Genomic DNA, 72,089 nt, shown 5'->3' with positions numbered 1-72,089 from the left:
AAAAAAAACAAATAAACCAACAGCAACAGCAAAAAACAACATACAAACATCTGTATAGACTAACCAAGAAAGGCTTAGAAATCACAAGTAAATAGAAGATCCAAAATAATCCATAATATTCAGAGACTTAAGTAAGTTTACTGGATACAAACTGATCTATAAAACTCTGTTACAGGGGCACCTGGATGGCTCAGTGGGTTCAAGCCTCTGACTTTGGCTCAGGTCATGATCCCAGGGTCCTGGGATCCAGCCCCGCATTGGGCTCTCTGCTCCGCGGGGAGCCTGCTTCCCCCTCTCTCTCTGCCTGCCTCTCTGCCTACTTGTGATCTCTGTCAAATAAATAAAAATCTTTAAAAAATAAAAACAAAACAAAACAAAACTCTGTTACACTTCCATGTCCCACCAACAAACCAGGAAAAAAACAAGAAAGAAAAAAAGATACTATTTAAATAGCATCAACAATATTAAGAAACTAGTTATAAATATAACCAAGGATGCCCAAAATTCTATAGAGAAATTAAAATACTTGTGAGAGATGTCATAGTGCATATAAATAAGTGGAGAGATATTTATGATCATGAATTAGAAGAGTTGCTATGTTCAGACGTCAAATCTTCCAACAGGTCTTCTATTAATTTATAGATTTAACATAATACTATCCCAAATTTTAATGTAGAGTTGGGGGAGTACATTACCCAGCTGTTTTAGGTAAAACACTGTGCTATTGTTGCTAGAGTAGACACATAGACCAATGGAATTGAATATAGAGAGGTCAGAAAAGAACATACACATTTGTGGAAACTTCATACATATTGATATTTAAAAATCCAGAAGAATTTATATATATAAATTTTTGTATTTCTATATATTATATATAACACTTATATATAAATTACATATATTATTAGGCTTATGTATATATAAAAGCACCAACTACAAGAAAGAGAAAAAACAGTCTTTTTTAAAAGATAACTCTGAAGAGGGTGAGGTAGAAGAGGCTATTCAGAAAGTGGGAAGAGACGCAGGGAAAGTGATGTTGTATACTGGTGATGAGAGGGAGATTTTGAAATGGAGAGGAGAATGAGAATTGCATTATCAATTTTTTCTAGTAATATTTATTTTTTTAAGTTGGGTTAAATGGTAATGCAAATATTATGAACCTGCCTTATGTTTCTAATGTATTCTACTTTATCCAAAATTTTATAAAACTATACATGACCAAGTTTCTTTTTTGATGCATACTATAAAATCTCAGATTTAATTGCATACTCTTTGAAATAAATTCTCTCCTTGGCCATGACTATTAGAGACTTGAAAAGAGAACCATAACAGTCACATCAACCAGGCCCTCAGTTCTAAACATAAATACACAGGAAGAAGAGAGAGGAGAGAAGGGACTAGGGAGAGAAAGCAGGTTTATTTCATTTAAGAGGGAAATGATGGACTTTTCAATGAATGGTGATAAGAAAATTGTATTTCCTACCTCATACTATATTTCCTTTTTTTCTTTTTCACAGCGTTGTACAGTCACCACCTTTATTAAATTCTACAGCATTTTCACAAGCCCCAAAGAAAACGTCATACTAAATAAGTAGTCATTCTCCATTTCCCCCCAACATCACCTCCCGGAAACCACCTATCTGCTTTCTGTCTCTATGGCTTTACTTATCCTGGTTATTTCATTTACATGGAGTGATGCCGTAGGTGACTTTTTGTGCCTGGCTGTTTTCACTTAGCATGTTTTCAAGGTTCATCCATGTTGTATGTTGAATTACTTTTTATGGCTAAACAACTCTTTTGTATGTATATATCATATTTGGTCTATCTACTCCTTCGTTGGGGGACATTTAGCATGTTTCTAGCAGTGGCTCTCCTGAGAAAGAGAGGGGAAACCTTCTATCAAAATTTGGAACTGGGATTTCCAAGAATATGTAACAGAGAAATCCATGTTCTCTGCAGCTCGGCTTGACCTAACCTATGAAATCATAAAGAAAAAAAAAACTGCTTTATTATTTTAACTCAATGACTGTTGGCTTAAGTGATTTTCTGCAAACCCACAAGAAACTTAACCACCATCCTCAGCTTTGCTTTTAAGGCAAATTGTGCTTTTGCAATACAAATAACGGGCTTAATAAATGATTTTTGGGACACAAACTGTTGGTGCATTGAGTAAACAAACTATTTCTTTCCAGTTTGTGAAGCTACAATTCTTCCACTATTTCTGTAATTGGAGCTGGTTGCTGGGGAAGCCACCGTACTATCACCTAGGTGTCACTATGGCTAATTATTAAAATGAATCCAAGTTCATGGTATTTATCCCTATGCCACCTTTATTTCTTCTTGAAAGTGCAGAATGAACCTTTACGAGATGCACTTAATTTCTGCAAGAAGTTTCAGAAGCTGTAAGAACTCTCATTCCCTCTGCACTGCTATTGCTTCCAGGGATCCCTCACTGTGTCTGTTCAAAGCAGCCGTCATTTGAGATTCAGTGCAGGAGGTCAGTGGAAGGTCCACATCTGACCCAGGGCAGGAGCCCAGAAAGGACAGAGCCCACAGCCCTCTGCACATTGCTTGAGACTTCCGTTCAAGTTTTCCAAAGCTGCCTCAAGCGCCCCACTTCCTCATGGCCCACCAGCTTTCATTCAAGGATGGAGAACCAAGTCTTACAGTAATGCCTAGGCCAGTGCCACTCCACCTGGGGTTCTCAAACCAGTGCTGGTGTAGGAATGGTCGCTGGTCAATGACAACAGAAATACAAAGATTGAGAGTTGGCGTTGAAAACCTTTTATAATCCATTGACATTGCTGCCCAAGGTCGCATCCAAGCACATAATCAGTAAACTTGTTTCTTGAAGCAGGGAATATCCAGTTTGGATGTTGTCAGACTCTCCTGGTGGAGATCCACGTGATGTGAGCGGCAAACTAGTCAGGCACTGTGAGACCACGCATTGGTCTATAAGAGATTGGAAGTACAAAAACATATTTTTAAGAGCTGGTTCTTCACCATAGTTTTAAAAGTTTTGGTTTAAGCTACTGAGAATGGGCCAGGACCTCTATGGAGACAGTCCTGATTTCTATACCACCTCAGACTACTTTTCACGTCATACTTGAAATCAGGTCCTAGGGTAAGATGTGTCGGGGGCCAGCCTGGAGAAGATTCCACTGTGATCTGCCTCTTCAAGGGACTGCAGAGCACTCTCCTTCTATGCAGCCAAGCAGAAATAATTTGCGTGCAGACTGCACTGATGTCCAAAAGAAAAGCCACACAGGGACATCTAGTGGCAATGGGAAATCGCCTAAATGTTCCAGAAGAGGCCAACAATTTCCAAACCACGAGCTGCTTGGGCGCTTTTGGTTCGTTGATTGAGCTTTACCTCCTACCCCAGCAAACGAATCACTACTTTGAAGGCAAACAGAAGACAAAAGGATTTGCAGCCCCCCGAAATGGAGCCCCTGGAATCTTCACCACTCTAGCAAGTAAAGCCTAGCAAGTAAAGCCAAATGAAGCAAAGAAGGAAGACAACGGATAGATTCTCCAGGCCAGTGCATGGAGGAGAGTATAAGGACGGGAGACCCTCCTTTTGTGGGTAGTTCCTTCCATCCTCTCTCTCTAGTTGTAAAACAGACCTGACCCTCGAGAGGCAGAGAAGAAACGAAGCTTCAAAATAAAATGAATACATTAAAAACAGTCCTCCGAACTTGCTGATCTCTAAATGAACATCAGCAGAACTCTTAATGAGAGTTACCCATGAGCTTCACAGCAAGATGACAAAGTCAAATCAAAGCCCGCCACCCAGACTGAGAAAACAGAGCCTTCGGAAGAGTCACACTGCTCCTGGCCTTTGACAGTAGGACGGAAGCAGAAATGGAGATGTCGCATCAGAAATTCATTGTCAAAAGCCAACCCTTTCACGGGCGGACAGATGTGCAAATAGATTAGGTCTAAATTAGCTAATAAAAATCGTAGTGGATTTTATTATGAGAAAAACACTGGAAGTCTGCAACCACTGGTTTTTTGCCTCTTCTCCGTGTAGCAAGATCAAATTTTCTGTACTACAATTCCCGCACTTTAGTACAGCTTTTACAAAAGTAGCTAATTGCCGTAATCTCAAAGGCCTCCCTTCGCCCACCTTCCCTCAACCTCTAATGAGAAGAAAACTCTTTAATTTGCCCATTCATGCTCACCAACCCTCCTCTTCAGTACAATCATCCATTGCAGGCAAACTCTTACTGCAGTTCCAGTGGTGGTTCAAGCAATTTCTCTTTCCAAGGTTCTCCTCTTCCTCCAAGTGAAATTTGGGCACATGAAGAAGTTCATACTGGGGAGGTGGTCCCCAGTTCCTGTGTTGTATTTCTCTCCTAGTTTCTGCTTCTCTGAGCTGTAGTAGTTCCTTCTGCTCTCCAACCTCTGACTGTCCTGTCTAAATCCACCCAGACGGGTACACACTGGTAAAATCCCCGGTCTGTTCTCTCAACACACTTAGTGTCTGGTAATATCCCGCATTCCCACCCAACTTCTGTCCCTTCCCAGTCTTTAGCTCTATTATCCACCAGCCCCTGCAGTCTCCACTGTGGCCATCACCAGAGTCCAGCTTCACTGCAGGACCTCTGTGATAGGGACCTTTGTGATAGGACCACCTGCTCTCAGATAGCCCACCCAGAACATGTCAGAACCTCAGGAAACAGTCTATAAAAGTGAAGTAGGAGAGAAACTCGGGGTCTTATTTCTGGACCTCTCCCTTCCAAAGAACATGACACTGACAGTATCTACTCTCACACTGCCCCAGAGCCCCAGAGGATACACTCCTCTCAGAGTTCATGATGAGAAGGAGGGCCTGGGGCACCTGAGTGACTCAGTCATTTGAGCATCTGACTCTTGATTTCAGCTCAGGTCATGATCTCAGGGTTGTGAGATGAAACCCCGTCTCATGTTCCGAGCTCATCAGAGAGTCTGCTTGGAATTTCTCTCTCCCTCTGTCCTTCCCTACTCGTGTGCTTGCTCACTCTCTCTCTTGCTCAGATAAATAAATAAATAAATAAATAAATAAATAAATAAATAAATAAAATCTTTAAAAAGAGAGAGAGAAGCAGGGCATATTAGTTTCTTAGGATTCCTGTGGCAAATTATCACAAAGTCAAACAATGGAAGTTTATTCTCTCCCAGTTCTGGAGACCAGAAGTCTGAAATAAAGTTGTGGGCAGGGTTGGTTCTCTCTGGAAGCTCTGAGGGAGAATCTGTTCTATGGCTCTCATCACTTCTGATGGCTCTTCGTAAACCTTGACATTCCTTGGTATAGAGCTATAGAATTCCAGTCTGCCTCCCTATTCCCATGACCTTCTTCTCTCTGTGTGTCTGCTTCTGTTCCCCTGCTCTTCCCTTATGAGGATTTGGTGTTGGATTTAGGGCCCATCCTAATTCAGAATAATCTCAAGTCAAGATCCTTAATTTAATTACATCTGCAAAGAACTGTGGTCCTTGTAAGATCATGTTTATAGGTTCCCAGGGTGAGGACTTGTACACATCTTATTGGGGGGACACTATTAAACCAATTACATGGGACATAGTTCTCACTGGGGCCATATCTTCTCACAAAGGCCAAGGGTGTGTAGGTCCCCTCAGGGGAGCCCAGTAGCATCCCATTCCTAGACCCATTCTGTATGAACCACCTTCTTTTTGTACTAGAAGCATTTCTGCTTCCCATCCCTCTTCAATGAAGAATTCTCCTGTGTTGTATCTTCTGTCTTTCCTACTTCTGGGCCTCTTAGTTCTAGAAGGTATCTACTCTCCTCTTTCCTGGGGTGATAAAGTCTCAGGGCATACACTAAGGGGAAAAAAACTGTGTGGTTTAAGAGAGATTAAATTGTTTGTAAACATATCCAAAAAATATTATCTCCATTATATACGTATAGTTGCACAGAGTCTGTTATATTAAGATTTTGTCCCTGCAGGTAACATCTTAACAAAAACTTCGAAGGAGAAATCCAGTTGTGGAAAAGAATATAAAATTTTAATATGGATAAAAATGCTAATCATAAATACCTAGTAATACACCTCAGCTTGTATATGTAATCTTCTTCTTAGAGTACAAGATATTTTTTTCCTTCAGCTGTTCATTTATTTTTTCAATTTTAATTTCAGTATAGCTAACATGCAGTGTTATATTAGTTTCAGGTATACAATATAGTGATTCAACAATTCTCTATATTACGCGAGGCTTATCAGAATACAGAGTACTTTTAAAGTATTCATTCAACAGATTGCATCTAATTTATTTAGAATCTGATAAAGCTATAGTTCTTGGTCTTGGAAGAACTTGCTCATCTCTACCCTCTATGTTTTAATGTTTTATTCTAAAACGTTTCAAACATAAATCAAAGTAGAGAGAACAGTGTAGTAATTCTCCATGAACCTATCACTCAGCTTCAACAGTTCAAAACTCAAGACCAGGATACCTGGGTGGTGGCTCAGTCAGTTAAGCATCTGCCTTCAGCTCAGGTCATGATCTCAGGGTCCTGGGATTGAGCCCTGCATTGGGCTCCTTGCTAGGTGGGGAAGTCTGCCTCTCCCTTTCCATCTACCTCTCCACCATGTCATGCGCTTTTTCACTCTCTCTCACACAAATAAATAAAGAAATCTTTTTAAAAAAAGAGATAAAAGATAAATTATTTCTTCAATTATTAGCTAGTATGCTTCTACAAAGAGACATTTCCCCCTCAACAGCGACTGGTTAGGTCGAGGTACAGTTTGTCAAAGAGGCAAGATAAATGTGTTGTTCTTTATTTTTTAAGTTTTCACAAAGAATAAGACCCATAACATTCTTCAAACAAGATAATATGTATGCATATATGGTCTCCTATGTGTATTATATATATAATGGGTTTATATGTATATATATTTACATGTATGTATTTGTAAGCATTTTCTTAACTCATGGATTTAAACACCTTGGATGTCTTACAATTTACTGCAATCATCCTTCTTACTGATATTGAGTCAGCCTTTGTCTTTGACATGGGAGTCTATTCATTTAGGCCCCTGAGTCCTTTTGAGATGACACTAGTAGTCTTGAATAGCATCCTTATTTTCTGATGTGACGAGTTATATACACCAGGTTCATCTTACGTTTCCTGCATCTGTTAGTTCTTTTCAGTGAATGTAGATAGAAAATAAGGTTATCTTTGTTTTGTCCTAGATGAATTGCATCCTAATTCATACTAATACTTCCAACTCAAAATCAGGAGTACTAACTGATTTACTAACTGATTTCATATCTGTATCTACTTGCTTCCCTGCCCCCAAATCCTGATTTTCAGCGATGCCAATGTGATTACTCGTTTGCTTTATTTCATACCAGGTCTCATACACAAAGGTCTCAGAATCATATTAACACTACCACCAATTATACCACGATGCAAAAGAAGATTTTGTTTGTTTGTTTTTTACATTCTTTGGTCTCCCCAAGTATGTAAGGTCAATCTATGTTGCTTTAAAGTCACCTGGAATAGTTCCTCTGTGGCTCAATAGGATATGCCTTGAGGTTTCTTCTTCCTTTGGCTTTCAATGTTTAGGAATTGCTCTTTGTATTTACTTTTATTTTATTATTATGTAAAATATTTGCATTTCAAAAGTCACATCCACAAACAAGGTTTTTAAAGAAAAAAAGAGAATAGTTTCTACTCTTCTCCCTTCCACTCTGCTCTGTCCTTCCTCGATTGTCAAATATTTTTTTGAGTCTTATGTTTCGTCCTTTTATCAATTTTTAAAATTATGCATGTGCATGTAAGTATGTGAATGTACACACATTCTTACATCCTGGAGATTATTGCATAGTTAACACGGAAATTTTCTCATTCTTTTCTATAGCTGCATAATAATCCATATGCATCATAAATTATTCAGCTATTCCCTATTGGCTAATATTTGGATTACTTGCAGTTGCTGCAATGTAATGTAATGCTGCTGGATTACTTTGCATTTGCCATTACAAATGGTGCTTCCATGAATAGCCTTGTTCACAAGTACTTTCATATTTTTGCACGGCGTATCTTTGGGATGGGTTCCTAAAAATGGGTATCTATGTAATGTTCTTAATCCATACTTTGAAATATATTTTAAAACTCTAACTTAGAATTCTAAATACAATGGTTACTGTTGTCATTTTTGGTAAAGGGTTGGGGGCAATTTTTGAATTTGTGAATTTAAAATTCATCTGTGTGGCAGAGCAATGAGAAGTCATGATTTTCCTAGTGAAACAATATACTATTTCTCCATAAAATAGTAATAAATTTAAAACCATCAAAGAAACTAGGAGCAATTTTAAAAGCAATAACCATGACTATATTATATGTATGCAATATAAAATCACCAGCATGAGCATAAATGTCCCAGGAAAAAACAAAGATGTTAAATTAGATTTCATCAACTGTTTCTGAGTCTCCCATTTGCTTTCATTTAGCCACAGCTTATTCTGCTCTAGTTAGTGTAAACTAACTAGTGATTACACATTAATGGTTTTAACCACTGTTTCTGGAAAGTGAGTGATTTAACAGTGTTACATTGGAAGGGTCATGATTTCTGTCCATCAAATCCAAGCAAAATGAAACTCTTCTAGCCAAAAAGCATTTAAAACTTCAATACCCCTCATGGTAACATCAGGAGTACCCATCTCAGAAAGAAAATTCAACTACCAAGGAGCACACATCCAGGTGCAGAATGTGCTGGTAAGAAGCCATGTTTTCACATGAGTGAATTAATAGTATCTCAATCCTTTAACAATTCAGCAAAAGCTTAAAAGATCACCAAATATCCCAGTATAATCCACATCATGTAAGACATAAGAATTTGGAACAAAAACAGATAACTTGGTTCAAGTATAAGAGGATAAATATTGAAATAAAGTTTTCTTAGTCACTTTGATTAAATTCAGGCACCAGCCATTAGTGGAAAAGAACTAGAGAAATTTCTGTATCCATTTATATCTTTTTGATTCAGTTATATAGATCAGGGATTAACACACTGTTTCAGTAAAAATATTTAGACTGTGTGAACTAAAAGGCAAATTCAACTATGTTATTAGGTACTTTTTTTTTTTTACAAAAAGAGAGAAAATAAATGTCCACATTTTTTATTGATAAAATTCAAAAGATAACAATAATAATGGAGCACAATTTTGTTTTTGTAATTCAGATCTACTAGGGAGAAGAATGGAATTTTCTTCAAAGGTTACCATTTTGCTTACTTGGGGCTCAAGGTTAGTGTGACAAATCATCAAATTCAGTGCAAATGTTCATTAGTTTAAAAAAAAATTAGCTTATGGGCCAAACAATATCAAGTCGCAGGTCAGACATGGCCCACAGGCCATAGTGGACTGAACTCTGGCATGGATAATTCCCATTGTAGCATAGGTTCAGTAAGTTCGACAAATCCTTTTGCTTTCCTTTTGCTTCTGTACAAGCCCTAAATCAAAGGATCCCCACATTGTAGTAGAAAACTCTGCAAGGCAAAGATCTTCATTTGTCTATCATTGATGTATACCAAGCACCTAGAACACCGCCTGGCACACAGGAGGCCCTCAGTGAATGTTTCTTTCATAAAGCAATGAATAAAACATTTTCTGCTTTTTGACGTATAGATATTTGGACTAGAGGGAAATCACTAACTCTTAGAGTCAGCATTCTGGGAGCCAAGAATTAAAAAGACCAAGGAATCCTATTTCACTTACTTCTGGGCATTCTACGTGTTTGTCCCATAAATACTCACTGCAACTAGTGATTAGTGTACTGAAATGATAGCATGTTTCATGTCTGAAGAAATTTAATAGAAGGAAACCTTAAAAGGGCGGGGTGTGTGTGCCATGATGCATTTTTTTTCCTGAAAATTAAAAAATGATCATTTGGTTCATGCGACATCACACTGGTTATTCAGAGAAAATTAATTTAAAGATGAATTCTAAGACATTGAGCCACAAAATGCTGTTTAACTCACAAACTTATCTTCGACCTCATTAATAGAGGCTATAAGCTTTCTACTCTATAATTATTCCCACATCTTGTTACTCATATTTTATCACTGGAAAAAAAGAGGAGTCCAACGCTTGCCTCCAGAACAAAGAGAACTTCTAGATTGAGAGAATATTTCAAATGTTTTTCTAATTCAATCTCTTTCTTTTAAATGTGAAAAATTGAAGAGAGCAAGAGTAGGTCATGTGCAAGTGTGTTTCATGCAAGTTAGTAGCAAAACTATTGCTGGAACCAATCCTTGGTTCTCAGGTCTAATTATATGGCCATGAGATGTGAGTTATAAGGAAAAAGTAAATTACATCCCAGTAGTTATCAAGTTTACACATTTAGTAGCTCAGACAAGAATTTAGCACAGCTCTTATTTTCATGATGAATACAATGCATAGAAAGATAATATACAATCATTCCAGCAAATACTAAAACAAAGAGTTTATATTTGGGCCAGTAATACTGTCTGTACTATATTCAACGCACCAATAGTCAGAAATTGATTAATTTTGGTGAAACACTTGGTTGGGAGCAGGGTGCAAATGATAATTCAAGAGAACAGACTGGGCACAGTTTGGGAACCAACTTGATTATGGAGGCAATAAGGCTATCCAAATATTTGTTCCTTGTCCCATCTGTCTCCCTATGCAGCACATTGCAAATGAGAGGGAGAAGGCCAAGTTCACATACCCAGTACCGCATTTTTTATTTAGTTATAACTATTGCTATCATACTGAGTATGTAACAGATTACCACTAATTTGGTAAAATTACGACACAGTAGAATGAACGCTGTTTTAACGTTGTAGAGTTTATAAGATGCTTTACATGTGTTCCAACTGAACCTCATAACAACATCACAAAGTGGGCAGATGTGGTAGATTGATTGGATAAATAGCCTAAATTCTTTCCCTCTCCATGAATCCATGTCCCTTCACCATGTGAGTTTGCAGTTCTCGCTAATGAGGTTGAGTCTGTTTCCTAGCACTTTAATTCTCTGCAATTCTCACTTTAATTCACATGACCTCTCTTTTGGCCAATACCATGTTAGCTGATGGGATGTATGCAGAATCTTAAAAAGGTGCTTACACATTTTCATTTCTTTCGTGGCTCTTTGCGGTGGCCACGATGAACACAACAGGTTAGCCCACTGGAGCAAGAGTCAGCAAACTTTTTCTGTAAAAGACCCAATCACAAATTTTTTTTTTGGTTTTCTGGGTCAGGGGGTCTCTAGTGCAAATCTTCAACTACTCCACTCTGCCATGGTGACACAAAAGTTGCCTCAGTAAATAAGAAAATCAACGAGCACAACTGTGTCCCAATAAAATATTCTTTATAAAACCAGGCCATGGGCTAGATTTGGCTGAAGAGCCATAGTTTGCGGACCCCGTATTAAAGGATCAGCCACACGGAATAGAGATGAGTTGCCCTAGTAATCCTAGTTGAGATTATTCGGAATTAGCCAAGCTCCAGCTGATTCCCAGCTATATAAGACAACCAGACACACATTCAGCAGCACAGCCTGGCCAACATGTAGCTTACAGCAGACACATGAGCAATCCCCGCCAACATCAGCTCAACCCTGTGTAACCACCTGCAAAGCCACTGAGTCATGGGTGATTTGTTACAAGGAATTACTGTGGCAGAAGATTATTCATACGGTAGGTAAAGTATTAATTTTGCCATTTTAGAATTAAAGATGGGGCTTAAGGAGGTTAAATACTGTGGTCATTATTTCAGGCAGCCAAAAAAATGTCAGAGCCAAGCCTCAGATATGTGTTTTCAAATCCAACGTTTTATTCACTATACAAAACTGTTCCAATCCTTTACTTTTCTTCTTTTGTTTGTTTACATGGAGATAAAGATATAGATATGTGCAATTTAGGCTAAAAAAAAAAATAAGAACTTCAGGCAGCTTCTAACACTTCGCTGCTTCCCCTTTGAGTTTTGAGCTATTAAAAATCATGTCACTCTGGCTTAAAGTTTGGATTATTTTCCTTGGATTGCTAATGCGCATCTCCTCCTCGTGGTGTATCATAGTCTATATTGTCCTGGTTCATATTTTCCAAAACTCCAGTAAAAGGAAATAACTTAAATGGCCTACTCTTACACACAGCTCCTATTTCTCCATTTTAGTGCTCCCATTTTATGCAGGGCTGTCAGGCCTTTCTGAATTAAATGTGACTTAGGGCCTGCGCGTGCTGACTGAGGGGGCTCCTAGGTTCTATAGCTCATCTGCAGTCTTGTACTTGAGCTGTCAAGTGTGAAAGATTGGTGCCAAATTCAACCCAACATAGCCCCTTCCCAGAAGTCTGCCTTTGACAACTCCTCCTTGTCAAACCCAACAGTTTACATAGGATATATAGTGAATAAAATACTTTGGAAGAAACGAATGCAGAAGGGCTGTTTCCACGGATAGCAGGAACAACTATCAGCTTCCTGCAGGGCTGACATTTCAGGCTGGCAGGGGGGAGATGATCATGGGATTTTTGTGCTGCTGTTTCAAAATGGATTGTAGCTACTCCCAAGGCAAATTGCCTCCCGTCTCACCATTTGCCACCAAGAAGAGTCAGTGCAATGCAACTATGCAACACAAAAAACCTTTTTTTTTTTTTTTTTTTTTTTGTATTTATAAGGTAGAACCTTCAGGTGAATGGCTTATGCAACCCTTGCAGGAATCCCAAAGCTTGAATCTCTCTGCCTTGAAGTTGAATGCTTTAGGCACCAGAAACTCCATGCCCTTCTCCACACTGCCTGGGAAAACATCCGGTTGTAGAATCATTGAATGTGAAAGTGGGAGGGTAGGTGTTAGCAGAGCTTGGGTATTTCTGGAGGTTCCCATAATTATAAGGAACCAGGTTCCTCGTAATTAGGGGTTGTACCATTCCCTTTGGAAAGTTAATCTCCTAGCTGAACCTACCACAGATATAAGTCGTTAGCTTCCGGCACATCAAGACACAAGAGAGGGACTCAGGGCCAGAAGAGAGATCAGATAGCTAAGGAAACAGGGGAAAAGAAGGACACAGAGATATATGTTGACTGGTTCTGTCTAAGTACCCATGCTGATGAGGGATTTGCATCAGATCAGACGGGTCTTCCTAGTTCCACCACCGAGGCTGTTGCAAGTGTAGAGGTGAATGTGGGATGCTGTAGCCAATGAACTATGAGTATATTTAATCCCATTTATGAGATAACCTCTATTTTGAAATGGACGTATCCGATTATTTTAGTCTTATGCCATTGAACATCTGATTCATCAAACCGTCTTTGGTCTAACCCATGCTCACCAAGTATGCTTTTTCACCACACAAGCCTACCTGTAGTGTGCGGAGTCCAGGGCCCTGGAGTAACGTTAGAACCTCTGGCAGTGTTGCCTCAGAGAAAATCAACAGAGGCTTTCTGTTCATGATTTCAGCTTCCAAGTCACCTTGACTATGGAGGCAGAATGGACTGATCCGTGGGATTCAGACCACCAGACCATGGGACTGAGTTTTGATGAGTTCCCTACCATTCTAATTCAATTGCTGTCCATTTATATTTTGGTTCTTTTTTTTTTTTAATTTTATTTATTTGACAGAGAGAGAGACAGCAAGAGAGGGAACACAAGCAGAGGGAGTGGGAGAGGGAGAAGCAGGCTTCTCGTCTAGCAGAGAGCCCCATGCAGGGCTCGATCCCAGGACCCTGGGATCATGACCTGAGCCAAAGGCAGATGCTTAACTGACTCAGCCACACTACATTTTGGTTCTTGAAATTCTACCTCTCAGGACCTAATGGCACTCATACCCTGAAAGAGTAAATCTCCAAGCCTTCAAAATAGAGGGACTCATTCATTTGGCATTGATTAGATATCCTTAACCTTTTTTTTAAGGCATCAAGGCCTTTAATATACATTAATCTCTTATGTCTCACCACCTTTCAACATGCCCAAGCCAAATAAGTACATCTTATAAATAGATGTCCCCACCTGCTAAGAAGACTCTATGTAATATCATATGATAAAGCAATAGCGCTTGTGTCCTAAATAATATAGATTCAATACATATACACAATTATGTGTATAGAGGTTAGCTGCAGAGATTTCCATAAAACCTGCCCCACCCCCCAGCCCTATCTGAGAGTCACTGCACCCTCCCCAACAAAACTCTAAATAATGCATCGATAAGAATTACAGCTAATGATATTCTGATTTCTGCAGAAGGATCTCAACTTACTTATGGTAGAGTTGTTTTAGGGTAAGTGAGGAGAGAGCAAGGCATGAGTGAAGGGAAATGGCAAAGCATGAAGCAGTAACATGTTACTGCATCACTAAGTATCCTTACTTGTTAGTACTGGTGATGGTGCTAGTACTCACATGGCTATGTGTGAATGTGGTGTTTCTGTGTACAAGGTGCACGGGTATGAATAAGTTCACGTGCACGTCTGTGTGCATGAATGAGAACATACATACAAAAATAAATAAAACAAAATCCTCACTTTTGGAGTTCTAGTTAAGTGACAGAAACATGAAAATAGCCATCATACCCCTCACAGGTAACAGTGTTTATGTAAACTGTGCACTCTCTTCCCTGTGTCTCTCCAATCACAGGTTAAACTTGCTCACTGCACAGACTTCCTGCACAGCCCGGGCTCTCACATGGCAGGTGGGGAGTCCTTGATGCAGGAGAGACTAGACCAGTGAATATTCTGCCCCTTCATCCACCTGCTTCCATTAAAACAATTCCACTAATAAATTCCCCAACATCTGCAGCTTCTCTTCTGAGGAAAAATGCGGTTAGAAACCATTTAAAATGGTCTTTACAACTATTATTCCAACTTGGGAATGGAAGTAGGTTATCTCTGGGTGTTTTCAGCTCTTCTTAAGTGTGTTCTACACATACACATGGTTCTTATGGCTCCGAGAATATAAAATATAAATGTCCATTTTTATCCTGATAATTGTTTAATAATGGCTATCAAATATTAGCAGGTGATCTATCCTAACTATTAGGATAGCAACCGTCCCCTCTGTTCCTACCCTGACAAGTACTACCAGGGAAGTAGAAATTTTAAGAAAACAATGAGAAAAGTGATCATGCTTAAATAGAGATCCCCCACGAAGCTAGGAAAAACTCAACTAACTGAATATTTATGACTGGTAGAGTTCTGAAATAACTTTACACATGAAGGACAATTTATTGTTTAGAAAGTACTTTTTTAAAATACACACATGGATCATTGGACCTTCAAAAAATCTCACAAGAATTTTGGGGAAACTACAGCTCAGACAGGGTAAATAGGTTAGCCAAATCCAAAGAACAGTGTGTGTGTGTGTGTGTGTGTGTGTGTGTTTACACAGGTAAATCCAATTCTTGAATTCTGGGCTACTCACTTCAAGTTCAGGGTCTTTTCCATTAATTACATAAGATTTTCTGAAGCCAAGACCCATGATATGCAAAGCTGCTTTTAACATTAGATTAAAATAAAATAAAATAAATAAAATAAAATAAAATAAAATAAAATGAGAAGGAGCAAGATAGCAGAGGAGTAGGCAGCCTAAATATCATTGGGCCCCAGGAGTTCACCTAGATAGTTATTAAAACAGTCTGAACACCTACAAACTCAACAGCAGATTGAACAGAAGAGTAACAGCAATTCTAGGAACAGAAAAACGACCACTTTCTGGCAGGTAGGACGTGCAAGGGAGTGAATCTGAGGTGATATATGGGAAGATAGACCACGGTGGGAGGGGCCCATTCCTGGCAAGTGGTAGAACAGCAGAGCACAAAATCAGAACTTTCAGAAGTCTGCTCCACTGAGGGATGTCGCTCCAGAGACTAAGCAGGGTTAGAGCCCTCGCGAGGACAGGGTGGTCTCAGAACCCAAGGGGTCACAGAAATACCTGGGGTGTCTGAGTGCAGCAGAGCTCCCAGGTATCAGAGCAGGGAGGCCAGCAGCAGAGACGGAGCCGAGGAGTGACCTCTCAGCTTAGGTTTACCTTAAACCAGGATCCGAGGCACAGTCAGGCTACTGCTCTTTGAGCAGAGACACCACAAGTGGCAGATCCCGGGAGACTCACCTTCCTCCTCCAGGAGGAGTGGCACGGAAGTGCGCTGCAGGAATTGGCTGTGTTTGGAGACTCTGAACAGGGCTGTGCACCAGAGATAGAAACGTTCAGTCACAGGCCAGGTGAGCTCGGAGCGCGGCCTGGAGACCAGGGAGACAGGAGGGATTGACTGCTTTTCTCTGAGGGCTCACTGAGCTCTTACAGGCTGGAGACTGGGAGGCCGCCATTTTCATTCCCATCCTCCAAACCTGTATGGAAAGTGTTCAGGGAATAAAAGCTACTGGGAGCAAAACGATGGCAGATTGCTCAGCCTGGCCCCTGGCAAGGGCGATGCAATTCCGCCTCGGGCAAAGCCATTTGAAAATCACCACCACAAGCCTCTCCCCCAGAAGATCAGCAAGAACATCCAGCCAAGACCATGTTTCCGGATCAATGAGAACTGTGGAACTGCAGAGCTACCGGAATACAGCATGTAGAATTCATGGCTTTTTTCCCATGATTCTTTAGTCTTTCAAAGTTAAACTTCTTTTTTTTTTTTTTTAAAGATTTTATTTATTTATTTATTTGGCAGAGATCACAAGTAGGCAGAGAGGCAGAGAGAGGGGGGAAACAGGCTTCCTGCTGAGCAGAGAGCCCAATGTGGGGCTCGATCCCAGGACCCTGAGATCATGACCTGAGCTGAAGGCAGAGGCTTAACCCACTGAGCCACCCAGGTGCCCCCAAAGTTAAACTTCTTAAATTTTATTTTTTCTTATTCTATTTTTTAAACTTTTTCCTCTTTCCTATTTTAATGTTTTTAACTATTTTATCTTATCAATACCTTTTTAAATATCTTATTAAATTTTCATTGTTATAGTCATATTCTATCCCTTTATTGTAGTTAGCCTTATTTTTATATACATATATGTTTTTCTTTTTTTTTAATTTTGGGATACAGTTTCTTTTAACAGATCAAAATATAACCTAAATCTAGTGCATGGCTTTGTGTTAATCTCCAGCCTGATCACATTCTTTCCTTTTTTTTTTAAAAACCAACTTCTTATCAATTACTTTTTTAGAATCTTTTTAAGTTTTCATCTTTATAGTCATATTCAAAATACCATCAACTTTTTAAAAGATATGGAACAAATTATCCTAAAATTTATATGGAACCAGAAAAGACCCCGAAATGCCAGAGGAATGTTGAAAAAGAAAACCGAAGTTGGCGGCATCACAATTCCAGACTTCAAGCTCTATTACAAAACTGTAATCATCAAGACAGTATGGTACTGGCACAAAAACAGACACATAAATCAATGGAACCGATTAGAGAGGCCAGAAATAGACCCTCAACTCTATGGTCAACGAATCTTTGACAAAGCAGGAAAGAATGTCCAGTGGAAAAAAGACAGTCTCTTCAACAAATGGTGTTGGGAGAATTGAACAGCCACATGCAGAAGAAGGAAACTGGACCATTTCCTTACACCACACACAAAAATGGACTCAAAATGGATGAAAGACCTCAATGCAAGACAGGAATCCATCAAAATCCTTGAGGAGAATACAGGCTGCAACCTCTTCAACCTCGGCTGCAGCAACTTCTTTCTAGAAACATCGCCAAAGGCAAGGGAAGCAAGACCAAAAATGAACTATTGGGACTTCATCAAGACAAAAAGCTTTTGCACAGCAAAGAAACAGTCAACAAAAAACAAAAGGCAACCGACAGAATGGGAGAAGATATTTGCAAATGACATATCAGATACAGGGCTAGTGTCCAAAATCTATAAAGAACTTAGCAAACTCAACACCCAAAGAACAAATAATCCAATCAAGAAATGGGCAGAGGACATGACAGACATTTCTGCAAAGAAGACATCCAGATGGCTAACAGACACATGAAAAAGTGCTCCACATCACTCGGCATGAGGGAAATACAAATCAAAACCACAATGAGATACCACCTCACACCAGTTAGAATGGCTAAAATTAACAAGTCAGGAAATGACAGATGCTGGCGAGGATGCGGAGAAAGGGGAACCCTCCTACACTGTTGGTGGCAATGCAAGCTGGCGCAACCAATCTGGAAAACAGCATGGAGGTTCCTCAAAAAGTTGAAAAAGAGCTACCTTATGACCCAGCAATTGCACTACTGGGTATTTACCCCAAAGATACAAACGTAGTGATCCAAAGGGGCACGTGTACCTGAATGTTTATAGCAGCAATGTCTACAATAGCCAAACTATGGAAAGAACCTAGATGTCCATCAACAGATGAATGGATAAAGAAGGCGTGGTATATATACACAATGGAATGCTATGCAGCCATCAAAAGAAATGAAATCTTGCCATTTGCAATGACGTGGTTGGAACTAGAGGGTATCATGCTTAGTGAAATAAGTCAATCAGAGAAAGACAACTATCATATGATCTCCCTGATATGAGGAAGTGGAGATGCAACATGGGGGATTGGGGGGGTAGGAGAAGAGTAAATGAAACAAAATGGGATCAGGAGGGACACAAACTATAAGTGACTCTTAATCTCACAAAACAAACTGAAGGTTGCTGGGGGGAAGGGGGTCGGGAGAGGGGGGTGGGGTTATGGACATTGGGGAGGGTATGTGCTATGGTGAGTGCTGTGAAGTGTGTAAACCTGGCGATTCACAGACCTGTACCCCTGGGGATAAAAATACATATTATGTTTATTAAAAAAAAAAAAAACAAAAAACGACATCCAAATAGCCAACAGACACATGAAAAAGTGCTCCACATCACTCGGCATCAGGAAGATACAAATCAAAACCACAGTGAGATACCACCTCATACCAGTCAGAATGACTCAAATTAACAAGTCAGAAAACCACAGATGTTGGTGAGGATGTGGAGAAAGGGGAACCCTCCTACACTGTTGGTGGGAATGCAAGCTGGCACAGCCACTCTGGAAAACAGCATGGAGGTTCCTCAAAAAGTTGAAAATAGAGCTACCCTATGACCCAGCAATTGCACTACTGGGTATTTACCCTAAAGATACAAACATAGTGATCTGAAGGGGCACGTGCACCCGAATGTTTATAGTCGCAATGTCCACAATAGCCAAACTATGGAAAGAACCTAGATGTCCATCAACAAATGAATGGATAAAGAAGATGTGGTATATATATATACACAATGGATACTATGCAGCCATCCAAAAAACCGAAATCTTGACATTTGCAATGATGTGGATGGAGCTCAAGGGTATTACACTAAGTGAAATAAATCAATCAGAGAAAGACAATTATCATATGATCTCTCTGATACGAAGAATTTGAGAGGCAGAACTGGGGGTTGTGGGGCGTAGGGAGGGAAAAAATGAAACAAGATGGGACCAGGGAGGGAGACAAACCATAAGAGACTCAATCTCAGGAAACAAACTGAGCATTGCTGGGTGGGGGGAGGGATAGGGTATCTGGGTGATGGACATTGGGGAGGTTATGAGCTATGGTGAGTGCTATGAATTATGTAAGACTGATGATTCACAGACCTGTACTCCTGAAGCAAATAATACATTATATGTTAAAAAAATAAATAAATAAAAACTAAAAAATGAAATAATATAAAAAAGAGAAATAGGTACAGAATTCTTTGTAGTCCAATAGGTTCTGTTTGTGAACTTCAGAGTTGTTCAAATTATGAGGCCTAAAATACCACACCATGATTTTCTCTTGTGTGGTAAATCTAAATGAACAATTATGAGCGACTGAAAGCAATTTTTAAGAATATGTATTTAAAATTATGAGTAATCAAGAGATAGCAGAATGAATAATTAATATAAATTTAATAGCAGTACAACAAAAATGTTGATATTCTAAAAGTTCATCCTTCATTATAAGGATTTAAAAACCTATAATTCCATTTAAGACAAAAAAAATCTCAATCTGTGTGGATTTATATGTGTTTATAGGTTTGTTTACTTATATATTCTATTAGTTTTTATATTGATATAGTAATATTTTTATGTAGAAACCAAACTGAGCATCATTAGATTCCAAACCCATTGGGTGAAAGTTTATAGGAAAACAGAATTTGTACAGTATCAGTTTGTCCCCCAATACAATTATAAAAATAAAGATGTCTTTACAATAAACAAGTCTGGTTGATACTATCTTAAGTTGATCAAATTTAATATCACCAATAATGGGACAAACTGATATCATATGCCTATTGATATGTTGTGATGTGAAAGACACATCACCAAAAATGTTTAATCTGAATCTAAGAACAAGAAAACAATAGACAAGTTTAAGAGAGATTAAGGTTCATTCTGTAAAACAACGAGCAGTATATACCCCTCAAAAAAAGTTGATGCTACTAAAGACAGAAAAAAGAAAGAAAATGAAAGAGCTCTTCCACTTTATTGAAAACTATATAAAAGTGATAACAAAATGCTTGTGTGGTTCTCATTGGATTCCTGGATCAAAAGTTATAGGGATGCCTGGGTGGGAAAGTCAGCTGGGCGACTGACTCGGTTTTGGCTCAGGTCCCTATCTCGGGGTCATGGGATCAGGCCCCACACTGAGGTCCATGCTCAGGACAGAGTCTGCTGGAGATTTGCTTTCCCTCTGCCCAACCACTCATGTTCTCTCTCTCTCTCACACTCTCTAAAATAAATAACTAAATCTTTAAAAAACATTCAGTGATAGAGCAAAAGCAAATATGCAAAAATGTTAACAATTGGTAAATCTAGGTGAAACATATATAAAGGTTCATTTTACTACTTTTCCACTTTCTTGTAGGTTTAAAACTTTTCAAAGTACAAATTGGGAAAAATTAAACCAAATAAAACTATTTTTTAAATTCTTTATTTCATACATCCAATTCAGCAATGTTGCAATATAGATTTATCACACATGTATTCACCCTTTTTGTAGATTTCAAATATTAAATGTAGAATGAATGTTACAAATTATAATCAGAATTTACAACAAGATACATAAAGAAGAAGCCAAAAGACTTAAGAATTAGGTGAAATTTTGAGTACAAATATAAAACAAGAATAAAGGGTATTGGTGATGTTAACATTCAGACTGATTGCCCCATCTTAATCTCTCTGCTCCCCTTCCACATAGAATCTAAAAAAGCATTCATTATAAATTGGAGGTACAGAATTCTCGGAAAATAATGAGTTGTATGATTCTCTTTACAAGTACAATCGGCTTTTCAGCAACCTGTAAGCCATTGAAAAAGTAACTCCATATCCAACAAAGAAAGCCAAAGCCCGATTTGGCTGGGGAAGAGGTGTCAGATACGCGATCGTGTGGTAGATCCGGGCTCCAACAAAGAGTCTGAAGTGCAGGATGGCCGTAGAAAGGTCTGGACCACTCAAGGAATACAGAAGGCCAATACCAAGAAATGGCACAATATTTTCAAGGTCATTCAGGTGAGCTCTGTGGGAAAAGATGATTAGCAAAACACTAAGTTCAAAATCCATAGAAATTGATTCATTTTCCCCTTTCTTCTAAAACTAAATATAATGTTGGTGTTAAAATAAGGATTTTTTTTTTCAAATTGCCTTGTTTCTTTAACCCATTTGGCTTTCATTTAAAATGTCTTATTATTTTTGTTTCTATTTTTAGTGTATCTCAACATATAACAAAGAAGACATTTTGCCCTTTCAAGAATATCAAAACTGCATCTATGTCATAAAACTCACTTCAGTTTTGTAGTTATGAAATATTTTTTCCTCTGAAAAACAATAGCAATTCAAGATTCTTGCTAAAACTCTTCTTTCCAAAAGAAAGAACTTTTAGTTATGATCTTTCTCAAGATTCCTTCCTCACTTCTGCCAGTCTACAGCACGGTTACTCAGACAATCCTTGTCCATTCACCCAAACTACTAGGTTGCCAACAATTAATTTCCCAATTCAATACCAACAATCTTATGCTCTCAATTTCCAAACAGCAGAATACACAAGTAGCCTTTCAAATATGGGTAAGATTTTAGCCAATCTATCCCCAAATTACAAAAAGAATTAGCTAAGTGAGGGAGCAAAGTACAAAAAATATACAAAAATGATAGACAATAGATACTTTTCCTAAATTTAATCTTTATACCACAGCTAGAAGAAGATTTCCTCCATTTCATAGCACCTTGGATTTCTCTGGCTAGGACTGTGAACAGAAGGCACATTTATTATTGACTTGATTTTTTCTGAAGTGCTTCATTTTAAAACCTAAAAAATCCCTGTTTCAGTCTCCAGAATTAAAATTGCTTTAGAATCTAGACTAGAAATGGAGAATTTTGAGAGAGCTTATTAGCTATTGGGTTTAGCTATTAGGTACTTCAAAATGAAGTTTTATGTGATTACCAAAAATTATGACACATGGCATGTTCAACAAACACCATCTCCCCATTGATTCCTTTCTCCTGTTTTCCATAGGTTGCCTGACAAAGATGATAACAGCATAAGAGTTTGAAGAAGGTGACAGTAACCTTGATAAGTAATGGTTTTGGAAGATTTAAATAAAAAATGACCTGTTCCTAAGTAAAAGCAAAATACAGAGAGTTATGAGTGTTCCTGTCCCCTCTCCATCATGGAATAGGCCACTGAAAGCAAGGTGGGCAAAAAGGACAAGAACACCATTTCCTATGAAGGAAGGGTCCATTTCACCAATTACACCAAGGCTATCTGTTTTGGTCATTTGAATTCTCCTGCCAGGCCACCGATACAACTTCACTTCCAATCTTGGCCATGTTAAGTTTTCTCCCTCACAACTTTCAAAAAGACTGACATTTTAAAGTTGGGGAAAAAGTTTTAAAAGGGAGACCCCATGGAAAATAACGTCTACTTCCAAGCCTACTTAAGCAACTGGCAAACAGAAAGCAGTTCTAAAACAGAGAATACAGTTAAGGATAGGTAAGAGGTAAAGTGGTTCACTGGGGGTAGAGGGAAGGAAGGTCAGAGGAGGGTTCTTTTGACCTTACTCACCCCTCATTTTTTTTAATTTTTAAAAATTTTTTATTAACATATAATGTATTATTAGCCCCACAATAGCCAAACTATGGAAACAGCCTAGATACCCATCAACAGATGAATGGATAAAGAAGATGTGGTATATATATACAATGGAGTATTACTCAGCCATCAAAAGAAATGAAATCGCCCCTTTTTTCCTGGCCTCCCTCTCTTTATCTTATTTCTTATCTTCAATTCTCTTTCCCTATCCTCAGCCCTCCAAGTGATCTTACAGATAACATTGCTCATCGTCCTGGGAAGGCCTATTTTCAACAGATTCTCACGCTTGATGCTATTCATGACATACTCAGTGCTAATTCATGCCATCTTTTTAGACCCTGACTAGGGCATACACTTTCCCAGCTCCCCCAGTGAGCAACTGCTACAGTTCAGTATCAGCTGTCCACAGGAACCCTTTCTCTATGCAAACAACAGAGCTCATCTTATAGGCACGGCTTCTTTCATCTTCGTGTCCTTTCTAGACAGCTCCCAAAATCTGTCAGCAGATGGATTTCAGTCTTCACAAGCACTTTGCATCTGGGTCTATCCACTCCCACCCCGTGATGATTCCTAGTCCCATTTTCCTTTCTCCTTTGGACAGATGCCCCTTGGTACAGGCTTGCTCTGGGGCTGACCTTCCCACCAACCCTTCTCTGTGCTCATGATGCTCCTGTCACACCTCCCAGCCTCAGATCAGAACCACCTGGATTTCAGCATCATCCACCTGACCTGGACCAGAGATGCTACACATTTTTTTGAGAATTGCCCAGGGGTGGCCAAGTACAAAAGGAGCTTCACACCAGACTCTTCCAGACTCCCTTATCTCAGCCAAAGCTCTTCATGCTCAGCATATAGCAGTGTGCCCAAACTCCCACAAAGAATTTGTCCCAAATTGCCATGATCTCTCTTCTCTTCCTCTTCCCAAATCCTAATATGCTTCAAGCAATATTCCTAAATATTTTAGGAACTTATACCTTGTCCCCCACAACTTAATATCTAATAAGAGGTTTCTTTATATCATTCTTAATTACTACATGTATGTTGGTCTTATTTTCAAGGGAAAAGTGATAAACCCCTCAAGGGCAGCAATCCAGTCTTAAAGCTCTTTGATAGTACCCTAATAGAAGTGGTGACCATAATGTAGACACAATGATCTCTCAGTGAATGCTTTATTCAAGCACTGGGGCCAGAAGGGAAGCCATCCACTTCAACTCCTAGCCCTTGCTTTAGTCCCTTGACAGAATCCCCAGTGAGGGTCACCGATATTCCATGAAACACCCAGTGAAAAGGTATTCCCTGCCTTTGAAAGTAGTATATTCTAAACATCTCTCCTTGCCCTACAGACTAAACCCAAACCTTCCTTCTTTTCCATTTGAATGGTACTCTTTATTTCTCCTGCTGCCCTGATTACCTTGCAACTTTCTTTTCATCTTGTTGTACTGAATGTATATATGGTCTCATATTCTTTCCAGAACATGGCGAGAGGGGATTAAGTAAATGCATATGTAAACTGTTTTCTAATCATTACTGATTTCTCTCTGTCCAGAATGCAAGTCACTTACTTTAAGCCACTTATCTTTTTTTTTTTTTTTAAAGATTTTATTTATTTATTTGACAGACAGAGATCACAAGTAGGCAGAGAGGCAGGCAGAGAGAGTGGAAGGGAAGCAGGCTCCCTGCTGAGCAGAGAGCCCAACATGGGGCTCGATCCCAGGACCCTGGGATCATGACCTGAGCTGAAGGCAGAGGCTTTAACCCACTGAGCCACCCAGGCGCCCCTAAGCCACTTATCTTGATATTTCCACACATATTACCTTGTTTTAATTATTTGTCCCACATATGTACATATGAATTTTCTCAATATTGCATACCTGAAAGTATAACTTTCACCTCATTTGTAGCCCCATTCTGTCCCTGCCATTGGTATATACTAATAGAAACAGCTTTATATGTGGAAGTAATGGGGAAAAAATCCAGGTTAAAAATGAAATGGGGAGATTGTGGAAACTCTTTATTTGAAAGGTATCTCCAAAAGTGAAATGTTACTAGAAACTTTTTGATGGTGTCAATAAGGTCTCAAAAAATACAACTGGAAACTGGACACCTTGTCTTTCTTGGAGACGCTTCTGTTGCCACATCGAAAAGGCAGTGTCAGATCACCAGGGGGCGCTGTGCACACGGTCGCTGCACCTCCTCAAGGACACGGATTCCTTTCATAACTAAGGTCAATTGTTCACAGCCTGACTAGAAGATCAGTTTCAATAAAGGCTTTCTCCTCTAGAGGTACAGTCTTGTGGGCATGGTGGAGGAGGGGGTATGGGAGGGGAGAATGGGAAAGAATCTAAAAATCTCAAAATAAAATATATTTTGTTAAGCTTTCACACGTGACACTTGGATATTCCCTTCAAACTTACTAATGCTATTCAGGGTCTACTTGTTACCACTTTCAAGTCTGGGCAATGTTATGAGTGTAGCGTCATGATCAGTATCATTTATGTGATTACCTGCTCTACAAGGGGTGTATAAAAAGGTAAAGACAAAGTTTTAAGCTGTTTAATGTCTCTTTGGTGGTTTTGGTAACTCCACAAAGCCGTACTCACCTTTTCTACTGTTTATTCTTTTTCATCATAACACTGAACAATTTTCTGATACTCTTTGAAATTTTCACATTGATTCTTTGTCCTGAAACTATTTTAGATCTGCGTTCTTGGCATAGTTCATTTTTAAGAGTGGCTGATTGACTCGATGGGACTGCTAATTTAACAAATACATAACTAAGAGAAGCAGAAGTTAACATTTTATTCAAACTACCTAGCGCAGACCTCCTCTTCAGAGAGAAAAGTTATTGTTTAGTAAGTAACTTGGGGTTAAATTTTTTGCATAATTTTGGTATTGGAAGAGCAGAAGAGTAGTATATTGAGCCAAAGAAGAGCCTGCAAAATGGTGTAATGGTGGGCATTATTTGAGGGGAAGAAGGTGCAGAGCAATTCCCCAGGGAGAGGATGCTGCAGGACACTGTCAGAGCTCTGTCAAACACACAACATGAAATGTTTGTCATAATGGAAACTCTGCACCTCAATTTAGTCGGGTCTATTTTCTTCAGTCAAGTCACATTTTTTAAGTTGGTTTGTTGAGAGTTGAGGAAAGAGCGAAGTTTTCATCAGCCTAACAAAATTTAGGCTTTGGAAACATGCACATGTGTAGGAACCCGACTGGGAGGGAATCTTGAGATCTTATACCAGAGGGAATCTGCAGAAATCTTGGAAGGGCCTTCGGACTTTCACAGGGAATCAAAAAAAGTTATAATGCAAATATACATCCTAAAAGGTTTAGAAACTCCACCTGGTTCCTGAATTACAGAAGTAAAATTATTTTATTTCAGTATCCAGTTTAGTATTCATACTCACCAAATTGAAACAGTGCATCAAATATACTCATGATGTTTCCTATCTTAACTATTTACCACAAAACTCAATATCTATAAGTTTACGTATGGCTATGAAAATATGTCACTGTTTCTTTAACTTTATATAATTTTACTTATGCCTTGAAATGTGCCTAAAACTGGACCACGTTTGGATGAGCATTAGAAAATACTAAATGAGAAGATGGTATATAACTTTGATGTTTCAGATGTGAGAAAAAGGTAACTAATAGATTGGTAATAGAAGCCCATTATAAAAAAAATTCTGCAGGGGAAGAGGGTTATCCAAAATGGTAACACAGGAGGCTCCTGAACTCTCTTCCTCCCACAGCCACACCAAATGTACAGCTACACACAAAGTAATTACCTCTAAAAGAAATCCAGAAACCAGCTAAGTGACTCCTACACACTGAGCAAATATCCACATTGAAGTGGGTAGGAAGGGCTGAGACCCAATCTCGCCATAAACCCTACCCTCAACATAGTGTCATACAGTTGAGAGGGAACTCCCAACTCCAAGCTTCTTTCTGAGGAGCAACGGGGTTGGGCCCCATATTAGTGCCCAAACATTTATGACTCTCACCCAAGGGCAAGACCCCAAAATATCTAGCTCAGAAAATCAATGAGGATTGCATCCCCAAGACCCAGAAGACCTATAGCAAACAGAAGAGAAATTCTTAAGGGAGGCAGTAGACTTGTGTGTCAGCACAGAGGGAGCAGGCAAAATTGTCCATCTCCCAGTCTTTTCCTGAAGGGTATCCAACTGCATACTTTGAAATCTACTGCCTAAGTGTCAGCATGCATGCATCTAAGGTTGGGCTTTGATCCTTCCTAGAAACCAGGAAAGCCAGTAGATATCTTGCCCACCTTCTCCCTCTACCTTGAGGCCAGTCACCAAAATCTCTCTGGAAGGAGCTCATACACCTGTGTATACTCCAGCTTTTGGCTGCAGCCCTAGGGGTGTCTCAATCACCTGACAATGATAGCTAATGGCACTACCACTCATGAGTCCCATAAAAATACAGCAAACAAAGAATCATTCTCAGCAAGCCCAAGCAGTCACTGCAGCTATCACTCCCCATGGCTATATCTAGATCCAGCACAGACAGAGCAGACAAAAATGCTCAAATCTTAGGATCTCCCTAGAAGAGGCTTAACTATATACTTGGCCAGCTGCTACTTGAGTATCCAGCTTCCAATCAGCCTACATCTAGATCTTGACTGTGTTCCTCTCTTTTGAACATGTGACAAGTCTTGGCACACCCAGAACTACTGGGAGCCAGTAGAAACAAAGAAGGCACTTGGACAATCACAAAGGTCTGAGAGACAACCAGAAGCTCAGGCCAGGATGATTGACAAGTTTCATCTCCTACGTGACACCATTCCATCAAAACTTGGAGAAGTAGTTGTTTTATCTAATGCACAGAAACCAATGCAGAGCCAAGGAAAACGAAAAAACAGGGGAATATATTTCAAACCAAAGAACATGATAAAATTATAGAAACAGATCTTAATGAAATAGAAATAAGTTGATTTGCCTAATAGAGAGTTCAAAATAATGGTCAAAAGATGCTCACCACGGTCAAGAGAGAAATGCAAGAATAGAGTCAGAATTTCAAAAGCAATGGAGAGTATTAAAAAGTACCATAAAGAAATCACAGAGCAGAAGAATAAGATAACAGAATTTAAAAATCCCCTAGAGGGTTTCAAAACAGGCCAGATCAAGTAAAAGAAAGGATTAGTGAACTTAAAAACAGGGCAGTGGAATTCATCTAACTGAAGGCACAAAAAGAAAAAAAATGAAAAGGAGGTCAATTCATCAGATGATATAACATTAGTAAATACTTATGTACCTAACATAGGAACACGTAAATATGTAAAGAAAATATTAACACATCGGAAGGGAGAAGTAACAATACAGTAATAATACTAAGGGATTTTAATACCCCACTTTCAACAATACGTAGATCATCCAGACAAAAAATCAGTAAGGAAACATTAGACTTAAACTCTACATTAGCTCAGATGAACCCGAAAGACATTTAAAAAACACACCATCCAGCAGGAGGAGTCAAGATGGCGGAGAAGTAGCAGGCTGAGACTACTTCAGGTAGCAGGTGATCAGCTAGATAGCTTATCTAAAGATTGCAAACACCTACAAATCCAATGGGAGGTCAAAGAGAAGAACAGCAATTCTAGAAACAGAAAATCAACCACTTTCTGAAAGGTAGGACGGGCGGAGAAGTGAATCCAAAGTGACGGGAAGATAGACCGCGGCGGGAGGGGCCGGCTCCCGGCAAGTGGCAGAGCAATGGAGCACAAAATCAGGACTTTTAAAAGTCTGCTCCATTGAGGGACATCGCTCCAGAGGCTAAACCGGGGTGAAGCACACGCGGGATCAGTGTGGCCTCAGGTCCCGCAGGGTCACAGAAGGATCAGGGGTGCCTGAGTGTCGCAGAGCTTGCAGGTATTAGAACGGGGAAGCTGGATACAGAGACAGAGCCTAGGAGTGAGCTCTCAGCTCGGGGTTACTTTGAACCAGTCGCAGGCTCCGTGAGCTTGGAGCGCGGCCGGAGGCCAGGGAGACGAGACTAAATGGGCGCTGTTCTCTGAGGGCGCACTGAGGAGTGGGGCCCCGAGCTCTCAACTCTTCCGGGCCAGAGACCAGGAGGCCGCCATTTTCATTCCCGTCCTCTGGAACTCTACGGAAAGCGCTCAGGGAACAAAAGCTCCGGAAAGAAAACCCGAGCGGATTACTCAGCCCAGCCCCTGGTAAGGGTGGTGCAATTCCGCCTGGGGCAAAGACACTTGAGAATCACTACAACAGGCCCCTCCACCAGAAGATCAACAAGAAATCCAGCTAGGACCAAGTTCACCTACCAAGGGGTGAAGTTTCAATACAAAGGAGAGCAGTGGAATGCCAGAGGAGGAGAAAGCAAAGCACGGAACTCATGACTTTCTCCCCATGATTCTTTAGCCTTGCAGTTAATTTAATTTTTTTTTCTTTTTTCTTTTTCAATTTTTTTTCTCTCTTATTCTGCTAAATTTTTTTTAAATTTTACCCTTTTCTTTTTTTTAAAGTTTTTAAACTACTTTATCTAATATATATATATATATATATATATATATATATATATTTTAATATTTTTTCTTTATTTTTTCTTTTTTTAATTGTTTCTTTTCTTTTTTTTTTCTCCTTTCTGAACCTCTTTTTATCCCCTTTCTCCCCCCTCACGATTTGGGATCTCTTCTGATTTGGTTAAAGCATATTTTCCTGGGGTCTTTGCCACCCTTTTAGTATTTTACTTGCTCCTTCATATACTCTTATCTGGACAAAATGACAAGACAGAAAAATTCACCACAAAAAAAAAGAACAAGAGGCAGTACCGAAGGCTAGGGACCTAATCAATACAGACATCGGTAATATGTCAGATCTAGAGTTCAGAATGATGATTCTCAAGGTTCTAGCCGGGCTCGAAAAAGGCATGGAAGATATTAGAGAAACCCTCTCGGGAGATATAAAAGCCCTTTCTGGAGAAATAAAAGAACTAAAATCTAACCAAGTTGAAATCAAAAAAGCTATTAATGAGGTGCAATCAAAAATGGAGGTGCTCACTGCTAGGATAAATGAGGCAGAAGAAAGAATTAGCGATAAAGAAGACCAAATGACAGAGAATAAAGAAGCTGAGCAAAAGAGGGACAAATAGCTACTGGACCACGAGGGCAGAATTTGAGAGATAAGTGACACCATAAGATGAAACAACATTAGAATAATTGGGATTCCAGAAGAAGAAGAAAGAGAGCGGGGAGCAGAACATATATTGGAGAGAATTATTGGAGAGAATTTCCAATATGGCAAAGGGAACAAGCATCAAAATCCAGGAGGTGCAGAGAACCCCCCTCAAAATCAATAAGAACAGGTCCACACCCTGTCACCTAATAGTAAAATTTACAAGTCGTAGTGACAAAGAGAAAATCCTGAAAGCAGCCCAGGAAAAGAAGTCTGTAACATACAATGGTAAAAATATTAGATTGACAGCAGACTTATCCACAGAGACCTGGCAGGCCAGAAAGAGCTGGCATGATATATTCAGAACACTAAACGAGAAAAACATGCAGCCAAGAATACTTTATCCAGCTAGGCTATCATTGAAAATAGAAGGAGAGATTAAAAGCTTCCAGGACAAATAAAAACTGAAAGAATTTGCAAACACCAAACCGGCTCTACAGGAAATATTGAAAGGGGTCCTCTAAGCAAAGAGAGACCCTAAAAGTAGTAGATCAGAAAGGAACAGAGACAATATACAGTAACACTCACTTTATAGGCAATACAATGGCACTAAATTCATATCCTTCAATAGTTAACCTGAATGTTAATAGGCTAAATGCCCCAACCAAAAGACACAGGGTATCAGAATGGATAAAAAAACAAAACCTATCTATATGTTGCCTACAAGAAACTCACTTTAAATCCGAAGACACCTCCAGATTTAAAGTGAGGGGGTGAAAAACAATTTACCATGCTAATGGACATCAGAAGAAAGCAGGAGTGGCAATCTTTATATCAGATCAATTAGATTTTAAGCCAAAGACTATAATAAGAGATGAGGAAGGACACTATATCATACTCAAAGGATCTGTCCAACAAGAAGATCTAACAATTTTAAATATCTATGCCCCTAACATGGGAGCAGCCAACTATATAAACCAATTAATAACAAAATCAAAGAAACACATCAACAATAATACAATAATAGTAGGGGACTTTAACACTCCCCTCACTGAAATGGACAGATCATCCAAGCAAAAGATCAACAAGGAAATAAAGGCCTTAAATGACACATTGGACCAGATGGACATCACAGATATATTCAGAACATTTCATCCCAAAGCAACAGAATACACATTCTTCTCTAGTGCACGTGGAACATTCTCCAGAATAGATCACATCCTTGGTCCTAAATCAGGTCTCAACCGGTATCAAAAGACTGGGATCATTCCCTGCATATTTTCAGCCACAATGCTCTGAAGCTAGAACTCAATCACAAGAGGAAATTTGGAAAGAACCCAAATACATGGAGACTAAACAGCACCCTTCTAAAGAATGAATGGGTCAACCAGGAAATTAAAGAATTGAAAAAATTCTTGGAAACAAATGATAATGAAAACACAACGGTTCAAAATCTGTGGGACACAACAAAGGCAGTCCTGAGAGGAAAATATATAGCGGTACAAGCCTTTCTCAAGAAACAAGAAAGGTCTCAGGTACACAACCTAATCCTACACCTAAAGGAGCTGGAGAAAGAACAAGAAAGAAACCCTAAACCCAGCAGGAGAAGAGAAATCATAAAGATCAGAGCAGAAATCAATGAAATAGAAACCAAAAAAACAATAGAACAAATCAACGAAACTAGGAGCTGGTTCTTTGAAAGAATTAATAAGATTGATAAACCCCTGGCCAGACTTATCAAAAAGAAAAGAGAAAGGACCCAAATAAATAAAATCATGAATGAAAGAGGAGAGATCACAACTAACACCAAAGAAATACAGACAATTATAAGAACATACTATGAGCAACTCTACACCAACAAATTTGACAATCTGGAAGAAATGGATGCATTCCTAGAGACATATAAACTACCACAACTGAACCAGGAAGAAATAGAAAGCCTGAACAGACCCATAACCAGTAAGGAGATTGAAACAGTCATCAAAAATCTCCAAACAAAAAAAACCCCAGGGCCAGATGGCTTCCTGGGGGAATTCTACCAAACCTTTAAAGAAGAATTAATTCCTATTCTCCTGAAACTGTTCCAAAAAATAGAAATGGAAGGAAAACTTCCAAATGCATTTTATGAGGCCAGCATCACCTTGATCCCAAAACCAGACAAGGATCCCATCAAAAAAGAGAACTACAGACCAATATCCTTGAAGAACACAGATGCAAAAATTCTCACCAAAATACTAGCCAATAGGATTCAACAGTACATTAAAAGGATTATTCACCACGACCAAGTAGGATTTATTCCAGGGCTGCAAGGTTGGTTCAACATCCGCAAATCAATCAATGTGATACAACACATTAATAAAAGAAAGAACAAGAACCATATGATACTCTCCATAGATGCTGAAAAAGCATTTGACAAAGTACAGCATCCCTTCCTGATCAAAACTCTTCAAAGTGTAGGGATAGAGGGCACATACCTCAATATTATCAAAGCCATCTATGAAAAACCCACCGCAAATATCATTCTCAATGGAGAAAAGCTGAAAGCTTTTCCGCTAAGGTCAGGAACACGGCAGGGATGTCCATTATCATCACTGCTATTCAACATAGTACTAGAAGTCCTAGCCTCAGCAATCAGACAACAAAAGGAAATTAAAGGCATCCAAATCGGCAAAGAAGAAGTCAAACTATCACTCTTCGCAGATGATATGATACTATATGTGGAAAACCCAAAAGACTCCACTCCAAAACTGCTAGAACTTGTACAGGAATTCAGTAAAGTGTCAGGATATAAAATCAATGCACAGAAATCAGTTGCATTTCTCTACACAAACGACAAGACAGAAGAAAGAGAAATTAAGGAGTCAATCCCATTTACAATTGCACCCAAAACTATTAGATACCTAGGAATAAACCTAACCAAAGAGACTAAGAATCTATACACAGAAAACTATAAAGTACTTGAAAGAAATTGAGGAAGACACAAAGAAATGGAAAAATGTTCCATGCTCCTGGATTGGAAGAATAAATATTGTGAAAATATCTATGCTACCTAAAGCAATCTACACATTTAATGCAATTCCTATCAAAGTACCATCCATTTTTTTCAAAGAAATGGAACAAATAATCCTCAAATTTATATGGAACCAGAAAAGACCTCGAATAGCCAAAGCAATATTGAAAAAGAAAGCCAAAGTTGGTGGCATCACAATTCCGGACTTCAAGCTCTATTACAAAGCTGTCATCATCAAGACAGCATGGTACTGGCACAAAAACAGACACATAGATCAATGGAACAGAATAGAGAGCCCAGAAATAGACCCTCAACTCTATGGTCAACTCATCTTCGACAAAGCAGGACAGAATATCCAATGGAAAAAAGACAGCCTCTTCAACAAATGGTGTTGGGAAAATTGGACAGCCACATGCAGAAAAATGAAATTGGATCATTTCCTTACACCACACACGAAAATAGACTCAAAATGGATGAAGGACCTCAATGTGAGAAAGGAATCCATCAAAACCCTTGAGGAGAACACACGCAGCAACCTCTTCGACCTCAGCCGCAGCAACATCTTCCTAGGAACATCGCCAAAGGCAAGGGAAGCAAGGGCAAAAATGAACTATTGGGATTTCATCAAGATCAAAAGCTTTTGCACAGCAAAGGAAACAGTTAATAAAACCAAAAGACAACTGACAGAATGGGAGAAGATATTTGCAAATGACATACCAGATAAAGGGCTAGTGTCCAAAATCTATAAAGAACTTAGCAAACTCAACACCCAAAGAACAAATAATCCAATCAAGAAATGGGCAGAAGACATGAACAGACATTTCTTCAAAGAAGACATCCAGATGGCCAACAGACACATGAAAAAGTGCTCCACATCACTCGGCATCAGGGAAATACAAATCAAAACCACAATGAGATACCACCTCACACCAGTCAGAATGGCTAAAATTAACAAGTCAGGAAATGACAGATGCTGGCGAGGATGCGGAGAAAGAGGAACCCTCCTACACTGTTGGTGGCAATGCAAGCTGGTGCAACCACTCTGGAAAACAGCATGGAGGTTTCTCAAAATGTTGAAAATAGAACTACCCGATGACCCAGCAATTGCACTACTGGGTATTTACCCTAAAGATACAAACATAGTGATCTGAAGGGGCACGTGCACCCGAATGTTTATAACAACAATGCCTACAATAGCCAAACTATGGAAAGAACCTAGATGTCCATCAACAGATGAATGGAAAAAGAAGATGTGGTATATATACACAATGGAATACTATGCAGCCATCAAAAGAAATGAAATCTTGCCATTTTCGATGACATGGATGGAACTAGAGGGTATCATGCTTAGTGAAATAAGTCAATTGGAGAAAGACAACTATCATACGATCTCCCTGATATGAGGAAGTGGAGAAGCAACATGGGGGGTTAAGGGGGTAGGAGAAGAATAAATGAAACAAGATGGGATCGGGAGGGAGACAAACCATAAGTGACTCTTAATCTCACAAAACAAACAGGGTTGCTGGGAGGAGGGGGGTTGGGAGAAGGGGGGTGGGGTTATGGACATTGGGGAGGGTATGTGCTATGGTGAGTGCTGAGAAGTGTGTAAACCTGGTGATTCACAGACCTGTACCCCTGGCGATAAAAATATATGTTTATAAAAAATAATTTAAAAATAAATTAAAAATAAAAAAAAAACCACACCATCCAACAGCAACAATACACATTCTTCTCAAATACATATGCAATATTCTCTAGGACAGATCATACGTTGGGCCAAAAAACAAGCCTTTATAAATTTAAGAAGTTTGAAATTATATCAAGTATCTATTTCAACCATAACAGTATGAAACTCAAAATCAATTACAAGAAGAAAATTGGAAAATTCACAAATAACATGGAGATTAAACAACATGCTACTAAACACCAAATGGGTTGAAAATTAAGAGAGATAAAAAAAAAGTCTTGAGACATAGATAGAAACAGAAAATACCAAAACTTCTGGTATACAGCAAAGGCAATTCTAAGAAGGAAGTTTATAGTGATAGATACCTACATCAAGAAAAAGAGAGATATCAAATAAACAACCTAACTTTAAACCTCAAGAAATTAGAAAAAGGAAAACATTAAACCCAGAATTAGAAAAAGGAAGGAAACAACAAAATAAATGAAAGATAGCCTAAAGAGACAACAGAAAAGGCCAATGAAATGAGGACCTGTGTTTTTTTAAAAGATGAAATAAGATATATCCTAGTCTTTCCAAGAAAAAAATATAATGAGGGATTCAAATAAATAAAATTAGAATTGAAAGTAGAGACATTCCAACTGATACCACAGAAATATGAAGGAGACTAGTATGAACAATTACCAACAAACTGGACAACCTGGAAGAAATGGACAAATTCCCAGAAACATATAACCTACCAAGACTGAATAATGAAGAAATAGAAAATCTGAGCAGACCAATTACTAGTAATGAGATTGAATCAGTAATCAAAAACCTCCCAACGAAGAAATGTAGGTCCAGATAACTTCACTGTTGCATTCTACCAATCATTTAAAGAAGAATTAATATCAATTCTTCTCAAACTCTTCCAAAAAAGTGCAAGAGAATAGAGCACTTCCAAACTCATTTTACCAGGCCAGCACTACTCTGATACTAAAGCTAGATAAGGACACTACAAGAAAAGAAAATTACAGGTCAATATCCTGACAATCACAGATATGAAAATCCTTAACAAAATATTAGCAAACCAAATACAACAGTTTAATTAAAAGGACTTAGAGAATCATACACCATTATCAAATGAGATTTAATCCAGAGATGTAAGGATGGTTCAACATCTATAAATCAATACCACATTAACAACAAGAAGGACAAAAATAGTATAATCATCTCAATAGATACCGAAAAAGTATTTGGCAAAATTCAAAATTCCTTCATGGCAAAAGCTCTCAACAAATGGGATAGAGAGGGAACATACTTCACCACAGTGAAGGCCATATAGGACAATCCCCAGCTAACAATATCCATCATACATCATGAAAAGCTGAAAAATTCTCCTCTAAAATCAGGAACAAGACAAGGATGCCCACTCTCACTTGGTTCAGCATAGTCTGGAAGTCCTAGCCAGACCACTTAATCAAAAGCAAAAAAGAAAAGTCATCCAAATTGGAAAGAAAGAGGTAAAACTGTCTCTATTTGCAGATGACATACTATACCAGAAACCCTAATTTCACGAAACAACTGTTAGAACTAATACATGAGCTCAGTGAAGTTGTAGGATATGAAACCAGTACAGTAAAATCAATTGTCCTTTTTTACACTAACAATGAACTATCAGAAAGAGAAATTAAGAAAAGAATTCAATTTACAATAGCATCAAAAAGAATAAAATACTTAAGAGTAAATTTAACCAAGGAGGTGGAAGATCTATAACTGATGAAAAAGTGTAAGACACTGATGAAAAAAATCAAAGAAGACACAAATAAGTGGCAAGATATTCTGTGTTCACAGATTGGAAGAATTAATACCATTAAAATATCCCTACTATCCAAAGTGAGCTACAGATTCAAAGCACTCCCTCTTAAAATCCCATATTTTTTTAGAGAAATAGATAAAACAACCTTTAAGTTTGTAGGAAACCACAAAAGACCCTGAATAATCCCAAAGCAATTCTGAGAAAGAAGAAAAAGGCTGGAGGTATCACACTTACTGATTTCTAACTATATTACAAGACTACAGCAATTGAGGCAGTATGCTACTGGCATAAAAGCAGACACACAGGATCAATGCAACAGAATAGAAAACCCAGAAATAACTATGCATTTATAGTTAATTAATGTTTTGCAAAAGAACTAATAATTTAATAGGAAAGTCTCTTTAATAGTCTGTTCAATAAACTGTGTTGGGAAAATTGGATTTCTACATGTGAAAGAATAAAACCAGACCCTATTTTATACTATATACAAAAACTAACTCAAAATAGATTAAAGACTTGCATGTAAGACCATCAAATTCCTGGAAGAAAACGTAGAGGGTAAGCTCCGTGACATTGACTTTGGCAATGATTTTTTTGGATTTGACACCAAAAGCAAAAATAAACATATGGGTCTATATCAAACCAAAAAGCTTCTGCTCACCAAAGGAAACCATCATCAAAATGGAAAAACAATCTATGGAGGAAATACTTGCAAACCACATATCTGATAGGTGGTTAACATTCAAAATACACAAGGAACTTGTACTGATCCATAACAATAATGACAATAACGCAATTAATAAATAAGCAAGGACCTGAGTAGTCATTTTTGTCCAAAGAAGACATCAAAAACCATTGATTTTGATCCAAAAGTCATCCAAAAATCAATGGTTTTGATTAGCCTCCCCTCTCTTAGGATGGCTATTGTCAAAAGACAAGAGATAATAAATGCTGGTGGGCAAAGATGTAGAAAAAAGGGAACCCTGTTGGTGGGAATGTAAACGTGTATAGCAACTATGGAGAACAGTTTGAACATTCTTCAAAAAATTAAAAATAGAACTACCAGAGGATCCAGCAATTGCACTTCTCGGTGTATATCCAAAAAGAAAGAAAAGAAAGAGAGAGAGAGGAAGAGAAAAAGAAACCATTATTCCAAAAAGGTATCTGCATTCTCATGTTAACTGCAGCATTATTCATAATAGCCAAGATCTAGAAACAACCTAAGTGTCCATCAACAGATGAACGGATAAAGAAAATGTGGTGGGACGCCTGGGTGGCTCGGTGGGTTGGGCCTCTGCCTTTGGCTCAGGTCATGATTTCAGGGTCCTGGGATTGAGCCCCGCATTGGGCTCTCTGCTCAGCGGGGAGCCTGCTTCCCCTTCTCTCTCTGCCTGTCTCTCTGCCTACTTGTGATCTCTCTCTCTCTGTCAAATAAATAAATAAAATCTTAAAAAAAAAGAAAAAGAAAATGTGGTATATATGTGCAAATGGAACATTATTCACCCTTAAAAAAGTTATGGGCAACAACATGGATGAACCTGAAGGCACTACACTAGGTGAAATAAAGCAGACAGAGAACGATAAACATTGTATGGTATCATTTATATGTGGACTCTAAAAGGGGAAAAAAAGTTAAACTCACAGAAACAGTAGAAAGGTGGCTGCCAAGGGCTGCGGGGGAAGTAAGGAGAGGTTGGTAAAAGAGTACAAAATTTCAGTTACAAGGTGAGGAAGGCCTGAGGATCTAAAGTGTAACGTGGTGACTACAGTTAATAACACTGTACTGTATAATTGAAATTTGCTAAGAGATTAGACTTAAATGTTCGCATAAAAAAACAAAGGGGGTGGTAAATATGGAGGTCATGGATGTGTTAATGAACTCCACGGGGATAAACTTTTCACAACACATACGTGTATCAAATCATGATGCTGTGCACTTTAAATGACTTACAATTTTATTTGTTAATTACAGTTCAGTAAAGGTGAAAAAGAAAGTTGGCAATTTACATGACTTTATGGCAAGGATTAAGAAGTATACCTTTAGAACTAGAATTCAATTTGCTTTTTTAAAGCAGTATATTAATTATATTATTAGGAGGTTGTATGGATGGTATCTTGGCTTATTGCTTTTCATTGTTCATTGAATTCTCAGTACATTAAATACAATACCTATAAAGGAGGGACAGAAAGGAGGGCAAGATTTCCCACATTCATATTTTGAGTCTTAATGCAAAATTATGTTCAACCTTTCACACATGCTGACAGTCTTATCTCTGGAGAAAACAGGACAAAACTGCAGAAATTCACCATTCTCATTTTATCTTCTACCTGTAATTCTTTTTGAAAAATCCCTACAGAGAACAAAGTCATTAACCCCAACAAAGCAGGAAATGGGCAATGTGTGCAACTGCAGGGAGAGTTGGCTTCTAGATCCCTGGTTTTCTACAATTATTATACGGACTAGTTAAGATGGCTGACTTGTCTCCCTTTTTATGATCCCCAACAACCTCACTGAACTCCTTGACCAAAATTCTTTGATCAAGTAAATAATTTCAGGACACAGCTGGTTTACCTCCGTACACGTTCCACTCTGTCATCTGTCCGAAGATACTTTTTGGCATTTTCTCCTTTGCCAAAGCCAGCACAGTCTTCTGGGTTAGCAAAAACCTATTCCAAATTCCAAGAAAAAAAAAATGTATTTCAAATGCCAAATAACATGGAAGTATGCTACCTTGTAAGTTATTTGCATTTTAACAGAAGAAATACAGGCATCCAGGTTGGCCCTTATAAAAAGAAAATTTGGAGCCCAAACATGGGGAGGGATCTATACTTTGAGTTTTTCTTACCAGTACAAAGCAGTTTTAAAGAAAAGCATAAATAAGAACTTAAATAAAAACTAATGTATAAAAATAGTGAAAAGAAAGCAAAAGTGAGGGGCGGGAAATGTATTTTATACTTGGTTAGGATATGTGTATCTCTTTTCTTTGGGTTGAATAATACAGTGAAATATAAGAAGCTGAATGGCATTCCTAAAAATACCAAGTACATGTTATAGGGCATATGCTCATTTATTCCTTCCTGTAAATTATTATGCTGCCTGATACGATTTCCCTATCCCTTGAAACTTGAAAAATGTATTTAAAAAATATTTAAGTATGTTCTACTGTTTAATAATTTATAATAAGGAAAAACATGAACTATAAAATTAGCCTAATTTCAGCTTAGAAATCCATAAATATTATAATATTTTTCTTAATGTGACACAAGCATTTATTTCAGATAAAGATGTTGAGAAGAACTGATGGGAAGGGATAGGATACTCAGCTCTTGAGGTCAGCTTTGTCTGTCTTGTTTCTAAGTAAATGCTTGGCACATGCTAGATGTTCAATAAGTATGTTTCAAATAAGTAAGTAAATGTATTACAATGGGAAGTGCAAGGGATTTGAGTTTAAAGCAATCTGAATGAGAATCTCAGCTTCCCTCTATTTTTTTTTTTTTTTTTTACAGATTTCATTTATTTATTTTAGAGAGAGAAAGAGAGAGAGAGAGAGCACGAGAGGTGGGAGGGTCAGAGGAAGAAGCAGACTCCCCGCCAAGCCGGGAGCCCAATGTGGGACTCCTCAATCATGACCTGAGCCGAAGGCAGTCGCCCAACCGAGACACCCAGGTGCCCAGCTTCCCTCTTTATTGGTATATAACCTTGGGTAAGCTACTGAACCTCTGACTTTTACTTCCTTATCTATAAAATGGGGGGACCAATGCCTATTTCACATGATAATACTAACAATTCCATGACTTCACACGTATAAGAGCATCACATGGCTCCTGGTGCGTATCACAGGCACTCCACACATTTGAGCTCTTTTCTCCTTTTCTTGTAAGCTACGCTTAGTGCAACTCTGTTTATAGAGGACACTGTGGACTCAGAGATAGGCATCCACTCTACAGCCTGCTGCTCTGACACCTGGACCCCTCAGAGACTTAAATATGTTTGTAGGTGCCCCCATTAAAATGCAAATGCCCTTGGGAAGGAATTATACCTCAAGATAGTGACAGGGAAATACCTTAAGATGACTGTAACCTCCAGAGAAAAGCAAGTCTCTTAGGGACAAAAACTCAGGACAGGCTGAAGCACCTGGGTGTTCAGTGGATTAAGCATGGGACTCTTGATTTGGGCTCAGGGCTTGATCTCAGGGTCGTGAGACTAAGCCCCGTGTCAGGCTCTGCCCTGGGCATGGAGCCTGCTTAAGATACTCTCTCTGTCCCTCCTCCCCTGCTCTCTCTCTATTTCTCTCAAATATATACATAAAATTAAAAGAGAATGAGAAATAGGTGGTTTCCAGAAGAAGTTGCTGACTAGGGACAGGGACCGCACCAATGAAAATAGTTCAACTTTATCAAGGTAGCTTTGCTCTACCTGCCTCTTATTGTGTTACAAACCCTGCATGGGTAGAGGATATACTTTTCAAAATCTTTCTAACACCTTCCTCAAGTCTCCAGTTTAAGAAAACAAAAACAAAAACAAAAACAAAAACCATTCTTATGATGCTGGGTGTAAGTAGCATCCACTTAACAACTCAGAACTGCACAAAACTCAAATGCTTTGGCCCAGTCATAAAAGACTCTACTGATAGGGGTGCCTGGGTGGTTCAGTGGGTTAAAGCCTCTGCCTTCAGCTCAGGTCATGATCCCAGGGTCCTAGGATCGAGCCCTGCATCGGGCTCTCTGCTCAGCAGGGAGCCTGCTTCTCACTCTCTCTCTGCCTGCCTCTCTGCCTACTTGTGATCTCTGTCAAGTAAATAAATAAAAAATCTTAAAAAAAAAAAAAAAGAAAGAAAAGGCTCTACTGATAAAAAGGACTTAATTCTCTGTTCCCAAAGGCATATCCTTGACCTGAAATAGAACTAAAAACACCAGCTACCTGTCTGAAAAATGACTGTTTTCTAAACTCTATTTGGCAAAATTAACTTCAAAATCACAGAGTTTTCTTGAAAACTTTGATACTCCAAGAAGCTCACAGACAAAGCAGCCTGATGAAAGGCAAAAGCCACAATGAAAAAACCACTTACTAGCTTCCAGTAGAAAGTACCTGTTCCATACATATATCAGATGCATCTGTACCAAATGATGACATATTGCATTTGCAACTTTAAATAATGTGCCATTGGGCTTTACAAAAAAAAAAAAAAAATTTTTTTTTAAAGTAAATTAAGAAAATTATTTTCCAAAATGCCAACCCTTAAAGGAAAATATTGCCTCCAGATGTCTTACCTTTCTTGTCAATCTATAGAATGCAGTTGCAGTACTCATAAACATCATTTTTGAAAGAATAATCGTTGTATAGGAAGTAAAGGCCATGAATACATCATTCTCCATTAGCTCGGTGAGGTCCACCATTTTTTCAATTGTGGTCTGGAATCTTAAAAAGATTTTAGACAAGATAGGAAAAGCAGACATAAATACCTCAAATAACCTGAGAGTCACTCAGTGTGCTTGTATTGCAATATTAACCATATTGTTCTTAAAAATATCTTTGGTTATTGCAGGAAAAATAATCTTTTCTAAAATTTCAAAATAAACAATATATTTTTTTCTAGTTCTGTAACATTAAGCTTGAAGATATCAAACAAGCATGAAAATGTAAGAGTATGAGAAGCAAAAATAAACGGGCAAAATGCTGTAAAGATAGACTAAAATCCTATTATAGGATCAGGATGAACCACAAGTTGGACACAAAAGACCAAAGGTCATGGATTTCTTTTTATAAACATTAAACTACATCCATAGTAGCACCATTAATGTTTGATTAGAAATGCCTAAGTTCTGGGGCATGTGGCTGGTGCAGTTAAGCCTCTAACTTTGGTTTCGGCTCACGTCATGATCTCAGGGTCCAGACACTGAGTCTTGACTTGGAGGTCTGCTTGATATTCTCTCCCTCCCTCTTCTTGTGCCCCTCCCCCCTGCTTGCGCACGCTCTCTCTCTCTCTCTCTCAAATATATAAGATCTTTAAAAAGGTAAAGAAATGTCTAAGCTCTAATATATGTCCTGCTTTAGAAATCCAGCTTACAGTTTTTTGTCATTTCAATAGTATTTAAGATCCCAGGCTACAAGACCTGAATTCCCTTCCCATTGTTTGGTTGTTAATTTTGGCTGAGAGATTTGGCTTCTCTGGAACTAAATTTCTTCATTTATAAGATGGGACTAGGCATAGTTCCTAACTTACCGGTTTGTTGTCAGGATTTAACTGTGAAATACGGAATACACTTATACCTAGCATGGCACCCGGCCCCTGAAGAACCCTTGATAAAGTTTGGTATATCCTTATGATCATCATTATCACCATGATTTTAGTCATTAATACCAAGGCAAGAGAACAAGGAGAGGCAGGACAATGGAAACAAAATGTGGGGAAAATGCAAAGCAAGGAAGTGGTATTCAGGGCACTCTCATAGAAGGAATAACGGAAGGAAGATTAGCTTTATATAGCTCTTCCTGTTGCTTTACCTTCCACTAATTGTAACTGTCTGGAGTTGGAAGCATAATCGGGAATGTACCCAGAAGGAAAGCGAAGGCATCCTGGTGATGCTGAAGTCAAAGTGGGTAGGGACTTAGGGTAAAGCTTAAAATATAAATTCCCTATTTTATCAGGTAGCCATTCTTTTTAACACCCTCTTGTTCCATTCTGTTATCAGCCCTGCTGTCTGCTGCTTCTCTCTCTTGCACATAAACACACCTCTTTGCTCACACCCAAAGCTTAAACGCTATTTAACCTGCTTGTCATGGAGCACGGTCTCTTGGACACAATGTCCATTCCTGCCTTGGAGACTCGACCCCTGTAGGCCACCTTACCAGACTGACACTGATCAAATTCTGATCATTCTATCTATCTACCAATAACCTGTAAATCTGTATCTCTTTTTGTACCCCGTGGCTGGTCATATAGCTACGTATTGCTGTGAGTATGATATGAACAACACACACATTTTACAAGAGTTCACTCTGTGTCCAGCTATGCCACATACTTTATGTGTTATGTAATCTTTGTCACTGTAATAGGATAGTCCTCATAACTACATGCATTTTACAAGAAGAAAATGTGAATCAGAGACATTAAGCAGCCAAGCTAGGACATAAACCTGGGTCCCTGATATGGTATCTTCTACACTACACTGCACTGTCTTCTTCAAGAGACTGGAAACTGCTCAACGCTGATTCAATTAACATTGAATGAATGTCCGCTCTGTGGCCCGCACACCTCACATCTGTTACCTTGTTTCTTCTCCCAACAATGTTACAGGGTAGGTAAGACTGCTCCCATTTTTCAGATAAAGAAACTAAAGCTTCCAAAGTAACCCCTATTTTATTTTTCTGTTTGTTTTTTGTTTTGTTTTTTAAAGACTTTATTTATTTGAGAGAGAAAGAGAGCAAGCATGCGTGCACAAGCTGGGGGGTTGGGCAGAGGGAGAAGAGACTTCCTGCTGAGCAGGGATTTTTTTTTTTCCCCCCAAATAGGGACTTGAGCTCAGACCCTGGGATCATGACCTGAGTGGAAGGCAGATGCTTAATCAACTGAGCCACCCAGGTGCCTCAGTCACCCTTATTTTGAAAGGTGGCCTGAATATGTACTTTGGATTTAAGCAAACAGAAACTGTATGTTCCAGTTTAAAAAACAAAACAGGGAGGTGCCTGGTGGCTCAAATGGGTTAAACCTCTGCCTTCTGCCCAGGTCATGATCTCAGGGTCTTGTAATCAAGACCTCATTGGGCTCTCTGCTCAGCAGGGAGCCTGCTTCTCTCACTCTCTCTGCCTACTTGTAATCTCTATCTCTCTGTCAAATAAATACACAAAATCTTTAAATAACAAAACAAAACCAAAAGCATATGATACATTAATCCACCTCCACAAGTCAGTAGTCTTGAAAGCACAGAATGTGATATAAGCTCTCATTGCAAAGTAATACTTTTAGTACCATTTAATGTATCTGCTCTTGTTCTGGTAGTGGGGGCAGGGGTTGGGGAGGAAGTCATGAATAAACTGTGCTATCCTTCAAAGCTCATGTAAAGTAATTAGCTTAATAAGGGATCCTTTAAGTACTATGCCTCTGGACAGAGATCTGAAGAAACAGAGCAAGAATGTTAATTAAAAAAAAAAATTAAGAAAAGTTTATCGGGTCGGAACCATTGTTATTTAGCAATAATTTTACAACCAAACAGTTTCTGTAGGTCGCTACAGATGTTTACAGAATGAAATGTATTTAGCAATGGAATGTAAGTTCAGACAATAGTTTCCTTTCAGTGAAAACTGGTTTTGAAAATGTAGAGAAAAAGTGGAAGCCTTCCAGAGCTGCTGGTAGGAAAAGAACACGAAGATGTCAGCAGTCGGAGGAAAAGGGCAACGTGAGGTTTTTTTCCTTTCATTGTGAACAACACATTGAAAGTGCACCTCGTATCAACAGTTTTTCCAACACCAAGAATGTGGCTTAACTCCCCAAGTCTGTCGTTTGGGGAGACGGGCCAATGCTGAGCCTCTGACCTCACATCCTACGGGTCCATGAACCACTTTCCAGAGACCAATGTCTTGCACTTCCAGGATACACCCAAGGGCCAGGTGAGGAGGAGTAAAGACAAGACACTGAGAAACAGAAGTGATCTGGGGAGACAGTATGTGCTGTAGTGAGCACTGTGTGTTGTGTAAGACTGATGAGTCACAGACCTGTACCCCTGAAACAAATAATACATTATATGTTATTTAAAAAAAAGAAGAAGGAGGAGGAGGAAAGAAAGAAACAGAAATGATTTACAGTATGGAATAAGATGGTGCTGGCCGAGACTTTTTTCCAAAGCTGATTTGTTAGGAAGTTGCCTTGGGCCTACATCACAGCTGGGAACTGCAGTCAGTACAAAATTATTGGGGCACCTGGGTGGCTCAGTTGTTAATAAGCATCTGCCTTTGGCTCAGGTCATGATCTCGGTGTCCTGGAACAGAGCCCCACTTCTCCCTTTCCCTCTGCCCCTTTCCCCACCCCTACCCCTACTCGTGCTCTCTCTCTCTCTCTCTCTCTCTCTAATAAGTAGATAAACTCTTTTAAGAAAAAAATCCCCGCAAAATTTCTCAATGCTTTTTACCAGAGAAGGTCGCCAGGAGGGAGAAGAGCAGTGTGGTAGTATTAATAATTAAGAGGGTAAAATGTTAAGTGCTTTGAGTATTCTAGGAACGAGGTATGAATAATCTAAGAAAAGACAAAACATGAAACTTGGTTACGAATTAGAAAGAATACAATGTTACAATGATGAATTATATTTGTCCTAGGGTATCATTCCCTTCATTGTCCACCACTGATTGGCATAGCAGAGAATACCTCCATTTTATTCACCAGAAAGCTGGACTCAGGCCAAGATGACCGCCTTTGAAGAGACAAAGAGCAGAGTGCGGAGCACATGGAGACTCTGGAGTCAAACTAGAGTCCGGCTCTGCCACTTACTGGTTGTGGTTTAACTTCTCTGGAACCTACTTACCTTACGTGTATAATGAGGTTAATAATATGTCCTACCTCACAGGATTCTTGTTGAGTATCAAATGAGCAAAGTCTAAAGAGCTTAGAAAAGCACTGGGAACTGGCAAATGTTATGTAAGTATTTGGCAAATAAGTTCCTACTCTGGCTCTGTTCTAGGCACAGAGGAGATCATTTGAGGGTTTTCAAAAAGCTTTCCCACTATCTCACTTGATCCAGAAAATTCTAAGGTAGTGGGAGTAAGCAGTATCTGTTTCTGCCTTTAACATAGAAGGAAACTGAAACCTGAAGAGATAGTGAGTAATGTGACCCAAATTCACAGTGGAGGGACCGACACTGGAACCAAGTTTTCTCAATGTTTAGCTCATGGGCTATCCACCATTCAGGCTAAGAATTCTAGGCCACTCTGGTTTTCTGGGAGCCTTTTTCTGTCCAATCTCATATTCCTATTCTGCCCTTCTCACCCAAATACAGCCCCTACCCCCTACTGTTTCTCTTACAGTTGAGTCTTTATCTCTCAACCATGCAATACTCCTCTTCTCTTTATAGGCTCTGAGCCAAAAAAGGCAAAGTTCTCTTCTTATTTATGGTGGCATTGCAACATCAATATTGCAAAACACACAAAAAAATCTGGTCACATACTCCCGAGCCATGACTCTGCAATTTCATATCTTCTAAAACAAACCTAACACTAACCACAAGATTTAAAAAAAAAAAAAAAAAGGATAGTTCAATGGCCTTGTTGCTGTTCATCAATTCTAGATTTTTTGAACAGGGCAAGGTGACCGCAGACTTGGCCTTCTATGCTTCAGAGCCCAGGTGCTGGGGAGAAAATGCTGGGGCTCTGGGAGAAGGTGAGGTAAGACTGTTCTCAGGGGCCTGTGCTGACCTCCTTTCCCAGTGATTAATAAACTCCACTCGAAAACAAATGCTAAGAAAAAATTGTACTTGTCTGCCACCAAGAGCAATATTCAAATTCGGACTGATTTGCCATTAAAAAAAAAAATGCCCAAAGTCCCCACATAATCCTCTTATTTTGGAAAGAGCAAAGGACGGCAAACCCTATTACTATCTTAACTCCCAGTACAGTAACCCCCACTCCCCCCACAAAAGGTATGCAAAAGGTATGTGCAGCTTTGTATTCAAGGCTCTACTTGAAGAACTCTACTCTTAAATGGTGGAAAGGCTACATAAACTGGAGGATCTGGGGAATTTTCCAAGTGACCCTACAACCACCGTTGTTTGATTGATGGATGATTGATTATGACCCACTAGGCACTCTCTTGGAGAGAAAGCAGACAGAGGGCAAAGGAGAAAACAAATGGGTGCCCTGAAGACTAAGAGGTCTTAGGACTATTTCCAAGGAAGCAAGAAGATGGGAGATTTGCTTGCACCTTCTCTCTACTCTCCCAGGCCAGCCTCAGCAGTAATATCTGAGGCCACCCCTCCCAAATAAGTTTCCCATGACTTTCTCATTCACACTGTGGGGCTGGCTATAGTATCAGACAGTTTAATCTCCGTTCTCCAGCACTTTGTTATTGTTGTTATATTATTATTATTAAACTTGCTGGTGTTCCTCTTGCCTAGGAAAGTGAACCCCGAGAAGCAAATTCTTCTTGTACTTTTAGTAGATGCAAAGGCCAATGTGTCCAGACGCGCCGCAAGATTCCACACCCTTCGGCTGAGCCCAAGTTGCCTGAACTGTAACGACGTCCTACAGTACTACAATCTGCGCACAGAGCGCCGAGCACACCGAGACCCTGGAGCCAGCCTAGGGTCAGGGTGAATTCGACTCCGCCACGGAAAGCTTGTGATTTAACCTTCCTGGGACCCCCAGAGTTCCAGGGCGGCGGGCGGGGCGGGGGGGGGGCGTTCAAACCGGAGCTCGCTTGGCTTAAGAATACGAAGTGAGTAACTCACCACGTAAACATAGAAGACTTACCGTCCTAAGTTTTTTCCTGGAGTCTAACCATGGGGAAAACTTACCTACCAGGGTACAGGAACTCAACTCCCTTTCAGAGGCGACGGACTGAAAAGCCAGCGTTTAGCAGCTAAAGGGAACAGAGAAGTTTCACGCCTGCAAAAACCTCTCAAGCCCGCCCCCTGCACCCACTTTGCTCCTCCCCGCCCACCGCCTTCTGCTCACCCTTCCCTGGCGCGTCCCTTCCCGGGCACCTATTGAGAGTCCGAGTAGGGCTGCAGCAGCAGCGAACCTGCCCCAGCCGGCGCCTCGCGCGGGAACCGCGGGGACTTTTACTGCGGCACCGCGCCCACTCTGGCTAATTTCCAGTTAATTCTTTCTCCAGGCTCGCTTCCAGCCGAGCCTGACTCCCAGCCTCGCCAAGCACCTCCCCTAAATGGCCTGATTTTTTCTGTGCAAGAGTAATCACCGCCCACCGGTTCCCTTCTCTGACCCCATGCGGCGCCTTTCTTCCTGTTTCCACTGCTCAGTGGGGCGGGACGTCAGCGGTTAGGATCTGACCTCTGTTTCCTCGGACTTTTCAAGCACGCGAGTGGGAAAGCAAGGAAAAGGCGGTTAACTTTTACTCAGCTGGAAATCATTTTTTTTTTTTAAGGTTTTAATGTTGAATTTTGAAAGCTTTAGAAGCTTTATAGAATATTTAAATCTCTAGGAGGAAATGTGATTAGAAGTTATTCATAAAATAAAAATAACTGAAAATAACTGAAAAAATAAAATTAAATTTTAAAAAGTCATTCATAAGATTACCTTCCGTTGAACTTCACTCTGCCCCTGGGGCGTGGCAAAGGCAGGCACGGACACAATGTAACGTTTAGTCAAGATCACCTATGGTCTTCCAAACCTGTAATCCCAAGCAACTTGCTTCCTCACTCTGTCTCCTCATGTTCAAAGTCCAAAATGGAATTGGAGGAGATTATACTGGATCAGTTCATTACACAATCGGCTTTATATGGTTTTTACAGGGACATTGAGGGCAGTGTTTTAGGAAGGCATTGTTAGTCTAACTTCAATATCTAGATTAGGGATATTTCTAAGGTTCCTCATACCCACAAAAATATGTATGGATCTAGCATCCATGGTTTTATCGAAAACTATTTAAGGATTTATGTTTTCAATCTATGTTACTTCTCTCCTGGTAATACTTCTCACACATTTACCACCTGCTGTGTAGTACACTTCCTTCTTTTCTTTCTTTTTTTTGGTCCCAATTTTACCTCCTTCAGGTTTTAAGGGGCGGGACTAGCTGTCTAAGATTTGATAGACAAGTCCGTGTTCTACCAAAAAAGGAAGTAGGACTTAACCAGTTTGCCCTAGGAAGCAGAAATTAATCACAAACCTGAGAACAATGCCTGTATAAGCCTATCGGTAGAGTACTGAGAAATCTAGCATCAGAAGATAGTAGTGCTTCATTTTCAGGTCTGTATCTTCTGAAAATTGTATTAATTTACTTATTACAGTAAAGTACTCTGAAACCTGGCGATAACACTAACTGGAATAGGACAGACTTTGAGATGAGTCTATTCTGAATTCTCACTACAGGAGTTTAGTAATTTTAATTTATTATGAGGTGATACAGCCCAAACCATAACATTACAGAAAAAGGTACAGAGAGCTATTATTAAATAATTTGATCTACAGATTTCCAGTTGAGCAGTTCTAAGATGTTTTTGAAAAGAATGGAACACCTGACTCATCTGATGCTCTAAGATGTATTCAAACTTAACTAATCAATGAATAAATCCTGAATTCCTGCTATCAATAAATCATGAACAATTATTGCCTGTTATATATATGACAATGTCTGTAGTACAACATTCGCACTCGACAGTAACAAATTTAATTCAAAAGAAATTTATGAAGTGAATACAAGGCACTTGGCTTGATGCTAAAATCTGAAACTAAGATAAATAACATCAAATAATTTTGCTCAAAGAGTTTATAATCTAGTAAACATGAAGCACACACACCCCCCTCCAAAAAAATATGGAGGCCACCAAACTTGAGGAAGAAGATATTTCAACTGAGAGATGAGAATGATAGTTGGGGTAGGAACTAGGGCAGTAAAGAATTTATACTTTCTATTCATCTTTGTTATAAGCTCTTAGATGAATACAGAAGAGAAAGACTTTTTATCCAGCTTGTTTTACTTTGGGTAAAGGGAGGGATTCAGACTTTGAACCCTTCTCCTCACCATCATTTTAAGTCTATAATAAAATCTTTCAGGAAAACTCGACTCAAGCTTTAGGCCAAGTAATTCCCTAGCAAATATTAAAACAGTTTAAAAGGTCAGTGATATGGGGTGGGAGAGCAAACGTCATTCAGCAGAGTGGTTGGCACAACAAAGAAAAGGGGGATCAGATCAGAAAGGTCTAGAAGAATAAAGCATTTGCAGCCTAGCAGTTCTTGCCTTTTAAAAAACCCACAAAGGAGAAATATCAGAAAGGATTTCCATTACCACAAGGCTTTCTGCAAGTGGGAGGGGATCAGGTGCCCATCATTTCTTGTAATTATCTTAGATCTTTGTTTTTTTTTCTAAATCCACAGAAAAAGTGCCCCTGTAACCTGAAACTAGGGGTGCATATCCTTCTTGAAGATTTGTGTAAACAAGCATGAGAACTTTTAAGATTAAGGGAACCAAAAAGTGAAATAAAAAAAAAGCAACCTTCTAAACATACAATTTTTTTAAACGTTTTATTTATTTATTTCACAGAACAAGCAAATACAAGCAAGGGGAGTGGGAGAAGGAGAAGGAGATTCCCCATTGAGCAGGGAGTCCGATGTGGGGCTCCATCCTAGGACCCTGGGATCATGACCTGAGCCAAAGGCAGACACTTAATTGACTGAGCCACCAGGTGCCCCTAAATATACAAAATTTATTTTAGAATTATAATGAGCTTTTTAGGGCGCCTGGGTGGCTCAGTTAGTTAAGCAGTTAAGCGCTTGCCTTTGGCTCAGGTCATGATCCCAGGATCCTGGGATCGAGCCCCAAATCAGGCTTCCTGCTCAGCGGGGAGTCTGTTTCTCTCTCTCCCTCTGCCCCTCCCTCTGCTTGTGCTCTCTCTCTCATTCTCTCAAAAAAATAAATAAAATCTTAAAAATATATATCTAATATGCTTTTTAAAAGGATACTAGATTGCTTATCTCTCCCAACAATCCTATAACAGAGTTCTTATTTTTCCTATTTTATGTATATGCACTCTGAGATCCAAAGCAATTTGGAAGCTTTACCAACTTCTAAAATAAACTCTGAGCCTAATACCTACAAGAGGTAAAAGAAGCCACAATGAGAGTAATAGGACGAAAATATAATAAGACTCATGAAACTAGCCAGCATAATATGACAAAGCTATAGGATAGACAAGTAGATCAAAAGAACAGAATAGAGTCCAGAAATAAAATTACACTTAATTGGTCAATTGATTCCCAACAAGGTGACAAAGCAATTCAAAAGGATAAGGGAAAGTTTTCAACAAATGAAGTTGGAACAACTGGATAGCCATATGGAAAAAAAAAAATGTACTTCAACTCTAGTTCACACCATATGTAAAAATTAATCTAACATGGATCATAGACCTAAAGACTAACACTAAAACTTCTGGAAGAAAACAGGAAAATAACTTAGGGATAGGCAAAGACATTTTAGACAAGGCACAAAAAGCATTATCTATAAGAGAAAAAAATATGAAGATAGTGGACTTCAGCAAAACTGAAATTTTCTAATAAAAAGTATCATTAAGAATATGAATAGGCAAGCACAGACTGGAAGAAAGTATTCTCAATACATTTATCTGACAAAGAACTTGTATGCAAAATATATAAAGAATACCTATAACAATAATTAAGAGACAAAAATATACAATTAAAAATAGAAACATATACAAAAGATTTGAATAGACACTTCACAAAAGAAGTTTTGTGACTAAGGAGCAGATGCAAAGGGGCTCAATGTCATTAGTATTCAGAGGTATGCAAATCAAAACCACAATGAGATACTTCTTCCAAACATTAGAGTGGCAAGAATTAAAAAGACAAGACAAAATCAAATATTGATGAGGGTGTGAAGCAAGTGGGATTTTTATACATTGACTGTGAGAGTATAAAATGGAACACCCACACTAGGAAAACTGGCTTGTAGTGTCTTATAAAAATAAACCTAGATCTAGGCTATCATCCAACAATTCTACCCCGAGGTATCACTCAAGAAAACTGAGGACATAATAGACACAAAGAGAATTGTTTAAGAATTTTTTTTTTTTTTTGCAGCTTCATTTGTAATTGCCAAAACCTGGGAAAACCTAAATGTCCATCAGCAGAAGAGAAAACAAATTGTGATAACATTCATACAGAAATACTAATTAGGTCTCAAAAAATAGTAAGAAAGTACTGACACATAGTAACATCGTTGAATTTTGATACTATGTCCAGTAAAAGAAACAAGGCACATTTCATTTATAGGAAGTTCAAAGACAAGTGAAACTGATCTATGATCAGAGAAATGAGGAAAGTGGGTGGTTGTGGTGGGATGGCGTCTCAATGGGCTGAAAAGAAGCATAAGAAAACTTTCTGGAGTGAGAAATGTCCAGGATATCAGTTACATGAGAGTACACGTTTATCAATACTCAGTGAACTGCACACTTAAAATCTGTGCACCCTACTACATACAAATCGTACCTCAATAACAAATGAATTTTAAAACATTTTATGAAATCTACGGAAGGTGACAATGAGCTAAGCCTAAAATAATTACATGTTCACCCCTATCAATTCCATCTTATTGGGTGGAAAGTACTGAAGGAAAATGTAAATATATTTCAGAGAAGCCTGTGAAATCCTAGTTTATTTCTGTTTCTTCCTCTTCCACAGAAACAGTAGATATCACTTGCTTTTCCCAGAAGAGGGATATTCTTAAGGACAATTGTCTGCCAAGTGTTAAGAAGGACATCATCTCTTTCACTGAAGCAGTCAAAGAGCAACACCTAATCTTGCCAAGATTCTCTGGCAAATGTTTCAGGCAAGATGGAGCCATAATTCTCCATTTGTAGGATTAATGTTAACCTTTCCAGCAGATACCACCACTCACTCATGGACCCTGCTATAGTCCCAGGGAAGGCATCCTGACACTCCAACTTAGTTATATAATTCAGATTCATTGAATCAGTCCCTTCAGTATTGATGATATATTGGAGGCTTTAAAACACTGAATTCACCAAAGCAAACCTGAAAATATTACTTCAAGTTCAGAAAATAAGCACTATGCACCATTTGCTAATATCCCCACAATTGCTCCTGTTTCTTTCACGTCATATAAGCTTACTGGCAACAATTACCAAAACGCACCAAGAGAAGTTGCCATCACTTCTATTATGGAGCCTCTTTTAGAAATATGAGAGCTGTGCTGAGAGAAATCACTTGGCAAATCTTGTAGAACCTACTTTTTTTCTGCCAAACCTGTTTAAAATTCTTCTTTTTCTCAGTTTTGATTTAGTAACTTTAGATCTCTGCATTATGTGGTGTTTTGCACAGAGCTATTGACTTCAGCTAAGGAACTGTGAACAATAATTATTTTGCATGACTAAGCTCTAGTACACCATTGTCAGACAGGCACTTTCCAGTACCAGTAGTTTCAAAATTTAGAACAAAACTGTCAAACAAGCAAATGCCTCCACCAAAGACTTCTATTTTCAAGCTACAGGCATGAGTTCTATGATGTGCAATAATAGAGTGAATCTTTGTGTTCTTGTGAACACTCTTGATTTGACAGTCCTGGAAAGAAAATCTATTTCTTTCTAGAAGAGATATATCAGTGATAGCAACAATACAACATTTTTTAAAAAGATTTTATTTATTTATTTGTCAGAGAGAGAGAGTACAAGCAGGAGGAACAGTAGGCAGAGGCAGCACCAGGCTCCCCACTGAGCAGGGAGCCCGAGATAGGACTCTATCGCAGGACCCTGGCATCATGACCTGAGCCGAAGACTGATGCTTAACTGACTGAGCCACCCATGCATCCCAACAATACAAATTTTTCAGCAAGGCTGAGGTATGGCATGAAGGCTGGAAATTGGAGGCTCAGGCATGGAGGTTATTAAATGCTAAGAAGGACCATATATAGTCGGTTAGGCAGCTTACCCCACACTGAGAACATCTGATTTGGCTCATCATAGCTGGAAATCTTTCTAGACACTCCAGAAAATTTGTACGGGGTTAACCAATTTGTACCAATTAAAATTTTTATCCTAGAAATAATGTCAATCTAATACAAATGTTTCTTCACATTTTAAAAAGCTCAGGAATGGAGCATGTTACAGCAAACATTAATAGTCAGGGACATACGTTTCTATAAATTAAATGTATTTTACCCTTTCAGCACAACCAGGCATGGTCCATCAGGAACACAGCCCAAACAATTTCTGTTTAAAAGTTGACCTTTTGCCCTTTACATTCTTACAACACTTTTTTTCCAAGGGTCTTTTCTTCCGCTGATAGTTTGATTCTTAAAACAACACTTTAGGACAGCAATCACCTTCTTTGCATAGATTTAAAAACTTAAGAACAGAGATTACATGACCTTGAAATGTCCAATGGCCATGAAAAATAAAGGGAAGGAGGAGAAGCATGGCAAAGATGCCTCTTAGTCTTTTTTTTTTTCTTTTTTTAAGATTTTATTTATTTATTTGACAGACAGAGATCACAAGTAGGCAGAGAGGCAGGCGGAGGTGGTGGGGGAAGAAGGCTGCATGCTGAGCAGAGAGCCCGATGCGGGGCTCGATCCCAGGACCCTGGGATCATGACCTGAGCTGAAAGCAGAGGCTTTAACCCGCTGAGCCACCCAGGTGCCCTGCCTCTTAGTCTTTAAATACTTATTTTTTTATTGACCCAGGCCAGTGTTCAGGCTCTCCAAAATGAAATTCATACTGACAGATTTATTATTGCTGCTTTATAAATCAGAATTCTTACTTATCAAGTAAAAAGAGAGAGTTCTGTCTTTCTATGGGTCAGCCTACTTGGATCTACTCTACAAAGTACTCCCTTACTAGGTGGAAAACCAAATAAGAAATAACAAATTGTCCAAAACAAAGTAACTACTTCACCCAGGCTGTAGTAGAACTAGGAAACTGATCTCAGGTTGCCTTCAGAGTGTCCCTTTCAAGTGACCACAGAGACATTACTACAATTTTTTAAGGAGATTCTCCAATTTTAGCCTTTCTCCCCACCAGTATATCCTATCCAGGGCTGCATGTCTGGACATTCTGGAGCACAGTTCTGATAAGCCATTCCTCTACTAGAAATTCAAGATAGGATTAAAGATACAATGATCTCAACTGTCTACCTTTCCTATCCCACTGCAGGATGTACCAGATGACGGTAAAAGTAAAATTTGGGGAAATGGACTGGGTCTTCCTACCTCATTTGATCAACTCCTGGGGTGAACATCTTGATGTAATACTGAGGTGAGTTGGACCCGCACCCAGCTATAATAGTACCCAAAGGAGTACTTACATAGCCCTTAATCTTCTCTCTTTGAAAAAAGTATAAAGGATTTGTTGGAAACTGTTAAGCAGACCTTTGAAAACAAACAATAAATCTAATATGCATATGTAAAATTATGAAACTTGTAGTAGGGAAAATTTTTAGTTTACAATTTCTTGACACCCTCAAAAGGAGTTGGCAACTGAAGAAAGAGAGTTTAAATAACTCTGTGTAAGAGAGAAGAGAGATAAAAAGTGGAGAGTGTTATTAGAGCAGAAACTTGACAAACCAGAGCCAGTAGTAGGTCAGCAGGAGCCATAGGGCAAAGGATTGAGAAAGATCAGATGGCGGGTGAAGAAGAAGAACTTCAGAGGAAGAACAGATGTGGCTCCTAAGGATTTTCATCAGGATTTCACAGTATGTAATGCAACCTTCCTCCTCTTTCGCTTCCCATATACTCTTCAGGAAAGTATCCCTTCTCTCTAAAGTCCTAAGCAGTTGATTTTCTTTCTGGAACTCCTGAGAGGTGCCGAGCTGGACTCCAACAAACAGATTGAGAATGGAGAGCCCCCTTGAGCACAGCCACGTCTTGGTTAAACTACAAACATACCATGAACATACAGCAGGCTCTGACCATAGTTCTGGCTCCCCCTGGGAAGAAAATGGCAATAATTGGATTCAATAACTCAAAAACTGGCAATAAGTTGATCCAGAATAATTTTTTTCTTCTGCACATTCTATTCTAGTTTTGTCCTGCAAAACCTATGTGGCATCTTGCTTTAGAAACTTTACCGCAAAGTCTCTCTTTACCTGGGGACCTGCTCATAGTGCGGTCCGTATATATGGCAGTCTACCAATGACCTCTGTGGCAAGGTTTTTCTTCTCAGTATGATCTTTAAGCAGTGATGAGCTGCAGACAATGATGTTCTACCATCTCAGCTCTCACTCACAGGGGATAAGAAAGATAGGGATAGGGTTTAAATCCCCTATTGTGATAAAGAGAATTGCCTCCTGCTCCCATGAGATCTGAAAGCAGATTGCTAGACATCAACAGGGACAGGACACTCTGTCGACACTGTGAAACTTCCATCCTTCAGAATCAATGTCAGTAATGGCTTAGGAATTCCAAAATATTTTAATAGCTTATGGGGCCAGTATACAAATATTGATATCTCAACTGTATGTGGAATTCCAGGACAGACAGAAAAAACAGAAAACTAGGGGGAGAGTCTATATGTATTGCTTGCTCTGGAGTTGGTTCATTGATGGATGTTCCACCTGCTTCCCTTGCTGGACTTCTCCTCTGTTGTCGTATCTGACAATATCATCTTTTCACCTCAGTTTATCTAAAATTTAAGCAGTGTAACCTAGCTTCTATTTTCCCATAATTCTGAGGCTCTTACCAAATTAAAAGTGATTTCCTTCTCTACTGAACTTTAGGAGATTTTATTTACTTCCTTTATGGTATGTTTACATTATCTTATAACGTGATTACTTTCATAATATTTTAACACTCCCAATAGTCTATTTTAACTCACCTTTAAATATGTGGTATATAAACATAGGGCCCCAAGTTCACTAAGAAACAATGTGCATGTGCACACCTGTGCAAACACACATACACACACATGCACACACACACAAGGACTAGAAGGAAATAAACAAAATTGTGATAATTGTTTTTTCTGGCCTAAAGGTATCTGTATGATTTTCATTTTCTTCCTTTTACTTATTCTATTTTTGAAAAATGTCGCCATAATATGTATTCCTTTTTTAATGTAAAATACAATAATATATAAATTTGATCAGAAATTCAAATATTTGACTTACTTCCTTTGCCAAAGGTACATCAAGCTTTTTTTTTTCCCCCCACATAATACTCTCAAATGATATCAGTAAAATCCAAAACAGTTATCGTCTGGAGTTATTTGCAGGAAGGAGAAATAATCTTGGTTCTTGTATTCATATAATGAAAACTAACTCTAGTAGCATCAGTTCAAGAGGTTTTCAAACTATTTTTTTAAGTATAATTCTGCTTTTAAATGAAATCTTACCCAGAACCTTACAATTTAAAATAATTTATACCAGGGTACAGGTTTCTCAGATTGTGCTAAACACCTAGTGATTAGGATAAATGTGCATTTCCTTGGTTAAGAAATCCCTAAGTCACTCTCATTCATGACTCTCATTTGTTTCAATCTTGGGGCTCATCTAGTCCAATCCTCTTACTGTACCAGAGAATAAACTGAGGCACAGAGAGGTTATTATATCTGTCAGGATAACTCCGTTGGTAACTAGAACCTTCATTTTCTAAATCTAAGGCTCTTGCTGTTATGTCAGACTGCCCAAGTTCCTGACTGCAATTATTTTAGAGCATGACATCTCTCTGACTCAATTCTGGATTGTGACATACATCTCATTTGAATTCTTGAGTCTTTACCCTTAGATAGTCTTCAGCGTCTAGAGTCCTGCTTTCATTCCAGACCTTAGAGGTTTCCCTGCCAAAAATACCTGTTATTTAATGGTTATTTTCTGATTTTTCCAGGGCTTGTCTTTAGTGCCAGGCCTGTTATCTGACCAGATGCTCACTGTTACATTACTCCTTTTTTGACAGACACTGAAGATTTGTTTGAACCTGAAGTTACATCTTTTCTGTCTATTCCACGTTTGGCCTGACTTTGAAGTTGAAAGCACTCTAGCTTCCATCTGCCTACCTCTAAACTTACACCCCCAAGCTGAGCAACACATTTAGATTTTTCCCCTATTCTGCTTTCTCTTTCTTGCCCAACCCATTGCGAAAATCCCAGAGTACATTCTGTCTTGGTCTTCTAAAAATTATTGAAGTGATATATGTCTTTCTATTTTTCTTTCATGCACACAAGTCTACAAAGCAATAGTGTAAGACAACAAATGACTAAGCTTTTCTTTAAGATCAGGAACAATATGAAGGTGTCACACCACTCTTACTCAACATAGTACCAGAAGTCTTAAAGCAGTCAGGCAAGAAAAAGAAACAAAAGTTAACAGAATTGGAAAAGAAGTAAAGTTGTTTCTCTTTGCAGATTACATGATTTTATATAGAGAAAATCCTAAAGACTCAACCAAAAAACCATTAGATCTACTTAATGAATTCAATAAAGTTTCAGTATTCAAAATTAATATCTTAACATGTAAAAATCAGAAGTATTTCTCTACACTAATGACAAATTTTCTGAGAAATAAATAAAAAAATCAGTACTACTTATAATAACATTAAAAAAGAATAAAATACTTAGGAATAAATTTAACTAAGGTGAAAAAAATCTCTATGCTGAAAAGTATAAGACATTGCTGAAAGTAACTGAAGAAGATACAAATAAATGAAGAGGCATCCTATGTTCATGGACTGGAAAAATTAATATTGTTAAAATGTCAATACTACCAAAAGACATCTATAGATTCAATGTAATCCCTATCAAGATTCCAAAGGCATTTTTTACAGAAGTAGAGGAAAACACCCCTAAAATTTATATGGAACCACAAAAGGCTCCAAGAGAAATCATGAGAAAGAACAAAGCAGGAGACTTCACACTTTCTGATTCAAGCTATACTGTAAAGCTACAGTCATCAAAATGTGTGGTACTGACATAAGAACAGATAAATAGACCAATGAAATAGAACCAAGAGCCTAGAAATAAACCTAAGCAAATCTGGCCAGCTAATATTTGACAAGGAAACCAAGAACACTCCATGGAGAAAGGATAGTCTTTCAAATATATGATGTTGGGATATTTGAATATTCCATGTCCAAAAAAGAAACTAGACCCATATCTTATACTACTCACAAATATTAACTCAAAATGGCTTAAAGACTTAATGCAAGACCTGAAACTATGAAACTCCTAGGAGAAAACATGGCAATAAAGTCCCCACCATGGGTCCTAGGAATTATTTTTTTGGATGTGACACTGAAAGCATAAGTAACAGAATAAAAAATAAATAAGTGGGATTACATCAAACCAGAAAGCTTTGCTTAGCAAAAGAAACCATCAACAAAGTGAAAAGACAACATATGAAATGGGAAAAAAGATTGCAAAATATGTATCTGATATGAGATTAAAGAAAAAATATATGAACAACTCATATGATTCAATAATAAAAATAATTATAGATAACCCAACTTAAAAATGGGCAAAGGAACTGAATAGGCATTTCTCCAAAGAAGATATATGAAAGGCCAGAAAGTACTTGAAAAGATACTCAATATCACTTGTCATCAGAGAAAAACAAATGAGATATCATCTCATACCTTTTAGAATGGCCATCTTCAAAAAGACAAGAGGTAATAAATACTGGCATAGATATTGAGCAAAGGGAACCCTTGTGCACTGTTGGTGAGAATGCAAATTAGTGCAGCCACTATAGGAAACAAGATGGAGGATCCTAAAAAAAATAAAAATAAAACTACCTATGATCTAGCAATTCCACTTCTGGGAATATATCCAAAGGAAATGCAAACACTCACTGGAAAACAAACACTGTACGATCTCACTTATATGTGAAATCTAAAAACAAACAAACAAACAAACAAATAAACAAATAGACACCAAACTGATAGAAAAATAGACCAGACTTGTGGTTACCAGAGGCAGAGGGTGGAGGGAGGGGAAACTGGAGGAAGATGGTCAAAAGATAGGAAAGTACTAGGGACGTGGTGTATAACAGGATGACTGTTTCTAACACTGTTGTATGATATATGGAAGAGTTAAGAGTATAAATCCTATGAGTTCTTGTCATGGGGAGAAAATTTTTTCCCTTTCTTTATCTTTTTTCTTTTCTTTTTCTTTTTCTTATAGCTATAATGAGAAGATGGGTGTTGTCTGAACCTATTGTGTTAATTATTTCCCAATATATATAAATCAAACCACTATGCAGCATACTTCAGACTTAGTGATGTAGGTCAATTATTTCTCAATCAAAATAGAAAAAAAAATTTTAAAGAAATACATAGAGGTTGACCTGGATTTAAGGGGAAAAAAAAGTAAAATGTTTGTAGAGGGGATTCTTGCAAGATTATTTTCCACTAGAGTTTAAGATGAATTATTTTGTAGAGTATATTAGGATAATTTTAGTCACAAATCCTTCCAGATTTCTGCCTTTGATCCAACTCATGTGTGACCACATCTTTCTCTTTATTTATTAGTCATTAAGTGAGCCTTAGGTGAAACCTTGAAGTAGGCAAGAGTTCATCTGGCAATAAAGGTCATCCAGGCTTTTCTCTGCACCTAGAAATATATGAAAATACCGGCAGGGCTATTCTGGATATAATAGTCAGCTGTCCTGGTCCTTTTATGAAACAGCATGGTAGCTGCCTATGACCTGAGGCTGATGTCAAGAAGTTTGGGGTCCTCACCTGCCTAAGTTCTCTCTATACATTTGTTAGATTTTACATTCTAAGTAGCAGAATATCCCATGCAAATTCAATTAAAAGGGATTTATTAACTCACATAATTTGTTAGTCCACAGGTACATCTAGTTTCTTTAAGGGCTTAGATCAAGTTCTTCTTTTTTTTTTTTTTTAAGATTTTTATTTATTTGACAGAGAGAGACAGAGAGAGAGCATGAGAGAGCACAAGCAGGGGGAACAGCAAGCAGAGGGAGAAGGGGTAGCAGGCTCCCTGCTGAGTAGGGAGCCTGATGCAGGGCTCGATCCGAAGACCCTCGGATCGGATCGTGACCTGAGCTGAAGGCAGATGCTTAACCCAGCCACCCAGGTGCCCCTCAGATGAGGTTTTATAAAATGAATTTGGAGCCTCTTTCCATTATTCAGCTTTGCTGGCTTGGTATTGGCTGCATTCCAGGCAACCTCTCCCCTCATGTTTGCAAGGTAGTCCTGGTGTCCAGAAATGTATCAAGTCACAGAGGTGAGCTTTCCTGACCCTAACTGGTATTAATAGGGTCACGCATCCATTTCTGAAATGAGGTAGATAAAATACACTGAATAACTCACCCTGCTGTGGTGGTTAATTTTATGTGTCAGCATAGAAGGTGTGTTTAGATGGGATCAATATTTAAATTTGTGGACCTTGAATAAGCAGATTGCCTTACATAATGTGAGTGGGCCTCATCCAACCAGTTGGTGACCTGAAGAGAAAAGGCCAGTCTCTGAGAGAAAGAAGGACTCCTCCAGCAGACTGACCGTGGTCTTCATCTACACCATCAGATCGTCTTAGTCTCCAAGCTGCCAGCCCACTGGAAGACCTTGACCTCCCAGCCTCCATCATCACACAAGCCCATTCTTTCTTTCTTTTTTTTTTTTTTAAGGTTTTATTTACTTATTTGACAGATAGAGATCACAAGTAGGCAGCGAGGCAGGCAGAGACAGGAAGGGAAGCAGGGTCTCCGCTGAGCAGAGAGCCTAATGCGGGGCTCAATCCCAGGACCCTGAGATCACGACCTGGCTGAAGGCAGAGGCTTTAACCCACTGAGCCACCCAGGTGCCCCAAGCCCATTCTTTATAATAAATCTATTTATCTTTTATTCTATCATCTATCTATCTATCTATCTATCCTACTAGTTCTGTTTCTCTGGAGAACCCTAGAGAGCTAATACAACTAGTGGGTTGTTCTACCTCCAGAGTTGGGGATGAGAGAGAGCTTTATCCAAATGTTGATTGGGAAACCAGGAATGGTTTTAGGAAGGACGTTGGGAGGCGTGGCTTCCACCAAGACAATGAACAAATACCCACTAGGGTTTAACACTTTTGTTTATGACATTTTGTCCTTTCTGCTTCCTTGTGTAGCTCATTCTTCAGACAAAGTGACTAGGTTTGAATTTCAGTTCAGCCACTTATTAGCTATGTGAACTTTGGTAAGTTACATGACCGCTTTGTTCCACATTTTCTCCTCTGTTTCTCATTGAGAGATAATAATAGTTCGTTCCTACCTCATAGGAATGTGATGAATAAATAAACACATGCAAAATTATTAAGCAGGGTCTGGAACATAGAAAGTATGCTATTACTAATACTATGCTATCGCTATTAGGATTATTTTTATTAATTATAACCTGCTTTGATCCTTACTTGTTCCCTATTTATCCTATTTATCCTTGGAGTTCCTATTTTCTCCACATTACATCATTCATTTCTCACTACTGAACTTTCCTGACCTAGTTTTTCCAGTTCTTTCTGGCTCTTCTGTAATTAACCCATGGCAGTAAGATTTTTATCAATGCATTCTTTCTGTAATTTACAAAACTGAACAAACAACCTAGAATTGCAGATTTTCAGAACTTGTGGAGATCATCTAGCCCAATAGTTTCCAAAGTAGTTGTACAGGAGTTTTGATTCATTCAGTTCAGGGAGAAATATGTTAGGATTTATATTTTATGTATTTTTAATGAAAAAATTTAAGGAATGAGCTCGTTATTTAATGAATGGGTTCATGATAGCATGTATTTGTGTGTGTATATACATAGTATATACTATATATATAAATATATATATATATATATATATCTTATAATGCATATATGTTAGTGGGTAAATGCTTTTTTTTTTTTTTTTTTTTTTTTTTTTACTGAAAGGATAGTGTAATCAAAAAAGCTGAAAGACCGGTGATCTCATTTGCTCCTCTTCCTTCACAGAGGGGCAAGTGACCCCAAAGAAAGAAACAACTTACCTAAGATCTCAACTGTGAGTAGAAGAATCTGGTTTTCAATGGGAGACAGTGTGAGACAACCATAGCTAAGTCATTTAAACCCATAGAGTCTCAGTGTTCTCATTCTTAAAGGGGATATTATGGGCCCTACCAAATAAAATTGTTATGAGTATTGAATGAAATGAAAGTATATTAAAGAGGGTAGCACAGTGGTTGACCCAGTGTAAGGGCTCAGTTAATGTTAGTTCTCTTCCTTCCATGTCTCAGGACAGAGGTCTTTTCATTGACCAATAATGCCTTTCACAAACTGGAATAAGTAATACTGTGTTATTTGGTGCTAATAAAGATATACATTACTATGGAAAATTTATGCAATTCAAAATATTTTTTAAAGGATGCAAACACAGTAATAATAATAATAATATCCTTAGTACCACAAGAGACTGGTAGCTGAGGGATATAGGGGTAAGGGTTTCCTCTGCTACCTTGCCCACAGTTCAAACCATATAGGTCAACACTGCTGTTGGTACCTGAATTCTCCTATTGGAGGAGTCGTGGAGCAGTGATTTGTTTGGAAGCGGAAGCCACGGACTTGTCCTAAAGATGGTTGTATGGAAAGTACACTATTTATCTAACGTATATTTATTTGCAGGGGTATTTTTAAGGAGATTGTTCCCTTGCCCACCCTCATCATCATCACCGGGTCTTGTCACATATGCCCAGGTCCTTAGCTTAGCAGTCTTTCCATGCCTTCTCAAAATCCTGTGCAAACAATAGTAAATCTCTCTCACATTCATATGTGTTCTAAATAGCCTCTATCTTATGCGAACTCTTCACTTTCAACTTAATAAGTCTTCCCATCCCTAAATCAAAACTAATTAGCTTTGTTTTTCAAATTGCTGATGCTGGGGGTCTTTGCTATAACAAACCTGCTTGTGATTAGTGATATCACGGCTGGTGCTGAGCTTGGGCAAATATTTATAGAGTAATCATATTGGATAGGGTTGAATAACCTCTTGGATTAAGTGAGAGCGTCTGCTAGGCAATGCTGTAAAATTGTACTAATTTAATGGTACAGTCCATTGTTCTGTCTGCTGATACAACCTCTACAGACCCTGATACAAATATAATCAGGGATATTAGGGCCCAGTATGGTTCCTTTTATTGCCACCCGTGGCAGTAATATGCCAGAAGAATCCAAATACCGCTTTGCAAATATAGATCATGTGGTATGTAAATGGAAGCTCACTCAGGGAGAAGCTGAAATACACACGCAGGTAACATAGTGACGAGCCTAAGGTAAGTAGTTACTGAATAAATGATTGTTACATTATTTGTCTCCTAGCTACCAAGGGACAATATTGCTTTTATTTACTCTCAGGAACAGTAAACAGATCTGAATTAGACAAGCCAGTTTCAGTGCTAAAGGAGGATTTCTTCTCTATCAAGCTGTACGATATTAATGCCAACTTCTCCCAGGGACACAGCAAGTACATCTGAAAATATACAGTTAATTCTCGATAGTTGTCCTCAACCTGTAGCCTGAAAGGAGAATCAGACCTTGGGAAGGACAAAATGAAGGCAGTAGTTTTTAAAATCGTACAGTTAAGCCGTGGCCAAATGGAGACTAAAAATCCCATCCCAGTGTGTGAACACACTGCCTGGTGTTTTCCCAGCCAGGGCATAGAGACTTATTAAAACAAAATACTATAATCTTGACATACAAATGACTTCGGTAAACTGGGTCATTTCCTTACAAATACGCCTTACTCGTACTGTTATATAAATGTTAATTTAGTAAAGATTCTATATTTGATACATATAGGTAAAAAGAGCTTGCATTTTTTATTTCCATTAATTAATTGCGATTGCACTGATTTTTAAATACAGCTTAGCTATCTTTCTTAGACACTCCAACTGGTTAGCTATATTTAGATGTGAGGAGGAGGCAGAGTAATTCTTAAAGAGTTCTGTGTTTCTTACAACTGACTTGACTGACAGTCCTTAAGTGCTATTTCTTTCAAAGCAAATATGACTCACAGCCCTTAGGTAGAGTATGTGCACAGACTAGAAATATTGATCTGTCCACATCCTAGAAACATTAAGACACAATAAAAAGAATTTTTAACTTAATTCTGAATAATGCAATAGCAAAAACATACGAACGGTACACAATCGACAATGGTAATGTATCTGTAATGTTTTACAATGTGAAGGATTTAATTTAAACTTAAGAAAACAGAAACCGTCTTTCCAACCCAAACTCACCCCCTTCAGTTTCACTGTGACAGTTCTTAGAACAATAAGTGTCTAAGAGAAAAAAAAAAAAAAACTTATTCAAAGATATAAATAAATATGCGTTATTTAAGTCATTGGGTACCAGGTCCCCACTTCATAGTAACTCCAGTCACCAGCTCAAAATTTAGAAATGAGAGCAACCAGGAGGTGGTCTGGGAAGACTTCCCTTCGGAGTTCACTTGATAACGGAATGAGGAAATGGACCCGGTTATTCAGCATCAACACTGGCCAGAGGTAAATGGAGGAAGGGGCAGGTTGCAATAGGCAGCCTGGGACCTGGAGGTCCCCTTCGATAGCTACTCCCCTCCCTGGTGCTTCTTGAACTACTTGGAAACCTCTTTTTCCACATGCCCCTGGCCAGCCTTCTTGCTGCAATTATTTCTGGTTCCCACAGAAGGCAGCAGAGAATAATCAATACTGCTGTGGGTTACAAAACATGAAGTTTTCTCAGTTTTGGCTCCAGTGGTTCTCCCAGCCCCGAGGAGGTGCCAGCTGCTGGATTCTTCCTTCGAACAGTAATTCAATGACAAGGTTGCAGGCTTCACTGCTGTCGCTACCTTAAGAGTCATGTTTTCCATTAAAAGGGGGGGGGCTTATTACATAGAGCTCTGTTTCCATGTAATGAATGTATATAAGACTTCCCCAGGGCAAGGGAGACATGCTTGCGCACAAGTACGTTACTTGGGGGAGCAAACAGCAATAGATGAAAGAAAAATGGGTGAGAGGCAGAGAGAACTGCTGAGGTTAGGAAGAAAAAGATGGACGTGTCACCAAAGGACAGTTTCCATGCCTGCTGACTTCTCCTGTTTCCCAAACCTGTCTTTCTACACATCATTGCCCCAGTCTCTCACCCACTCCTTCCCCATACCTCCCTGCAGTTTGCAATGGTGTGCTTGGCTCTCGCCCTGGAGAGCAGAGTATCACTTGCAGAAAAGGACACTCAGCCCTCACCTACAGGCTAAGACTTAGCCCATACAGTAAAACCAACCCAGTCCTTAGGCAGAGGAATTTAAGGGTTCATATTTGAGATGATTTATCTCCATGTTTAATCAGTTTGTTTGCTTTCATGACACTATGATGAGTGCAACCAAGTTTCTGCAGGGCTGGGTTCCCATCCCTGTGCCATCTTTATCACCTACCTGGGTTTGTACCTAGTTTGTGCCCCATTCTTGCATGGAGGCTCTTGACATCTACTATTGAATGAATAGCTGTTTCTTTGGATCTCTGCCAGACGTCTCTGTAGAGGCAGGCTCCGTAGTAACTACCTGCTCTGTTTTAGGGAGACACACAAGACTCAGTGTCATCCTACTTCGTATGCCAGCTGTTTTTTCTCCTTGGAATCATCTCCCAATTTCAAATTCTCTTTTCATATTCACATCCTTATCCTCCCAAGTCTAGATCAATCATCTGGTTACAATCGTGTTCTAGAAGCTTCGGTGTGTCTCTGGACTCGTGGTTCTGACCTTCTTTGGTCTGGCTCAACTCCATACCCCCTGGAAATTCTGATCCAAACCAGTCTAATTCCAGGCAAATGTCTGTATTTCCAAGAAGTTGACTGGTATGGTTATTCGAGCTTTGGAAACACTGCACTAGGGCAATTTTTCCAGAACATAATTTGAGACTGACTAGAATGATTGTGATATCTCCATGTCTTAAATGAGCGAGTAAAGACTTTAACACAGTTTCTGAACTGTAGGAAATGCTTTTGAAGATAATAAAATGTGTGTTTCAGGCAGTTGCTGATTGTTTTAGGGGGAGTGGTGCATTTCAAAACTAGAATCATCCTTTGGCATCTCTGGAAAAATCATTCAAGACAGCCAATAATTAGAATAAGGCAAGATTACAGTTTAAAAATAGGTCAAATGAAGAGGACATAGACTGAGAGCTAAAAGAAAAATAAGTCCATGAAACCTGGAAAGGGGGGCACCGAGTTTACTAAGAAGAATATTCTGGCTCTACAAACTATCAATTTGCCCAAAGAGCATTCCAGAATACATTTTGCAGAACCATAACCTGTAAATAAAGAACTTAAAGGAAATTAAAGGTACCTTGTTATCTGTGGTGGCCATTGGAGCTTTTCTTCCCTGCATGTCACCGCCATTCAGCAGCTGTGTTTTTTTCTGGTAATGTCTGACAATATGGTTTGTTACATAAAGCGTTTGCAGTCGCTTCTCTCGCTTGACATTCTCCCTCCTCTCTCTGCTGTTTGCAAAAGCTAATCATGAAACATACCAAAGTGTCCAGAAAAAGGCAAGTATCACATATTAATTATATACCGCAGGTTTATGATGGAATTTTCTTTCTCAGGAAGGTGCTGAGAAAGAAACAGAAAAAAAAAAAAAGAGCAAAAGGAATGAGCAACTGTCTCTAGCCTGGTCTTATCGTGAGAATTGGTTCATTAAATATTTCTGAGGACGACAGAGTTATCTAACTCAATAGAACCTCCTAGATGCTCCTCCTGATGTGTAAATCATCGACAAGCAAGAGAAACCTACAGCGGAGTCGAAATTTACTACCCCAGGACATGGCCTGAGCTGGGTTGGTTTTCTTCCAAGTGACAAGCCCTGCCAAACGTTCAAACACCTGCTGTAGTTATCAGGACACATATTCCCTTAGACGATGGAGAAACAACTCATCGAATAAGCCAATAAGTAAAATAAAGTGCCAAATATGTCCTCCGCAGAGGCTGATAAAATAAAATATTTAAATAAATCCGACTGAGTATTTCCAAATGGCACACCTGACAATGAAGGGGATACACAGTGGTGGAAGCCCCAGAGAGAAGAGCAATACTGAGCCATCTTTCTCTAATCCTCAGAAGCTCAAACCAGATCTAACCTTACGCTCCTCGTCCACAGCGAATGGGACTTCCTGCCCCCGGGGGTGAAGAAAAGTGAAACAGAGGAAAACAATAGCAACAATAGTAAAGGTTAAAATTACACGTTACAAGGGGCATGGAATAAAGAATGCTGTCCTCCCTTATTTATTTAGGTAAAGAATGATGCTTTTCTCCCTTTCCTTGTTATTTTTTTCTTCCTCCCGTACTTAACACCTGTACAAAAGTCCCTGACTTAAGAGGTAGGGCTTAGCTAATGAGGTGTGTCAACACAATTGGAAGCCCATTTCTAAATGAAAATTGCACTGTGCTGCGAGCACAATCCCTTCAGATTGGAGAGAGCATTTATAAAGCAGCAGGGGGGCTGGCTGGTGATTTTTCTGTAAGAAGGGGCCTGTAGGGTTACCACAGCTTGGGGAGAGAGAGCTTGACCTAGAGCTATGGGCGAACGTGATAATTCTTCCCCAAATTAGTCATATTTCTCCAGGTTACCTTCAGAGATAGTGAGGAAAGGCAGATATAATCCCTCTCCTAATTGTAAACCAGCACCAGCCTAATTATATTCCCATTTACCCCAGATACTCTAAAATCATAGGCTTTCTGTTTGCTAATTCCTCTTATTCATGGTTTTATGACTCCAGAGGAGGCTTTGGGGAGTACGAATTGAAAAACAGTGTAGTGAGTTAGTTCCACATAGACATTAACTATGAAAAAGTAATAGAACAGAGGAGAAAAGGGGTGGGAAGAAAAAAAGCCTCAGAGGTAGTTTCAATGGTCTCAGTTGAGGCTGGGGGAGGACGAGAAGACAAGGCCTTACCATGGAAGTGTGGGGGTGAAGGTCATAGACGCAAGAGTGCAAAGCCATGTTCTAGCCATCCAGCCTGTACTTCGAATCTATTCAACACTCATTCTGGGATACACCCCACTCCCTTTATCTTAGAATGTGTTCATATTTAAGATCTACATAATTGTGTTCAGGAGAGCACGTGATGTAATGAGCACTAGGTATTATATCAGGCTGACGGAAAAAAAACTAGAACAAGGTCTTCAGTTTGGTAAAAAGCCTTGTACCAGTGTAAATTTTGTCATTTTGATCACTGTTACTGTGGTTATGTAAGCTCTTAACAGGGATGCCTGAGTGGCTCAATCAGTTAAGTGTCTGCCTTTGGCTCAGTTCATGATTCCAGGGTCCTGAGATTGAGTCCCACATCCCGTTCCTTGCTCAGCAAGGAGCCTGTTTCTCCCTCTGCTTGCCAGCCACCCCCCCCCCCGCTTGTGCTCTCTCTCTGATAAACAAATAATTAAAATTTAAAATGTAAATTTTTAACATGAGAGGAGACTAGGTAGAGAGGTGTATGGGAACTGTGTACTAATTTTGCAACCTCTCTATGTTTAGAATTAGTTCAAAATAAAAAATTTATTTAAAAAAAATCTATGTAACTCAGTATTTTTATTTCTGTTTATTAACATTAGCTCTGGGAGGGACCCACAGACAAAAGCTTATGCGGTGATGCTAAAAATCATAAGATGTTAGGAGCTGAGAAACAAGACAAAGGGTGAAGGTCACAGTGGTAAACAAGTTTATTTAAGTCTTTCAAGGTACTGTTATCTCCTTGCCCCTTGCCCCAGTCCTCACCCCACGCGGTAAGTGTGGTTATGTAATGATATGTTGGGAGGAAGCATGTGTGGGGAAGAGAGAGAAAGAGAGAGAGATCAATCTACATAATTCTTTATTGAAAATGAGTGCTCTTAAAACTGGTTTAAATGCTTTATTCTTCTGTGGTTTTTTGATGCAAATAAATAATGAAAACCTTCCAAGTTATTGCCAAGATCACATAACATTTATCTCTTAAGTTTTCCCAAGGCCACAACAAGAAGGCGATCAGAACACCAGTATTACAGGGTGCCACTCTCATGGAAGGTCTTAGTCTTCAGTTGGGGAAAAGTCCATTGCTGGCTCACCAGAACAGTACTAGCTCCAGGATAGAAAAGGAGGAAAATCAAGGTCAAACAGGGCCAAACGAGCAAACTGCCTGAAAGGGAATTTCCTTCCTTTCAGAAAAGTGGGCACTTAAGGTAGAGATACATGACTACAAAACAGTGTGGATCTAGTATTTGATCCTCAACTTCTACAGATCAAGGATTTTAGTGGTCACCTGCCCCAGATGACGAGGAGGCCCACATTTATACCAAAAGCAAGCACCCTCATTACCTCGTAGGTAAGCTGAGAGCAGGGAGAATGTTCCAACCATCTTCACACCACACCCATAGCCAGAAGAGTTCCTTCAAAAGAGCTCAAGCAGCATGTCTTGAATTGATAATCCAGAGAAAGTCTAATAATTTCCCAGGAAAATTTTTGCTTTAAAGCAGACAGGTTGTTTATGTTTTTGGTTTTTTGTTTCTTATCCATGCTAGGAGACACTGAGAAATTGAATTTAAATTCAAAGGTTGCTTGGTAAATATGGAATCAGAGAAATGGAAATCGCATGGCCTCAAGAGATGATATTTTCATCAAACTATGCAGCCTAGTGAGTCATTCCTCTCCACTGAAGGGTTATGTTTGCCAATTTAATCACATATTTGTGTTCTCTAGTGAAGTTACCCTCTTTCTTTTGAATGTCATTCTTTCCCTGGAAACACATTCATTCTCACCTCACTTTTTTTTCTGGATTCCATAAAAATTCTATTATTTGTATTTATTATCACTAAGCTCCCCATTTTTATTTCATCATTTTTCCCCCAGTCTTTAGAACATTTTCCCAACTAACTTGTTGATTTTTTGAAGTCTAGCTTAGGGCCTTTCCTGCCTCATCTGCCCTGCTGACATTTTCAGGGACTTCAATATCTGATTCAATTTTATATACACGATCATCACACGTAGGGCAATGGATTAAGTTCCGGAGTGTACATAAACATTTATGAGATATGGTCCTTGTTTTCTTCATATCACGTCAGTGTGGCATTGACGAGCCTGTTCGACGACTTCAGACAGTCAAGGAGTAGGGAGCCCTTGCCCATGGGCTCTGGAACAAGAACTGCTTGGATTCACGCCCTGCCCTGTTACTTGCTTACTTGAGCGTCACTTACTCAACTCCTTTGTGACTGTTCCTTCTACTCTGTAAGGTCCTAGTGACAGCTAACTGAGTTCATAGGATTAAATTTCTTGGAATAATCCCTGGTAAACAAACAAAAACAATGTGCTTGCGAGTTTTATGGTCTGCTTTCTCAGCTGTTAAAACCTTTACTTCTACTTCTTTTCAACTACCTATAGACACAGAGACACTTTGTATTTATTATTGTGTGGGTGGTCTTCTTTGTCTCTTCATTTTCTGACACTGTTGGCCATAATTCTGAAAGTGTTGGGTAATATTTGCCTTTGTGTCCATTCACTCACTCATCCATTTATGAAACGAGTCTTTGTTGTGTAACTTTGTTGTGCAACTTCTCGATGCCAGGCTCTTTTAACATTAGAGATTCAAAGATAAACAAGATAGGAATAAAGCTCCTAGCCTCATGAAGCCCTTAGAGAAGAGAGAGGTTTATACAAAGGAAACAATAAATAGGATAATTACCCAAAATATGTGATACAAGAGCTATGAAGAAAATGAAGAGGATGCTGTGGTAGCTATCAGAGCAGGACCATCACTTGTGAACACACGTTTGTAGTGCATTGTAAGGTGGGAGGT

General features: G+C 38.9%; 1 protein-coding gene across 2 annotated transcripts; it reads right to left on the bottom strand.

Moving 5' to 3' along the window:
• Nucleotides 1–20,849: 20,849 nt before the first annotated feature.
• LOC111142156 (microsomal glutathione S-transferase 1) lies at nucleotides 20,850–48,390 on the bottom strand. 2 transcript variants are annotated; one of them, XM_022495150.1, is made up of 4 exons: nucleotides 48,325–48,390; nucleotides 41,937–42,084; nucleotides 39,238–39,332; nucleotides 20,850–21,450 (listed from the first exon to the last, which is right to left on the bottom strand). In XM_022495150.1, the coding sequence occupies exons 2-4, from the start codon at nucleotides 42,060–42,062 to the stop codon at nucleotides 21,204–21,206; spliced, it is 468 nt and encodes a 155-aa protein (XP_022350858.1). In that variant the 5' UTR covers nucleotides 42,063–42,084; nucleotides 48,325–48,390; the 3' UTR covers nucleotides 20,850–21,203. The 2 variants fall into 2 exon arrangements, with proteins under 2 accessions (XP_022350858.1, XP_022350857.1); XM_022495149.1 differs by lacking the exon at nucleotides 48,325–48,390 and adding an exon at nucleotides 48,165–48,274.
• Nucleotides 48,391–72,089: the final 23,699 nt, after the last annotated feature.

The sequence above is a fragment of the Enhydra lutris genome, unplaced genomic scaffold, assembly GCF_002288905.1.
Source record: "Enhydra lutris kenyoni isolate GAN:26980312 unplaced genomic scaffold, ASM228890v2 scaffoldscaffold7, whole genome shotgun sequence".
In the NCBI taxonomy this organism is placed as follows: domain Eukaryota; kingdom Metazoa; phylum Chordata; class Mammalia; order Carnivora; family Mustelidae; genus Enhydra; species Enhydra lutris.
This window is presented reverse-complemented; position numbering and strand designations above follow the sequence as displayed.

What these genes read in the sequence shown, in the direction of transcription:
- LOC111142156 (XM_022495150.1), bottom strand. Translation starts at nt 42,062, where the DNA reads ATGGTGGACCTCACCGAGCTAATGGAGAATGATGTATTCATGGCCTTT. An exon ending in TCTATAGATTGACAAGAAAG is followed by an intron (nt 39,333 to 41,936) that starts GTAAGACATCTG and finishes AATTTGGAATAG; the next exon opens with GTTTTTGCTAACCCAGAAGA. An exon ending in AGAGTGGAACGTGTACGGAG is followed by an intron (nt 21,451 to 39,237) that starts GTAAACCAGCTG and finishes CTTTTCCCACAG; the next exon opens with AGCTCACCTGAATGACCTTG.